General features: G+C 40.9%; 3 protein-coding genes across 3 annotated transcripts; 2 read left to right on the top strand and 1 right to left on the bottom strand.

The window, feature by feature from the left end:
- Positions 1 to 16,414: 16,414 nt before the first annotated feature.
- LOC142390924 (protein Wnt-2b-A) lies at positions 16,415 to 28,007 on the top strand. Its single transcript, XM_075476802.1, has 5 exons — positions 16,415 to 17,117; positions 19,770 to 19,990; positions 23,163 to 23,440; positions 24,883 to 25,147; positions 26,759 to 28,007. Exons 1-5 carry the CDS (start codon positions 16,936 to 16,938, stop codon positions 26,986 to 26,988), a joined length of 1,176 nt encoding a protein of 391 aa, XP_075332917.1. The 5' UTR covers positions 16,415 to 16,935; the 3' UTR covers positions 26,989 to 28,007.
- A 15,990-nt stretch (positions 28,008 to 43,997) lies between these two features.
- LOC142390922 (putative helicase mov-10-B.2) lies at positions 43,998 to 58,002 on the top strand. Its single transcript, XM_075476800.1, has 23 exons — positions 43,998 to 44,273; positions 44,350 to 44,452; positions 45,544 to 45,725; positions 46,880 to 46,976; positions 47,089 to 47,230; positions 47,345 to 47,597; positions 47,716 to 47,829; positions 47,927 to 48,098; positions 51,042 to 51,184; positions 51,276 to 51,452; positions 51,652 to 51,764; positions 52,589 to 52,785; positions 52,943 to 53,040; positions 53,204 to 53,301; positions 53,395 to 53,493; positions 53,670 to 53,772; positions 53,854 to 53,971; positions 54,407 to 54,598; positions 55,907 to 55,978; positions 56,062 to 56,187; positions 56,261 to 56,349; positions 56,444 to 56,562; positions 56,658 to 58,002. The coding sequence occupies exons 1-23, from the start codon at positions 44,140 to 44,142 to the stop codon at positions 56,717 to 56,719; spliced, it is 3,003 nt and encodes a 1,000-aa protein (XP_075332915.1). The 5' UTR covers positions 43,998 to 44,139; the 3' UTR covers positions 56,720 to 58,002.
- Positions 58,003 to 58,175: 173 nt separating this feature from the next.
- LOC142390923 (rho-related GTP-binding protein RhoA-D) lies at positions 58,176 to 71,806 on the bottom strand. The gene is made up of 5 exons (XM_075476801.1): positions 71,720 to 71,806; positions 62,731 to 62,886; positions 61,109 to 61,229; positions 59,963 to 60,093; positions 58,176 to 59,832 (listed from the first exon to the last, which is right to left on the bottom strand). The coding sequence occupies exons 2-5, from the start codon at positions 62,884 to 62,886 to the stop codon at positions 59,659 to 59,661; spliced, it is 582 nt and encodes a 193-aa protein (XP_075332916.1). The 5' UTR covers positions 71,720 to 71,806; the 3' UTR covers positions 58,176 to 59,658.
- Between the last annotated feature and the right edge of the window lie 283 nt (positions 71,807 to 72,089).

The following is a 72,089-nucleotide window of genomic DNA, read 5'->3' as shown; positions in this document are numbered from 1 at the left end:
TTCTTGAAGTCCACTGCTCAATGTTTAAGAAGGATTTTACGAGATTCTGCAACCCTGAATGCATGTCAAACCAGCAACTATCATTGGTAAAAGATTCAGTTGGTCGCAATTTGCATGGGTAAATGTCCCAAAATCTAACGCTTCTTTAAAATTAGATTACAAAATACAAGTAAACCAGATACCAAAGTAACCAGCAAGCTTAGAAACTGTTTGAAAAAAATTGGTGTCTTCATCAGGTCCTGTGATACATTTAATATCCATCCATCCATCCATCCATTATCTTCCGCTGGTCCGGGGATCGGGTCGCGGGGGCAGCAGCTTGAGCAGAGAGACCCAGACGTCCCTGTCCCCGGCCACTTCCTCCAGCTCTTCTGGGGGGACCCCGAGGCGTTCCCAGGCCAGCCGAGAAACATAGTCTCTCCAACGTGTCCTGGCCTCCTCCCAGTAGGACGGGCCCGGAACACCTCACCGGGGAGGCGTCCAGGAGGCATTCTCACCAGATGCCCGAGCCACCTCATCTGACTCCTCTCGATGACATTTAATATACATTGTATATTCATTGTAGGAGGTTCGTGCATTCCTTTCATCAATTCCTTTTCATCGTTTCAGGAAAAAATAACTATTAATGAAGATGGATTTGCAGACTTTACCTAATTAATTACACAATTTGAAACCTTAGTGTGCGATACCAATAAAGGGAATCACTTCAGAGTTGGAAAAATGAACTGGCATACCCCATAAGGTTGGATTTTTGACTTGAGGAGTTAGAGGAAACTTGAGGAGATCATCTGTTTATTCATATGTATGCCAGTTTTTGTGTCTTGTCACAGAAAGTACTCTATCTGTGAGCACATCAATGTGTACAAAATACCCTGCAATGCATTGTTTGGGCAGCTAACAGAGGGATCGGAGAGCAAAAAGAGGTGGAAGACCAGTCTTTCGTTAATGTGAGGGTTGGTGGGTTGAAATTGAACTTCCTCAGTCCCCATGTTGACGTGTCCTTGGGATAGACGCTGAACTCTACCTTTCCCACGATGCATTTATGAGTGTGTACGATAGAGAAGAAGCACTGTGCGTCCTGTACAGTCTGAAGCACGTATTGATTGCACTTTGAGTGAAAAAAAAGATTTTTCTTTATCTTACTGCTGCTCCTTTTTAGTAATTCACACATGCCAAACACAGGTGTTTCAGCTCTGTATCGGTGTGTGCTTACACACATCTGGCGTCGCAGAATCAGCTGAATGATGACAGCACCGTTGGTTTGGAGTGATGAGTTCTGTAATGGTAGCCTGTGCTTATACACGTAGCCTATTTATCCTCTGTTAGTATCTTCCATGCCAACTCTGAGGCATATCAGTGGTGGATCAACCATGTCCTACCAGTCAACTTCTGAACTTTCACATGATGTTGATATGAAACAAAAATGCATGCATCATTCCCAGCTTGAAAGTAAAATCTGAAAGGGCTTTATGAAATCCTGTATGAATAAATTACTTGAAAGGAATGGAGCATAAACTATCCAACAATATAAAGTATTTAAAACTAGCTCCACATTTACCTGTTACAATTGTAAAATGTGTTTTTTTGGGTGTAAAGATTGGAACCAAATTTTGATGTTAAAAGTGTAATTACATTGGTACATGAACAAATGTCCTATGTGTCCACCTTGGTCCTACATTGGACCTCCATTTGGCACACTGACACATAAGGCTGTGCTTCCATTTTCTTTTGTGGATTGGGGAGTAGTGGTCATCGAGCAATCCGGTTGGTCCTCCATAATGCAAGGCTAGATGGCCACAAACCCTCAATCAACAATATGAAAGGTAATCCACCTTACCCGGGCCAAGTGGGAGAGAAATAACTAAGATTGTGCCTTGGATTTTAAAAGAAGTAAGGAACATCAGACAGAAATTTCATAGACCATCAGTTAAGTACAGCAATAGCACAACAAATCTGACCATTCATCTGATGAGAAGTGATGGTGAATCCTTGAATGCTAACACAGCTAGCACAAGGAATAACATAATGTAAAGACATGAATACTAAAGAATTTTTTCCACCGAAACGTTGCCACGATTCAGTAAAGTCAAAGGTAAATACAACACTTATTGCCCAATTTATTTCTAAAGATTTACAATCATGTTGTTGAGAGTGATGGCTTTTTGAGACATGATACATACTCTGAGCTATTGTGAAAACAAACCAATCAAATAATTTTTCACTGATCTGCCAGACTTGTATAACAAAGTAAAGAACGAAGTCAAAGTGTTAGATGTTTTCCTAAGCTATAAATTACAGAAACAACTTGTGTTATTGGTCTTTTATACATCTATTTGAAGGTAGCTAACCAGTGCAAAATAAATAACTTGCTTTAATTTTGAATAGGACAAAACTAAACTGACATGAAGAACTGTATCAGACAGCATCAAATCAAAATAGATTTTTGCCTCTGAATTATATCATATCCTGTGTATGTAGGTACACATTAGACCATTAGCCTTAGAATTGAGATATACACACCCCTTACCATTTGTAAATGATCTAATCTGTCTTATTGACAAAGATGAATTAATTCATTATTGTTGTATCGTCAACTTTTCTTAATGACTAGTACTTTCACTTAAAACTGAATGACTGAAGGACTTTTTCTTGTAATAGAATAATTGAGTACTTCTTTCACTTCTGCCTAAAGTACATTGCAACTCTTAAGCTGTAGCAGCAACAAGCCAGGAGATGCTTCCAGGACCTTAAAGCAGTCCAGAAGATGATCTCAGCATTGCTGTATCTTGCTGTGTGTTAGATCTCAGGAGACCACGAAAGGGCCCGTCCATCACAGCCAGAGATTTTAGTGAGAGCTGACATTAGGGCAATATTTCACTCTGACATTCCAGGACACATGCCAGCCTGCTGCCGACGGTATGCCAGCTTTTGCTGGACTGCTTCAGGTGGGCGCAAAACAACTATTGTTAACATATGATCTCAAATCTGGCGTTCTTCAGCAAGAAAATGTTGATGCTGACATTGTCTTGCAGTGTCCTAACAACAGTCTGACACTCACAAAGACTTGTATATGGAGTCAGTAAAGTGAGTGTGTAACAAAAGCCTTGGATAATGCCAATACTCGAACAGTCATATGAAAAACACAGTAAGCACCACAGGCTGTTATCAATAATACAAAGAGAACAGTATTAGGCGTTGTCTATCCCACCCCAGCAGAAATCAAAATAGTGGTTTTGTCCAGGATTTAATACAGCAGGAAATTAAAGGGAAGAGACAGACTCACAAGGCTCCAGAGTCTTTCACACAGGCCTGCTGGGCTTGAAGAAAAACACAGCATGAGCAAGCTTTAACTACTGACATTTACAGAGACCCAGCAAATTTAAAAAAAAAAGAAAGAAAAACAAAAATCTCTAAAGGGATGAGAAAATCTGAAAAAAAGCTTTTAATATTAACACGAACTTTATTTCCTAAGTGCTGCCAATCAGTTGAGTTTTTAAATCATAGACAATTTTTTTACGAGTCTCTCAACTGTTATACTCACACAATTACACACTTAATATTATGATTATGGTTATATATCAGAGTGTGTCTCAGTGATATCACCAGCAATGGTAATGGTGAGTAATGGCCGATCAGTGAGTCACAGTTTTAGCAGAGCACTGCATGGCCATGTGTCAGCAAGTGTACTCAGATTTGTTTGGATGTCTGTGATGCAGAGAAAGTCTGGTCTGAGTTCACTTGCTTGTCCACGAGTGTCTGTTTGTGCAGCATAAACTATGTGTTACATCCTGTTGACGAACTCATCTTAGCATCCTCATTTTATACGGTAGCATGCTTTCATATCAATTTATTTTGAGTCATGAGCGTGTTGCTCGATATACTACATGAAGGGTGATCACAAAAGCCCACAATCTATATATTCTAATCTAATTATATTCACAAAAAAATCTATTAGTTTTTTTTTTCCCCCAGAAATTTATCTTGCTTTATTTGACAAACAGTCCAAAACCTCAATATATCAGTTCTAATATATGACCACGAATCATCGTATTGCAAAACCTGGAAATGTTGAAAAAATGACTTGAAGGCACACACAGAGCTGCTTCATGTGTGAAAATATTGCATAAATCCTTTTGTTTCTGCAGACAGAATGTTGCCAGATCTGATAAATTAAGCAGTGGTTGGGACGAAAGCCTGCAAGTGAGAAATTTGGGAGAATGGCCGGAACACTAAACTTACCAAAGCTCAGTCAGAGATTGAAAGCTAGCGAAAGCATGACGTTTTCTTCTACTAACAATATAGAACCAAACCTGTGACTGAATTTCAACGATACAATTACATCTGATTCCACTCTAAAACTTTGACCTGATAGATAGTAAATATACGCAGTAAAAGGTGAACAAAAACACAATATCTCCCCACCCCATCAGACCTGAATAAGATATGAAAAACTTAGAATACTAATAAAAATACAATCTTAAAATCTTTTCTTACAATATTTCTATCTGCACAATCAAAACTGTAAATTGAAAGGTAAAAACTAGTATCAAAATCATAAGCCAGTGATATTTATACCAGAAAAGTCTTAAAAAAAAGTCCAGAAGTTTACTGAATGTGTTGCAGCTGACATGAAGTACAACAAATACAGCCAAATACAGAGCCGAGGGTTCCAAGAAACAGGCTTACCTAACATTTCTGCCAAATAACTGATGGAGTGAATTATAATTGCTAAGACACGACTCGTTGGACCACGATATAAAATGGAGAATGAGTCAAAAAATGCCAAAAAAATTAAAAGTAAAGTAAAAGTGGTGATCTCTGCAATCCAAACACAGCCGGCTTTAACCTTCGTCTTGTGTTAGTTCCCTGTTACCATCTCTTATGTTAACGGGTCGGTTTTGACCCGTGTTTTAATTTAGTTGTAAATTACACTAAAAACAATCATCTATCATCCAATTTGTTTTCTCATCTCTTGGTTACCTTGTTAGGCTTCTTTATCCATAAAAATATTGGTTTTAATATTTTTGGTGTGGGCCCCTGGGCCTTGTTTTTGTCAGTATACCCCTCAATTTCAATAAAAACAAAAATGTAAAGTGAACCTCAAGAGAATCAATAAATAAAAGGTTGTTATGTCACCTGACTATTACTGAGGGGATTTAGAACACATCTCTTAAGTAAATTAGTTTTATTTATTTTTTCATTTTAATATTATTAATTATAGTAACATCATTGGTGTTACGGGTCAGTTTCAACCCATATATTTACTTAAAGAAAAAGGCAAAAAAGTCTCTTTTTTCAGCAATAACAGTGTGTTGGCTGAACTTGGGATTTCAGTTTTGGCTCTAATTATTGCTTTATAATCTTATTTTTATAACTGGGTCGAAACCGACCCTAACAACACAAAGGTCTTAATTTCAACTAGAGCATTTTATAATTTAGTAAAAAACATTTTTTTTTGTTTTATTTTGTTGAAATAGAGGTTCCTGACAAAGTCATAAAGCCTTGATGCAATAAACATATTTATATGGTTATGTTATGCATTTAAAACCTAAAAACGGGTCGGTGCCGACCCTAACACAAGACGAAGATTAAGATTACATGTACACAGGTGCAGCCAATGACAACAGTTAGGACCATGATGCCCCTGCACCGTCCAAAGAAAAGGTGATGTCATGCCTCTGGAGTCCTTCCCTGCCATCTCCTGGAGTCACACCATACAGGCACTAGAATTCATTTGAATAGATAATATAAAACTATTTCACAGGTACGCATGAGTACATTTCCACAGAACTTGTGAAAGTGCTACGGACAAAGCAATGTTTTTAGCTAGTCCTATTAACAAGCCACACCACTCTTTTTCAGACATATCAAAAAAGCCCAGCAGAACGTTATCAGAGGGGTTTTGAGGGTTTAATGTTGTGTTCAGATGCTGTGTATGGGCTGTTACTCCTTGTGCCAGGAAAATGGTCTTTGTCTGAGCCCCTTGATCTCTGTTGAGTTCACAAGGGTTGGTATTGCAGAGGCTGAGACTAGTGGGGGTGACCACCGTGTTGGAGTCCTTCCTCCCAGTGTGTTTGTGTGTGTGTGTGTGTGTGTGTGTGTGTGTGTGTGTGTGTGTGTGTATGCGTGTCTGTCTGTGGTACAGAATGCCTGGGTCTAACCACATTTGATTTTTATACGCTTGTGGCTAACAGGAGCCAGATGTAGCTGCCTTTAGGGAGACTACCCTGGAAACTGCCATTTATTTCTCTTTTTTACTCTCTTTAATGAGATGTGTGCATGCCTGCTTACATACATGTGAATAAAAATAGCCAATGAGCCACAACAGCATTGGTGCTACTCAATGAGTTAAGAAAGGTGGTTCAAATTTGCTTGGTTGTTTCGCTGCAGCAAAGATACCATGCCTCTTGTTTAGGAGCTGTGGAGGGTCACGTAACAATAAATCAAAAACAAAAGTGTGTGTATGAGGACTGATCGTTCTCTGAATGCTAAATGACACACAAGAAGATTCATGAACCACAAGTGAGAAGTGAGGCATGAACTGAACGCAGAAATGAGCATACACACACGTACAAACAAATTAACATTGACTTTGATGGTCAAATGTCCTCGGAAAAATATTACTATTAGCATTTCAGCGATCAGTAAGGTTCATCATTCACTTGTTATCAGAGGCGGAAGGCAACTGAGTGGATTTATGAATTAGAATTTTACTTTTATGCCTCCTTTGTACAACATTTCAGAGGCATATGTTGCTTTACAATCCTATCCAGCAAAACCAGAATAACTGAAGGGTTAAATGTTCTTTTATGGCTTGAGAAAGTTCTCCAAATTCTTAATCTAAATAAAACTTTAAAAAAAATAAAAAGCAAACAAACAAATATCACAAACACGCAAAAACATCATATTAACTTATGGCTTTATGTATTCTGCATTCTACTTGTATTGGAGTATTGAGAGGTACTTTTACTAAATTACCTGAATACTTCCGCCTCTGAGGCTTGTAATGGCGGGAGTACCAGAGATATTGCAAAACAGTTTTCAAGCTATTCTCTTCAGAACATGTAGATAGATCAGTGCTGAAAAGGGATCAGAGCAAAAGAACAACGACTGAGTGAGAAGGGAGAGTGTTAATTGAAAGCGAATGTGTCTGTTCTGGCTGATGGTCAGAGATGGGCTGGGGTCCCACTTGGCTTCCACTTCAAAGGCCCTGCCCGCCTGACTGGAGCGCACCTGCAGCCGGTTAAACCCTGCTCTCATCACTCAGGGCATGCAGAGACCTCTCCCACAACTTAGAGCCCTAACTACACATCTTTTTGCCAAAGACCCACAATGGCCGACATTCAAGAATTCAATCTAAAGCACCAGCTAAACTGTACAACTTTCACAACAGAAATGCATGTTGATCACAATCATCATTTAAGGTTGATCGCTAATCTGTAGAAAGCGTGGCAAGTAATATACATAAATAGACAGCATACAAGGAAGTTACATATATATATATGTATATTTATATATACATATATATATATATATATATACAGTACATACAGTGCACAGTGAAAATGAGTACACCCCTGTTGAAAAGTAACATTTTGAACAATATTTTAATACACACACAAGTTATTCCCAAAACGTGCATAGAGTAAGTTTAATACAACATCTGTTGAGCTTACAACAGAAAAGAAAGATCAATAATATAACTTAAATGACCTATTTGTCCATTTTTGTGAAATTATGCTGGTGCAAAAGTGAGTACACCCCTATGTTAAACTCCCTGAGAATGGGCCGTGTTGGCCCGAAATGTCATGAAATGAAAAGGCATTAAAAGGGAGGTCATCGTTGTGCGTTTCATCCTTGCCTTACATTGAAATTTTGCATTTTGAGTCTGCACCAGGCTAAAAGAGACGTGTGTGAGATTTGACTGAAATCCTATGGAGAGTATCATGATCTGCTTCAGTAGTCACAGTACATGTTGACAAGCATGTTTCTTTTGGTGAAATTCAGCTCCCTACTGTTGATGGCATCCATACAGCCCCAAACCATGTCACTCCCACTACTATGCTTGACTTTAAGCATGGGGCACTTTTCTTTGTACAAATCACTTTTTACCACCACACATGCTTGACACCATCCATCCATCCATCCATTATCTATACCGCTGAATCCGTCGATCGGGTCGCGGGCGGGCTGGAGCCTATCCCAGCAGTCAATGGGCGAGAGGCAGGGTACACCCTGGACAGGCCGCCAGTCCATCACAGGGCCACATAGAGACAAACGAGACAAACAACCATGCACGCTCACACTCTGCTTGACACCATCGAAAGCAAATTTGTTCATCTTGGTGTCATCAGATCACAGGACATGGTTCCAGCAATCCATATCCTTAGTTTGTTTGTCTCTGATGAGACAATGATAAACAAATTTGCTTTAGATGGTGTCAAGCATGTGTGGTGGTAAAAAGTGATTTGTACAAAGAAAAGTGCCCCATGCTTAAAGTCAAGCATAGTAGTGGGAGTGACATGGTTTGGGGCTGTATGGATGCCATCAACAGTAGGAAGCTGAATTTCACCAAAAGAAACATGCTTGTCAACATGTACTGTGACTACTGAAGCAGATCATGATACTCTCCATAGGATTTCAGTCAAATCTCACACACGTCTCTTTTAGCCTGGTGCAGACTCAAAATGTAAAATTTCAATGTAAGGCAAGGATGAAACGCACAACGATGACCTCCCTTTTAATGCCTTTACATTTCATGACATTTCGGGCCAACACGGCCCATTCTCAGGGAGTTTAACATAGGGGTGTACTCACTTTTGCACCAGCATAATTTCACAAAAATGGACAAATAGGTCATTTAAGTTATATTATTGATCTTTCTTTTCTGTTGTAAGCTCAACAGATGTTGTATTAAACTTACTCTATGCACGTTTTGGGAATAACTTGTGTGTGTATTAAAATATTGTTCAAAATGTTACTTTTCAACAGGGGTGTACTCATTTTCACTGTGCACTGTATATATTCATAATATCCATAATTTGAGTTAGTTTTCACTTAAAATAAATGTTCCACTCAGAAATGCACCTCACCTTATAATGATAAATATAGTAAGAAAGCAGCTAAAAAAGCTTCACAACAGAACTTTATTGTAGCATAGGTTTTAACTTCTAATATAAAAAAAGCATGTGAAAAATGAATACCCTAAATGATAGTTTACTTACATAGTAAATCACATGAGAGCAGTATTAATGCTTTTAATTTGGGCCTATCTGAATTTTAAAGCGGTCACATCTGAATTTTATTTTATTTCTACTCTACCTGAGCTTTTTGTTCTTTCAGTTTTGGATTTGAAGCAGATATGTCGGAAGAAATGGTTATTTATTCATCTTGGAACCAGCAGGGACACACCAACTCCACTCAGCTTGCAGCTTTCTGAACCGTAAAAAACAGAAGTTCGAAAGTAAGGCAGGATTTATTAGATTAAAACACCAGAAAGACTCTGAGCAGGGTTACTTATGTGATCTATATATAGCAATCAAAGTACAGACTTGCATATTCAACATGCATTAAATTATGATCATCATCATTATCTTTACCATTTATGGACAAAACAACAAGCTGTAAATAACTGTAAACTTGTAAACATATGGAAAACGTGAAGACACACACTGATCGACATTAATTATGTTTATAATCACTTGGACAATACTCACTGTCTTTCATAGATCTGTATGTCCATCAGTTTTTGATGGAAATAGTGTATTTGGCCATTATTAGTTGTTCTATTTTATTTATTTTTTTCTGGAAAGTAGACTGGGGATGATAAGTTTATCGGGAGGATTTTGCATAGAGATCTGCTGCTGGATACAGAGTGATGAGTCTGGTAAGACTGAAAGATTATCATTTGATCCAGTGTCAGCAAAAAATGGTAAGAAGAGCATCTTTAAGGCTCAAAGGCTGAATTCCAATACATATTACATCTATATTAAACTAAGTCATGGAAAACATCAAAACAACGTTAAAAAAAAGTTTGCCAGTTGAGGTGGGAATCTTGTCTGAGCAATTATGACTGGATGACATTTTGAGAGAGTTTTGCTGATTATAAGCAGCCATGGTGACTAATAATGACTTTGCCTGTGATTTCCATGTACTCTCACAAAGAAACACACAAATTTGCCCAAGTCTTTTTCCCATTTGGAAATGTTAGTTTCATGTGGCTTATTTCTTAAGAAAAAAGGTAAGAAAAAAGTCTGTAGAGAAAAAAAAGTGTCTTCATTTCCTTAAATAACTGTTGGCTGTGATCACAGCTCGCCATCTATTGTGGTGGAATCTCCAACGTGAAAGGTGACCCTCGCATGGACTAAAATAACTGCTTTTTTGACACTTTTTTAACTCAAATCTGAATACCTAAGAACAGCACAAGATCTCTTTATCTTGTGTAAAAAATTCATTTGAAAAAAAGAAGACTCAATGCAGGGTCCAGCTCACTGATTCACTGTCCACTATGCTTCTTCAGCAGGCCACCATGTGACTAACTGCCCATGACCTGAAGTGTGCGTCACGCAGACATCTCCCTTCTAAAACAGGAAACTACTCAGCCCAAACTTAGTTCCATTCAGAAGTAACAAGGACAATGTCTGTGCTGTAAATCTGACCAGCATCCATACCAGCATCCATAAAGGTAAATTTCAACTATGATAATATATATATTATGTGTGTGTGTGTGTGTGAGAGATCATTTCTGTGAGACATGCCTATTTTCCAAAGAAGGGTCTAAGTTGTGTTAAACGTCAAAGAGGCCATGCTGCCCTGGATATCCCTTTGATGTCATCTGTATCACCTGCTCTGCTCTCACAGTATCAGTGAGTGTATGTGCACATTCGTGTGCGCACGCTTCAGACCTATGCGGCATGACGGCATCTTCCAGCGACCCTGCAGCGTTCTATTATAGAGTTATCACCATTACATCTTTGGACACTGTGTGTTCACAAGTGTTATAAAACCCATTAATGACAGGCTATCCTGGGGATAAAGAAAGAAAGGCTCACAAGTATGTGGAGCTTATCCCTGTGGAGGCCAACCATGATGTAACGTAATGTAGAATGTGTGTGCGTGTGACAGAAGTTTGCATCTGTGCAAGCGCAAACTTTCTCTTGGTGCACATGCCTTCTGTTGCACCCTTAACGCTGGGTGGAAAGTAGTTTACAACAGGCTCTGACACCTTCTCTGAAAGCCAGCCAAACGTTTCAGAAGCTTCTGGAGTTCCAGTGCCGCTGGGTTTGTTCAAGGCAGTTCGTCTCTGTTGGCAGATCTAAATTTACAAGACAATAAATTATCACAGTTCTAGCTCTCTGGTCCTCTGGCATAGACATTGTGGCCTGTCTATGCCAGAGGACCATATATTTTTAGGGGGTCTGTGTTGTTTTCTGACCTTTCATTTGGTTTACAAAACATCTTTAGTTGATAATTATCCAATCATGCTTTCCGCCTGGTTGTTTTATCTTCACGGATATTTAGTCAGTAAAAATGATGTTAGCATTGAGTAAATCGTCTTTATATTATCATACAGAAATTTGAAGATCACGAATACAGTCCTAAGAGAAAATCCAGCAGTGGTCATGTGTTAAACCTTTAAATAACAACCTACTGGATTGATGGAAGTTGCAAAGTGTTGTAGGGAGGAGGTTAGGGTGGATGGCCCAGTATAGAATAGGTCAGAATGGGTTGTAAGAAAAAAAAAAAAAAACTTCCTCTAACTGTACTATGAAGTACGGCCAGGAGTCTGTATTCCACTTAACATGGACAACAGATTGTCTGTACATGGGGGGGGGCACCCATCTTCACATCAAACTTTAACATGGTAGGCCTTAAATCCATCTCTTACCCTTTGTTATCTTAAGATAGTTGTCCAAATAACCATGTTTAAACACTAATATAAGGTGATGATTTTAAATTGTGCATCATTTTAATTGAATTAAATCTTTGTGCTGTCTACACTTTGTAACTGCCTTTGAACTGAGGAAAAGAGTGAGGGGCAATGACATAAATAGGACAAAGCTAATTGGACACGCTCTGTATCTTCACTCACAGTGTGAACAGAAGACATCAGGCCAAAAGAAGAATAAAAGCCAGTCGACCATCACCATGAAAAAAAAATAGCATCTGAAATATAAATCACCACTTTTGGTTTTGCCTGACTCATCAGAAGTTGAATTCTGGTGTAAGCCTGCCACTGATTCTCCTCACATTCTGCTCTCTACACGTTACCCTTTTCCCAATTCCCTTTGTTACTGGAAATAACAGCCAAGCTGCAACCTACATGGATAAAATGACAAGTTTGATGAGTTATTGATCCCTGCGATAAGGCAAACCTGCTGGCTCTTTTGGTCGTGAAGATTTACAAAAAAAAAAAAAAAATTTACGACATTTCCTCTCTGCCAGGGACATTCTTGCATTTTGCTCAGTAGCTCCACCAAAATAAGAAGCCAGAAGTATTTTATAGGGGTGGCCAGGGTGAGACCATTACTCTTATTTTGGTGCCACAGAAACGTATGTCTTGTTGTTTTGCCAGCTCTGAACATAAATGAAGGGGCATATTGTCTTTTCCCCACCATTTTTTTTGTTTTTCATTCTTGTTTACATTCACTGGCATGTCTGCCATGTGGAAGTCATCCCTGAATATATAGGAGAATAGGAGCAAGTTCTAATGTTGAGCCACCTGAACTGCTAATATCAGAAGTTAAGAGAATTTCACATTTGAATTATCACCAGAGAATTTCAATTTGAAAAAAACCAACCTCCGTCTGAACCCCACACATGCACAGCCACACATGTTAAACTGTTGTCATACTTTAAAGTCTGACAAAAAAAAACACCTCCAGAGGCTATGAAAATGTCAGTAGGCAAGGTAACGTTACAAGACCTAGCACAAATAGGACTGCACATTTTCATATACTATGATATATGTGACATATAACGTGTTCACAAAAAGACAAAACAAAAAAGTAAATAAAAGGTACACCTTTATCTACAATACAGTTTACTTTCTCTGATTTTCATTCATACATTTATTACACTACCATGTAGTGCAAGGCAGCAGAGAACATTTTGTTGTGACATTTTTTTTTAAAACTGACCAAACATTAATACTGGAGAATATTTTATATCCAAGTTTGTCTGGAATAAAACAGAGATGGCTAACTAAGGCTCGATGTGCATAACAAAGGTTAGTGTACTTAAAAAAAGAAATTGAAAGCAAATAGTTTTAAGGTTCACAAAATTCTCCTGTGTTGCTTGAAAGTACATAAAATAGCTACAGAAATGTATCGCTAGGCTCAGTATTATTTATTTTCATCCATTAGTTTTAGCTGGTTTTACATCTTGGTATATTTCTTTACTTTAACCTAAATAATTACCCTAATTCTCGTTGGTTGTGCAGGAGGTGGTTGCCAGGGGCACCCCATGTCACCCTTGGTTCTACCCCTGCTCTGATGCTCATTTAAAAGGGGTGCTATCACACATTTGTGACAGGTTTAAAGGAATATAAATGAGTCAAAGTGTTTGCACGTGTGCATGGAATATGTGCATGAAATAATAGTCCTGCAGTTGGACTGACTTAACACCATGATAATTTCAAAAGGAAATCATGATCAAGATCATGAAATGACCCTCGAGCCAGTTCCCTGAAGGTTCAATCTTTAACATCCAATGTCAGGACCTTGACTTGGCCCTACAACTTGAACCTTTCTCTCTCTTTCATGGAGGTATGCTGCCCATTTTAGGAGGAATAGTGGTCCTCTTGCCATCCAGATGGCAAGAGGACCGCAAATCATCAACTGAAGAGATAAATGATCAATACTTCTTTATCCCTAAAACGAACTGGGCACCACACTCCTTCAAAACAGAGGGATAGGGCCCAAGAGGTAGGGCCAAAGGTAGGAATTGGGATTGGGCCTGTGTTTTTAGCGCTGTAGTTAACTCCCTAACCTTGGTCATTCAATTCAAAATCCCATTGTTTCCCACTTATTTCAACTCAAACCATGAGCTTTTCTTAAACTTTACCAAACCTTAAATATAAGCTCCCAAATTTGGGTCTATTTATATAACTTTAGTTTTCTTGAGGCATAAATAAATGACGTCATTCTGTTGATAGTGTGTTTATGAGCTGTTTAAAAGGCATTAACAAAGTAGCCTACCTTGATTTTGGACCCTGAACTTATTATGTCCATTAGTAGAGAGCAATTGATATTAACATGGGATACTTAACAATGTTATTGACAACTTTAACACTCTCAGTGCCTAGCTTGTTTCAGCACACCCACTTTCTGTGTCTGTCTCTCTTCCCCCTTTGAGCTTCCTTGTGTCTCATCAGCGTGGGAGCTTGGCCAGGCCTGATGACAGACTGTTCTCAATGCTCCTCTCTGCCAGGGGTATGAGAATACACACTGAGCTCATCTCTGGACTCCCTGGCCGGTGGCATCCCACCACATAGTCCCCTCGGGGGACACATTACTGGGCCATTAGTCCATCTCTTCCACCTCGAGCACATGCCTCTGGCTCAGCCTTGGCTCGATTCCTTTTCTAACTGCAATTTACCAGTGGGAAATAAACCAGAGTAATTATAATGTATCAACACAAAAATCAATTGGATTAGTTCAAACGCCGCTGTCACTCTTCTAGCCCTCTTTCACTCCAATGCAGTATTTAGACAGAGCAACCCCCATCAGTACTTTTCCTCTGAGGAGACGGTTGCCAGAATGGACCCAGCACATCAGGACAAACTTTTCCTCCATCTGACAAGGAGCCACTTGACTCTGTTATTGTTTATGAAGAGAAAGCTGGGGTCAAGTTCACAGGCTCAGAGAGAGACAGCGAGAGAAAGCCAGTTCCAGCTCCAGCCCCGGGAGACAGCATAACTCAGATGTGTTTGTGCTTCCCTAATTCCTTTTGATTTAGCAGAAAATTGCGAGCTAAGCTGCAGTGCACAAATATTCAACAGAGCTGAGCATTGCTGCCTCACTTCGTGGTCTTTCATCAACTTGTACCCGTATAGGCTGTGTGTTTGAGCTTGCGCTCTTTTGTGGAAAAGATGAAAATGTGACTCAATCTGAGAGCAGCAGCCTGCCTGGAGAGCTCTAAGCAGAAACCCAAAAGTCTATAAAGGAGCTTAACTTTAACACTAGCTTTAGCATAAACACTGGGACTGTTTTCTCAAGCTTTTGATGAAATAGCACTTTGCAACAGCTTTTGCTAATTCTAATAGTTTCAATTCCGACAGGGATTTTCCTGGTTTGTTTACCCATTCTTTGGTATTAATGGGGTCAGCTGAATCAACTGTAACATTCTCCATTTATTGTCACAAGCTGTAGAGGTTCAACTCTGTGATGATAAAAGCTGTTCTGGGGTCTGTCAACGAGCAGGGAAGTGTTTTATTTATTTATTTAGAGTTTGTGAAAGGTTTTGGATACATAACAACATTTTCTAATCCGTCAGGAGTCATGTAAGGATGAGAAACAACACAGATTTGATGATGGATGGCACCACACAGCCAAGCCTGAAGACGAGATGAACACACAAACAAACATGGGAATAAAGGTAAGGATAGCTGCAATAGTAATTGTGAGTGTGCGTGTGTGTGTGTTTTATTCCAGCGCTGTCTCAGCATTCTCTCTCTTACACATGTGGTTCATATTTAGGCCATAGTGCTGCTCCACTGGACGATTTGGCTCTGTTCTCCCGGTCCCACATTCCCTGCTTTATTCTCAAACTTCTACCGCTGCTGTTACCTTACGTGATGCTTGGATTCACACATAAGGGATATCTGAGTAAGCGTTTGGTAATGAGAACATCTTGTGCCGATGAATCACTATATTTAAATCTTTGTCAGGGACGGTGCAGTGTTCGAGACAAAAAATATTAGTTCGATGTTTTATGCAATGAAAAAATCAGAGAAAATCGTAAGATTTATTCAGAATAATCTGCAATTTTGAAATAGTTATCTTTTGGGGTATAAAAAATAGATTTGACGAAACAATCATGTGTGTTTATATGATGTGATTTATAAACTGTTGAAGAAAAACACTTTTTGTGATTTAATTATCCGGTTTTAATGAGCTGTAGAATGAGGACATCATCATTAGTTGCTATGATTTTTGTGAGTTGGTCATAGAAGAACTCAACTTGACGCATAATATCCTCTCATCAGCAGCAGCATCATGTCATCCACACACGCGCACCTTTCTTCGTCCGATCATCCCTTTTTAATATCTCCTTCCTCGTCAAACTCTGTAACCTCTGTTTCTGCCCAATGAGCGTCGGGATCTGTCAGCAGCGAGCCCTCCCTCATCTCTTTCTCTCTCGCCCCCTCTCTCCCTCAGCTCGGACTCTGTCCACCGTGTACTAATAAAGGAGAGGTCCGGCGCGAGCATCCGACCCAGCAAAGAGCTCCACAGCAGACAGAACAGCTGACGGTCAATCTGTACCTTTGGCTCTCGCACTGATTCGGACCCTATTTCTGTCTCTGAACTATAAGCAAAAACCAAAGGAGAAGTGCCCGGGGAACTGAGAGTGGAGGCGAAACTGCCCACACTTGTTGCTTGCGTCGTCAGGTAAGCCCCCAGTTGGCAGCCAGAAGTTCTCAGTGGAGAGTCTGGTGCGCACATGGCACCGAAAACGCGCACCCCGCTCCGCTGACAGCAGCGCAACAAGGAGTCCCACACTGGATAATGAGGCCTACCAACTGTATAGGTGCATAACTTAAAAACTGTTTGTATTGAAGCAAGGATCTATCTATCTATCTATCTATCTATCTATCTATCTATCTATCTATCTATCTATCTATCTATCTATCTATCTATCTATCTATCTATCTATCTATCTATTTTCATATTTTTTTAACCTTCGGGGACGAAAAAGGACAAGAAGAGAAGAGCCATGCTCGGTTTAAACAGGATTCTCAGCCTCCGGGCAGCACGGATTCAGCGCTGTGGTTCGCCTGGATCCAGACTTTCATCCCGGCCTTCTTCTTGTCAGAACGCCGGTGCCAGTTCGAGGATTTATTGTGCGTGTCTGTTGCTGCTGCTGCTCGTGACGCCTCGGGTGGACTCTTCATGGTGGTGAGTGGGCATCCATCGCACACACAGGTACCTGCCTGCCACCACAATTTATAGGAGCTGTATGAAATTTCTTTCGAAACACAAGACTGGGGAAATCTATGAGTATGAGGTGTATAACTATTTTTATAATTACCGTCATTATAAAAAAAACAAAACATGGTAAATTTGTACGTTTAATTGTAAAGAGGAACACGGCAAAATTTGACGTTCATCACTAACGAAGCATGTAGCTTTGCTTTCTTCCTTGGAAACTTTGTGGATTTAAATAGTCCACAAATAAAAAACAAAACAGAAGCTTGAATGACTATTCCAAAAGTAATATCAAAGCTCATTCCAAAAAAAAAAAAATCCAAAAATCAACGACTTTCCAACAGCAGACAGAAAAGGCCACTTGAGGTTAATAACATTTTGGCGTTATTATTCCGTTTCTTATTCGTTCATTTTTTGCTGCAAATAATCTAAATACATTGAGATTGGTCAAAAAGATTTTCATAAGCTACCATTTGCCACAAACGTTGAATTTCATATGGCACTGACAGAAAATATCCTCCTTAAGTGGTTTTCTGTCATAATTTAATTAAACTAAAAATCATTCTCCCTTAAAACAAAGAGCCAAAAAAACACGACAGAGAGCAGAAAATGACCTGAATTATGAGTTTGTGAATGAGATTCGAGCTCTTTACGATTTTGCGACCCAAAAAAAAAAAAAAAAAAAGTCAGTTTGTTGGCCTGCCATGCTGCGCAATAACAACGCAGCGATGGATTTAATATATCTGCCGGCGCTGTTGGCTGAACGCGAGTGTTGAGCTCAGCTGGAGCCTGCATTGGACCAGGCAGAGCAGTCATTAATTCACCAGGTACCACCACACCTCTCTTTCTCACACACACACGCACACTGACTTCATGAAAATACCCCAAACCAGCAATTTAGAGCATAGGCAAGGGGTTAAAAAAAAATATCCCACTGCTTGTAGCTGAAGAGAAAATGTCCGTGTGTGTGAGTGTGTTTATAGGAGAGGTGTCTGTGTGTGGGCGGGTTTGAGGGTGAAGGAATGCCTAATAGTTTGTGTAGATTAAAAGCAGTTATGGGGAGTAGTGGAGAGAGTGTGAGCTGAAGCTGTGACTGGACATTACTGGCTTTGACGGAAATTTAGTGTATAGATGATATTTTAACCGTGTCTCTGTTTTTCTTTGGGTAGATTATAAGGGATGATATTGTATGGGGAGATCTGAAGCCACAGGGTGGGCAACAAAACATTATTGTGGGATTTTGCAACCACTTGAGAAATGTTAAAGAAAATATTCTTGAATTTCATATGGATGCATTATGATTAATATTTTTCTTTACTAATTGTTCAAGCCAATCTTGTAAAATAGAGAGCACACTCACCTTCTGATTAATAATTGGGGGTTGCTTGTCACAGATATAGCAAGTGCGCAAGCCTGATTTTTCCTTTTTCCTTCTTAAGATAAATCCATGATAAAAACCTTTCTAGTTGTTTGCTGGCTTTAGCTCATTTTGGGGGGAAATTATGGAGATGCTAGTGAGATGGTTTTGTCTTGATAATGCCAGAGAAAATAATGTTTTCTGCTGCTTATTATCCAACTTGTGATTGCTTGAAGACAGGACCAGTGTCGCACAAAGATGTTGTGGCTGCATGATCTTGAGTCCGCAAAAGAGTGTCCCTATTTGTCTTTTATTTTTCTTACTCTTGTGATCCAGTGTACTCACAAGCCTTTACAGCATGTTGTTTTAGACCTGTGGAGGATGATATACTATCCCATAAAGTCCACAAGTCCTCCTTACTCTCAGAGAGTCAGAGAGAGAAAATTAAGTGTGAATTGCTGCTCTGGCACTTTCCTTTGATGAGCACTCCGCTCTTTTTTCCTCCTCTCTAATTCCACCCTGGGGAATATTGAGTCTCCAGTCTCCATCCTCTAACCCGGCCTCATAAAACACGACCACACAGCTACACGCTCACTGACCTCCCTTCGCCAACCCGCCAAAATCCCGGCAGCCACTGGGCAGCAAGGGGTCATCTGCACAAGCACAAAGAGGCACATCACGACTGAAGTTCGTTTTGGGCAAACTCAACAAAGCACTCGTATCCTCCCCGTACTGTAAAAGTCTGTTTTATTAGGATGTGAAGAAAGATTAGAAGAACCTTTGAGTAAGATGAGAGCCATCGGGCAAAAGACAGAGAAGAGTAAAGTGAGTAAATGGGGTTTTAGTTTGACACGGTTATTGGAGGCCACAGACTTTGCGCTCTGATTTGTGACGACGTGTCAACTATCCCACTGGGAAACATTTAAACACACATACACACACAGGTCTTGTGGGGAGAGGTTAAGTGCTTATTTATTTGGAGAGTGGAGTAAATGGTTTCCACTCCCCTCCTACTCGCAAACCTTTAACTGTTAAGTGTAGTGAACTCTGACTCAGAGGACTTTTACTGGAGCTCTTCTTCATGCCACTCACCACTCTGTGTCTGCTTCATTACTCCCATTTAAAGACACCTACCTGTGGTAATTAATTGCAGAATACCACCAATCGCAGCTGTCTCTTCACCACTGCACTGTGAAGTCTTCTACATGCCACAAAAGTTGTCTGTTCAGTTTAAAACCAACTGTCTTCGTTTCTGGGCCCCTCAGGTACATTGGTGCACTGGGGGCCCGCGTAATCTGTGACAACATCCCTGGCCTGGTGAACAAACAGCGTCAGCTCTGCCAGCGCCACCCTGACATCATGCAGGCCATCGGCGAAGGCACCAAGGAGTGGATTAGAGAGTGTCAGCACCAGTTCAGACACCATCGATGGAACTGCAGCACACTGGACCGCGATCACACCGTCTTTGGACGAGTCCTGCTCCGGAGTAAGTCAGTGTGTTGTCACACGTATGTCTGTCTGATAACTGAAGCCTGATGCCTGAAGAGGCATAGACCTCAGTCACTCCTCATTCCAGTCTCTCCTGTTCACCTTTACTGGCTTGTCATTCTTTCTTTCTGTCTTGTACTCTGCGTATGCTGGTGCTCCTGCTTTACAGTCACTAATGGACTGTTGTGAGGGCTCTCGTCAATGAACACACAGGCTACAAGATGTGGGCTTGTCGTCATTTGTTTTTCCAACCCTGCCAGACTACTCCGCATTGTAACACAATTGAGCATACACACTGTTTCACTTGCATGTTCACATGCATATTCTTACAGATCCAGAGTCTGTACATGTATGTCTCCCCTGTTTTTGAATGTGGACATAAACTCAGCATAATATACCTGATAGGCTGCATCTCTCTTTACACTATCATATGATCTGAGCAGTATGCTGGCGTTTTATTGCCACACAGTACCTTATTCTTAACTTCAATGCACCCTCAGAGAAAAAAGTGCATTGAAACTATTTCCTGTATTGCGTTGTCAATTAACAGGAATACAGTAATTAAATGTGCATTCATCTTTTGTAAACACTTTAATTCCAAACTACGGTGAGAAAAAAAAACTGTAAAAGAAAAAACATAAATAGAAGTAATACAGTACAGTGTAGAATTGACTTTATTGCATAGCATAATACATTCAAGAGCAATAGTAGCAGTCAGTATATGTGTTGCCTTTTGAATGCCAAGTCTAGATGCAGTATTGCACCTGCAAGTTACTGAGGAAACAGTGCGACTTTGATGCAGAATCTTTAAGTCTATGGATGCAGCTAATGCTGTATCTACTGCCACATGAGTTGCTTCATCTGCAGCAACTCATTGTAGCAGCTAGATGCATTAAAGTTTGCCATCTCTTCAAATTCAGTTTCTGGCATCACTGACTTTCCACGTCTTGTTCATGTGCCTCATCCAGCCATCCCAAGCATGTGTGGGGGCCGGCAATGTATGCAGAGAAGTAGCAGATATGGAGATACTGACCCTATGTCTGTTTGCCTGTGTGTGTGTGTGTGTGTGTCTGGGGTGGAGAGGAATAAACAGTAATGTAGATGTAAATATTTAGAGACATATTCTCACTGTCAGACAAACAGCGCAGGTTTGAAAGATGACCAGTGATGCCCTCCTCAGTGCTCCCCCACATGCAGCCCCTCAGCGCCCACTGCCCCCATCTCCCCACCTCACAGATTAAATGGGACACTCCAGTAAATACAGAACTAGCAGGTTGGATCATGCAGAGTCTTCAGTGCCAAGCTGGTTCAGTTCTGCAGAGTAAATGAGCAGCTTGTTTTCAGAGATTCGTGTTACAAAGTGTTTTTTTTTCTTTTCATAAAACCTAATCCTACTTCTCTGCATTTCAGAAGAATGCATTTTGTCACTGAAATGCTGTATAGAAAAATCAAGAGATCATACAGTATGTGGATGCATTATTAGTAAAAATCCATTGATATATTACATCGTTATCAGCCAATATTCAAATGCAATTGTCCTGTTGGCAAATAGGATCAAATCGATGGCAAAGACTGATACTTTTCTGGTCTGTCCTGCTTGTATTGCATTGTTTGGGCGCTGGAACTGACTGGACTTATTCAACTTTACTGGACACAAAGATATTTTGTTGGGCCATCTAAGCACTGAAAAGTAATTGAGTTGTTAATGTTTTAACAGACTAAAAAGTGTTTTGAAAGGATATTTTCATGAACACGTTCATGATAATTTGTAATTGTTTTCCCGACTGAAATTGTTGCTCATTTAAAGTTAGTGTGATGACCGACTGAAATACTTTTGAGCCGTTGAGTTATTTCTTACAATACATATTTTCTTGTTTAAAGGGAAAATAAAAAGTGACAAAAACACCCAATTTTAACGATGGGCCATTGGCAAAATTCTCATCTGCAGTATCGGGACTTGCCCAAAATTTCACGATTGGCACTTCCCTAGTTAGTGGTTTGTCCTTGCCAGCAGATTATGGAACAAAAAATAAATACAAATCTTTATCTTCTCCAAATTTGGGGATATTTGATGAGATAGACTTCATCATCTGGAGAGATGTGCAGTGTAGATTTATCAGTTTATTCATTTAATCATTACAAAACATTATGTGTTGATGTTCATTACATGCAGGTAAATTATGCGGCTTACTGGTGGCACAAGAGGAACGGCCGCACAGTCATGCATATTCATGAAAATCCAAAGTGAATTTAATACACTAAGCTAATATTTTTTAGATGCTTGTTATGTTTTAACTACAGAAGTATGCTCGGGGGCACAGCTGTGACCAAAATCATAAAACGGCAATGCAATAATTTGTCAAATCTCACGGCTAATTGCAGTTTAAGGATTTTGCTCTTGGCAGACAGACACGCCTAATGATCAAGTAACCGGGCCAATAAAAATGGGCAAGGCAGCTTGTACTTTACAAGCAGCCGAATTCATGAAGAATTTTTTTTTCAAGTCCAGCATTACTGCAATACTTTGAGTACAGACACCAACTAAAAAAAAAAAAATCTCTGTATATGTTATGTTCATGTCACAGAGACTAAAGGTGAACAAGTTCTCATGCCTTCTGCTGCCGTGTTGTATTTTGGGTCATTCTCTTCCAGAGCTGCTGCTGTGACCAAATACTATATCTAATTCTTTCCAAGTCTTTGGCAACACAACACAAGAGTTCAACTCTGAAGAAACCAGTAAAGAACAGATGAGCACAGCAATGGTAGATAATGTTGTCATGACATCACCCTGGTCCTGATAAATGGGGTATCACTGTGTCTGTATTTAAACAATTTATGTGAGTGGATAAGAGGCCCGCAGCTAGGCTTATTTCCATGATAATATTTAAACAGAGCTGGTCTATTCTCCACATCAGGCATGATTTGCTCTGTTAGCTGCACCTTCGTGTCCTCGAGGCTCACACCCAGGTCTTGTCATGGCACTATGTGTATCCTTGTATTCATAACATGTTGCCTGCAAAGGTCTACATCTTTGACTCTCAGAGAATCTATTGTATGGTATTATGCGAGTAACTGTAATGTCTGTATTCAGATTTTGTCACTCTAACCTCTGGCTCAGTCTAACCTCCATTTCTATTTTTGGTTTTGTGTTCACTGTGTCTCGCTCTCAGGCAGTCGGGAAGCAGCTTTCGTCTATGCCATCTCCTCAGCAGGAGTTGTGTACGCCCTGACTCGGGCCTGCAGTCAGGGGGAGCTGAAGACGTGCAACTGTGACCCTCACAAACGTGGACGAGCTGGAGATGATAGAGGCGAGTTTGATTGGGGCGGCTGCAGCGATAACATCAACTACGGGATAAAGTTTGCCAAAGCCTTCATAGATGCCAAAGAGAGAACTGTCCGAGATGCTCGGGCACTTATGAACCTCCACAACAACCGCTGTGGCAGAACAGTAAGTCTGCATGATTGTATAAAAAAAAACTTTACAAGTGGCCATTATTAAGACCAACAACCTACAACAACGACCTGGTCAAGTGCCCGTAGGTATAGTGCAGCAGAGCTCACCATTTATGTCATCTCACTCTCCGATGGAATCGCCAGTAATGGCAGGTATCAAAATAATCACAATCCAGGTTCTGAAGCATCTGCTTCCAGACATTGTCTAAAGGCCTCTCAACCACAGTTGGTAATTACTATGTTTCCCACCACAATTCCTACCACACCAACCACGGGAAAGTTAAAGGTAGAATCACGTGATTAGCTGAAATAGGTGGAAGTGATCGTATTTCCTCTACCTTTTCAGTTATTCATTGAAAAACAATTTCAATTGAAAATACACATTCTTTAAGGGAAAAGTCATGGACCAGCAGCACTGAAGTCTTTTATTTTATGAGTTAGTGTTTACATACATTTCAAGAGTGTCAAAAATGACCATCTTAGCCATTCGAGTGTTAATTTTCCCAGGATGAATGTCCTTAAATGGCTTTTAAATCCTGTATTAATAATTATCTTCAGCTTGATTCTTTAAAAACTACTATTAATCCTCTACATTACCGTAAGGTTTGTGGAGCTTTCAAACCCATTTCCGATTAGTTCTTCTTTAACCAGGAAGGTGTTGTCTCTTTTTGCAGTTATACAACTTTTTCTTGAGATACAACCATGTTTCTAAATAACTAAGGACTCCTGTGAGTAAATGCAAACAAAGAGCATCAATTTGGGAAAGATTCCCGTGGTGTCACGGAATCACTGCATGGATTCTGGAACATTGTCAGTCATCATTTAAAGAGGTGATCTTGAAAATTGTTAGGAAAATCTTTCCCAACAATGCAGAACAGACTGCGAATTGCTTTCACAGTTGTGTCACGTCCAAATTCAGTACATTCGACTAAATTGTCAAATGAATTCAACAGTGAAAATGGTACTTGTGTATCTCACAGAGACGACTACAGAGGAATTTCTAAAAAAAAAAAAAAAAAAGAGCATTTCAGACCTAGTGCGCTCCTAGCATATGCATTTATCTTTACACGGTACATTTTACAGATCATATTTTAATCCTGTGTGCTGTGCCAATAAAATGTAGGGTATGATTTAAACCTTAAATAGAAATATTTCTTTGGCGGAAAGTAGTGAAAACTACAAGCAACCAAAGAAAAATGTTGTTGACTGAATTTTTAGAGGATAATTCATGACATGAGAAGATGAAACTGAATTATTCTACCGAACATTACACCACGGAATGTAACATAAAATGAAGACATACTGTATGTTTTGCTTAAAGGGGGATTAACAAGACCTTTAAAAGAAATACTGCATTAGTGCTGCCTTTTTATAACATGGAAAACCACATTTAATAATGGCTGAAACTACATCAACTGTCCACACTTTTTCATTTAGGCAGTGAAGCGCTTTATGAAGCTGGAGTGTAAATGCCACGGTGTGAGCGGCTCTTGCACGCTGCGGACATGTTGGATGGCCATGTCAGACTTCAGGAAGACCGGTGACTACCTGAGGAAGAAATACAACGGCGCAGTCGAGGTGACGATGAATCAGGATGGGACAGGTTTCACTGTGGCCAACAAAGCCTTTAGGAAGGCCACCAAAAACGACCTGGTCTACTTCGAGAACTCTCCGGATTATTGCCTGCAAGACAAAGCTGCAGGTAAGACAGCAGAGGAAGAGAAGAAGAAGGCAGACTGAAAGACAGGAGGAGCAGTTTCTCGTGAATGTTGACGGATTGCCCCGACTGTGTTATGTTTTAGGGGTGTATGTTGTGTGTATGCTCAGGCATGACTAGTGTGTTTTCTGTGTGTGAATGTCTGTGTACTTGTGTGCATGTAATGGTATTCAGATAACACAGCAGGCCTCCCCTGTGATGTCGGTGGAAGCTAATATCCTTGTACCCTGAGGATATAGTCGCTCTGTGACCACCTGACCTCTGTCAGACTCTGTCAACACACACATACATAAGCTTGTGGTCAGGAGATGTCTTGATCATCTTTTACACAGTGCGCCAAATCATATGTGACTGTTTCTAATTGGCTGGTTGATGGATGAAAAGGTGATCAATTTTTTAGGGATATCTGACATCAGCGCCTCCGTCATTCACAAGCTCTTTTCAGTTCTTCCTCATGCTCGCTCCTGTATCCGCCTCTCCCTTCATCCTTTCATTTATCCTCCCCCTCTTTCTCACCTTCTCAGTGGAATCCACAGCCTAGGGACACAAGCAGCTCATTTAAAAAAAAGTCACTTCTCTCTGTCTGTCACAGTCTTTTTCCCTCTCTGTCTGTCTGAACTAAGCGTAGCTGGAGGGCAGAGTGGGCCTCAGAGTGTGAGAGCCTGTCTGTCTGTCACGCTCCACTGTCCATTTAACCCTCACACACACAGACACACACACACACACAAACAGAGATGCTTCAAAGGGAGCAGTGGCTTGGGAAAGGCAGTATAACTATAGGCCACTCTACCAACACTGCATAGTTGTGTGTGTGGGTCTGTTGTTCTATGGGCAGCTTGTTGTGATAGGTAGCAATTCAAACAGGGAGCTTCTCACACCAAACATGAGCTCTAATCTCTGTGGGGATGACATTCACATAAGACACACACAATATGCCACTGCATTAGGTAATAGCCAGAATGCTAAACACTATGATGTGTTCAACATCGGCGATTAGTATGTTACACTGTTCCAACACTGCGGTGGTAAAAATTGCGCCTGCTTTGTTTTACCTCTGTTTCTAGCTGCCCTTACAAACAACATTTCCCTCTAAACCAAATATATCTTGAGTGGATGCCTCTTTTACGTCTTATCTGATTCCCTGAGCCAAAAAAGTCCCATTTCAATCTGCTTATGCATCGTAAGTGTTGACTCTTTGACATTAAAATTCTTGCCTGGAAAAATGATTAATTAAACTGTAATGTTTTTTCTTGGATTGTTTCTTGTTTTATTATGTTGAAATTCAGACCTTTTAAATGATAAAAAAAATGGGTTGATGCCTCAAGTCACCCAAGTCAGAATGATGGATTCTGCCAAATTGTATGATTACAGCATAAACACAACAATCATCACGGACAAGGCCAGTGAGAATGGAAATGGAAGAGCGTGGATATATTTTGTAGCTAAGGCTTAAAAAGATGACAACAGATCTGTTGTAGATCTGGGTAACCCAGAACTGGCTGTGAAGTGAGACAAGAGATAACCAGTTAAATTGCTTGAGATTTACATTATAACTGTTAGCAAGTCTTGGCTAACCCTTTTCAACTCTTTGTGCAGGTTCCCTGGGCACGGCTGGACGGGTGTGCAATAAGACATCACGTGGCACAGATGGCTGCGAGGTCATGTGTTGTGGGCGTGGCTACGACACCACTCGAGTCAAGCAAATTATCAAGTGTGAGTGCAAGTTCAAATGGTGCTGTGCAGTGGAGTGTAAGGACTGTGAGGAAGCTGTGGACATACACACGTGCAAGGCCCCCAAGCGAGCAGAGTGGTCGGACCAGACCTGAGGACACACCTCCTCTGCTCCCTGTAATGCAACCCCACCCCTTTCCCCTTGCAGGACATCCTGTGGAACATGGCATTCTGGGAAACTCTGTCCAAAAGTGCTCTGCGTCTCCGCCCTCCCCTTCCCCCACCTCGTCTCATCATTGCATGGCTTTTCTACCTGTCTGTGAAAGCTCTAGAATCCATTACCCATCAATATGAATCCCTACCCGTTAGCCTATGTCTGTGAACGGCCCCGTGATTGAATTGCCAGGATCAGATGAACAGTGATACCGGTTTGGCTTTTAACACCGGTTCAAATCATATGGCCTTTTTCCTTGTGCATGGTTCTGGGTTTAAAATGGTTTGCTGCTTTCATGATGCTTTAAAGACAAATTTTTACATTAACTGAGCCTTCAAACATATCCAGTATTATTACATCATATACTCACATAATTTTGCTTCAGATTTTTGGGGAAATACACTTTTATATACCAAAAACAAAAAGGACATAGTTGGTTGGACTTTGGAAAATAGCTTGGTAAGTGCAATTTGAGAAGTGGACATCTTAGCATACATTTGGCTACATGTGGCCAAACAGGAGTCCAGACAGAGGACTAACGGAGAACAAGGAGATGGACACCAAATGAATAAATGGACGGCTGCGTCAGTGGACGCTGGAACGTTGAATGAAACTGTACAAAAAAGGAAAAAAAAGGACAAAAGAAAGCTGTTTAAAGTGATTTATTTAAATTGTAAAGTGTTGTTTCATTTCTCATCTGTAGATGAGACTGCACTACATTGGCTGAAACTGGGAGAGAGAAGAGCACTCCCATTACTGTGATGATACGGTGTATTATAGTTTCCAGCGTGTAAGACGACAACCTGCTGCTGAGAAGAAGACAAAGAAAACTGAGGCCTATACTGTCATTCTGTCACACATTAACCAAAACATCGACAGATCTCACTTCTCTGCTCTCCAGCTTGCTTGTATAACATTGTGTATATTGCCTTATCTAAACAGATGTTCATATGAAATATATGGTGGTTTGACATTGGTATCTTTGATTTTTGTTCAGACATACACATCTACTGAGCTTGGAGGCAAAAAAAAAGAAAAAAGAAGATGGAGTACTATCTTGAATACATTTCGTTCCAGTAAGAACACATGCAATCACTGTTCCTCAACAACAAGAACATTACAATGTATGTCAGTAACAAAGGCTGATTCTGTGTGGATTGGGGTTGGATGTGTTATATCTGTCAAGGGGAGGGAAGTGTTTGATTAAAGGCCCAGCCTAAAACCCCAACCCCTGCTGGCCCTATCCCACCCCTCGCTATGTGGAATTCCAGGTGGGTCCCAGGCTAATGACTAGATGACTGTAATTACCCGGGGCTGTTGATAGCTGGTGATTGGACATGGTTGTGCCACAGAGGATCTAGTGTGGGCTCCTGCTGGGACCACATTTAATCAAAGGGTTCTTGGCCAGCTTATCAAAGGGAATACTTTCCAGCAATCTTCTCAGCCTCAGCCCCCTCTGCTCCCCACACTCCAGCTCGGGCTCTGCTCCATTAGACGCCAGAGACTCTTGACAACGTTAATTCTATAGGATATCATCCACAGGATCGAAATTAAGTCCAAGTAGTGTGTAAACACATTTGCACAGAGAGCTGAGGATTTTATTACTGAGCAAACTTGCAAAACTTGTCTTTTTACAGGTTATCGTAAGGATTTCACACAGCATACTGCATGCTGTTGGTCACTGTCTCCTGATGATAAGATAATTTATCCTTTTCCAGGCTGAGGAAAGACGCCATGAGACAAAGACTCAGTTACAGCAGCTGAGATGAAAAAAGAAAAACTACTAATTTGAGTTTCCTAAATCACTGCAAGATATTTCTTACAATACTGCTTCATTACTCAAGTTTCTAATGGACATGTGATTCACATGTCATACTATGAACCTCACCTAAAGATCCTAAAAGTGACTTTTTAATAGCCATGAGAGGTTAATATCATAGATAAGATAAGCTTTATTGTCCCGCAGGGTAATATTATCGAGTCGTTCCAGTCACTGAAACTATTCTGGTGCCAATGTCCTGTGGCAGTCTGTCTGTGTCCTGGATGCCAGGCTGAGAGCATTCCTGTTACAGAGTATCACAGACAAACCATTAGTCTTTGCAGCTGATAGGCAGTTAGGGCAAGAAGGGGGAGAAGGAGAGGGCACAGAAATGGCATCAAACAACTCAAGAGGTTCCAAGGTTGAATCTGTGCTGTGTTTTTTCTTTTGAAACCCTGATCTTATTTTTCATATGCGGCCATTGGCTTTATGGGTTATGATCGATCAACAAGTTATTTATTGAAATGTTCTTAACAGACAGGAATTGATTCATGTACACACACAATTTACGTTGTTTTGTCACACTACTGAACATGAAAACAGCAAATAACGAATAGAGTGAAATAGCAAGACACCATTTGAAGTAGTCACATTTTGACTTTGCTTCACAGTAAATGGGTGACAAAGTCTGCAGTTGGAGGTCAGAGGGGATGGCGGATGGTGCTGCATACTCAACTGCATAGTGGGAGAGTCAAGATCGAGTCAAGTTCTGACCACTACTGCCTTTACAATGAAAGTCATTTTTGCATTCAGTTGCTGTTTCGTTCTTCCACATTACACACTAGTCCGATTAGTTACTGTTGGGTATTAAAAACAAGACAGTCAGGGTTAGAGAAACTTTGTGTCTTACTCTAAAACTGATCCTGCAATAGCATCTAGCATCAAAATATCCTTTTCCTGGATTACTGGCTGCAGTGTCCTGCTGCCTTGGCTGAACACACAAAATATGCTGGAATCACCAACCACATGTCCTATTAAAATACTTTACTTTGAAAGTTGTGCTGGATGGCATGAAAAATATATAGATTTCCTCTTCATAAAAACATATTTTTCCTTTGCATGACTATTTCACTTTTTCCTGCAAACCTGGGCTGAATTTCTCGGTTGTAGTGTTGTTGCCACATTTCCAGATCTTACCAATGAATTTGTCAGTTACGCTGTTATCTTAACCAACACAAACAATGGTACAAGATAGAAGATAAAGTCAAGGCTGTAACAAAAAACAGTTACCCTGAAATTCAACAACAAAGCAGGGCAGTCAGACTTGAACATTTGCAGAACTGACAGTAACAAAGATTTATAACCTTATGTCAGGGCTGCAATGCATGTCAGTCTAAGCTCTGGTTGCCAAATGACAGCAACTCTGAGAATAGAGACTGAACCTCACTCCGATTACATACACATCCATGCATGCAAGCAGATCAACAGTGAATGCTGGAGGTGCAAGACAGAACTAGCCCCACCAAATAAACTGAGAGAGCTAAATGTAACATTTCGTCCCGAAGTCCTGCCTTGACTGTTGTATACAAAAAATAGGGGTGTGAGACAGAGGGAAGGAACACAATGAGTCAAACTGGTGGATGTAGGGGAGAGAGAAATGTATAGGGTTACTTAGAGACCTTGCGGGCATGTTTATCAGCAGATCTTAATCTAAGCTGAACCATGTTCCCCACAATTCATCATCATTACCAGTCCCATCTGGCACATCTCTCAGACCGCCTCTCTCCACCTCTTGCCTCCTTCCTGCCTCCGATGCAGTCATCTGTGGGTGGGAATCTAGCTGGAGAGCCACCTTGGGGTGGTCCGGGTGTCAGCCATGCGATCTGTTTTGCACACATAGTCACATGTACACACCTGCAGGGTAGGACAGCATTAACTCAGTGTCCCCAAAACTCACCTATCACCTGTCCGGTAAAGCTCTCAGTGTGTTAGCAGTCTTTCTGCTCCGTCACTCACAGCTCATGACCAGAGAGTGCATACAAATATACAAGTCTGCGTATAGGTTTGCAGTGGGATGAGTTTCCCCCTCAGGGCCAACACAGCCTTGGTCTTTTTTCTTATTTCTGGGTAGAAGGGGGAGTCTGGTGAGGTCAGGGGTCATAAAGTTTAGGTGTATCAACAGAGAGCCTTCAGCACTATGAATGGTCATCACTGATCTGGTGCCTGTTGACACCTCCTAAACATTGACAGCTTGCTCTCTGGCTCACCAGCAATGAGGTAAAGCTATTCAGAAGAGCACCTGCTGTGCTGGAGTCAAATCTGTCCAATAGTGTCAACTCCTCCATTCATCTTTCATGCTTAAGCTCTGCTTCAATCTGTTGCGGTGGGAGTCAGACATTAGGCATTAGGCATTAGGCATAAGGCGGTGCAGCTTTGTTGGAAATAGGTTTGTGCCGGGAGGCTGTGGGAGCAGAAGGAGGTGCAGATTTGTTAGGGAGCTCAAACTAATATTTACGTGACCTGCCAAGACCTGTGGGGTGTAGAGAATGAAAGAGAGGAAAAGTATGAATTGCATCGTCTGCTTTAAGGGAAAAAAGGGGGATTATGACATACAACATTTATCTGCTGAGACCTACACGAAGAAATGTCCACCCCCCTCTCCACCTTCAAACTCTTTCCCCCAGTACCCCCACCCTTACTAACTGGCCCCTTTGCTCTGTCATTTCCTAAAATGGTTCACATCTGCACTTTTAGCAAGCATTACAGGACAGCAGTATCCCGTGAACACAACAGTGACAACAGCAGATCTGTTTTTGCAAAAAAAATTGGTCCACCAGGCAGAAAAGAGTGACACGGGAATTTTCCCCTTTATTGGTGAAGCAGTTTTTAATCTCCCCACTTTCCACAAGGGCAAAAGATTTCCAGTACTTTTTATTCTTTTAAAAAAAATGCTCCAACTATGCTCACACATACAAGCACATGCAGGTTGACATTAATCAATTTTTCACGAGTAGTGACCTGACCCAACACTGTTAATAGTTTGTCCCCCATAATTTATTTGTAATAGAAGTCGATCAGCACTCAGCCAGAAGGCTGTCATTGAGTGTTGGCTAGCAGAATACAAGTTGTTTTTCACACAAAGAGAAAGTTAGAAAGGTTGTGGGCTGCGTCAAACCTCAAGTTTGATGAGGCACTGAGATGAAACACTATATGTATACATGCACTTACATGGTACGTTCCAGAATTTTTCTTCCCCCTGTAAGCTACAAGGTGTGGACTGCCCTGTGACGAGGTTTGTATATGCATGTGATGCCGCGAGTGTGTTTATCTCCCTCCCTGTGTGGAAATTTACAGACACACCTCGCAAGGCACAAACAACGGTGACCTGGAAAAATAGCCGAAATTCCAACCAACATACCAGAGATTTTGGGGGTTTGTACTGACAATACACACGCGAGGCTGAGGTGCGGGAAACAGGAGAGATACAGGGTCAGGGTCAAATTGTGTTGGCCTCACAGACATAGATACCAGTGAGCGATACCAGCTGACGCGCACTGATGCTGACACTAACAGTGATACCGTGGCTACCTGAGTGACATTGATAGATAGCGCAGAGCCATCCCAGCGTGCACACAATCAAACCAGAACTCAGTTCATTCTTATGACTTCTAATCAGCTTTGGAAAGCCAAACCAATCTGTGTCCTTGTTCTACAAATTTCTGCTCGTGGCAAACAACATCTGATGTAAATTTACAATTATGAGGAAAATTAGTAGAAGCGGAATCCACAGAAATATCTACCTGTCTTCAAACATGCTCACAACTCTGTGTTTGTTGTTGCCTCAAGTGGAGTAGACGTGTTTATCGCATCCCTGGAGCCATCATACCAGTCCCAGTCTCCCAGACTCCTCACCTTTAAAAACACAAACCTCGAAAGATACACACAAGTTCACTCATAATATGAATCCCAAGCTGACCACACAAACAAACACACTCCATGTGGAATGTGGGAGGTTGTTTTGTTTGTGTCTCAAGGTGCAGCTTTTCAACAGTGTTCATTTCTTTCGTGGAATATATTGTATATTCTCTGTGGCACTTAAATTGGCCCAAACATGAAATTATAAAAACATGGGATTTTCTTTAGCCTCCATGTCTACTTCCCTGACGTCCAAAGCCAAGTGCAGCGGTGCTTCCAGGCTCCTAAACAGGCTTCACCTTCCACCAGCAATAAGGCAGCAGATTGAGAGTAAGGACACAGTACAGTAGCCTCAGTCACTCAGTAAACAGTGGTAAACAGAGCGAGCGCTCGGCACGAAATGGAGGAATACCGCACACAAAACATTTACACAGAGCTGCCACAGGAACAATATCATTTCAGTTTTACAATAAAGCACTGGGGTAACTAAAACAACAGAGGGAAACTCATCTGTCCCTCTCCTTGTTCAGAGTGAGATGTTTATGTTCTGGCCTCCCACGCTCTGTAAGGGGACAATTCAATCAAGTATAATAGTGGCTTCACACAGGCTTAACCCAGCTTTAATATGAATGCTACGAGACCATGAGCTACGGTCAGACCTTTGAATTTCACTCAGTGTCAACAAGTAGGAGGTTTTATTGTTCCATGTGTCAAATTAGATTTACGGAACATGAAAATGACAAAATCCAATGTAATCATCTCAAAAGCCACCGTTTCTAAAAAAAAATAAAAACAAAAATAAAACTATGTCAACATAAAACAGATGGCATTATCATTCAAACAGACAGTAATGCTGAACCATCTTTACAAACAAAATTTTACGGAAAAATGGAAGCCTTTGAATTGCACTGGTTTCCCAATGCCTGTATGAATTGTGGTATTCTAATTATACCCAGTCAGACAGAAGCAGGGGACACACCTTGCTTTGGCATTTTGTTACCATGTTTTCCTTCAGTTACCGTAGTTCACTTCAGAGTGGACTGTGAACTGCTTCTCTCGTGCAGAGATCACGGGATCAGGCAGCAGCACTTACTCTAAGGGGTATAAAAGTAGAACTCAGTCCTGCAGTATGTTGCATGGTCAAGCTGCTTGATCAGAGACAAGTGTATTTAGTTACTACCCCAGCTTTTCCAATGTACAATACAAGTACACTAAAACTAACTCATCTCTTTGAATTTATCCAGAAATGGTTGATGGAGTACTATTTGTTTCCACATATTTAAAAGTTTATAAAAGATAGAAGTTGACAGGCCACGTGCTAATTAGTTGAGTGCGCTCTGATTGGTCAGGATCCACAGGCTTAAATGGGCAGATGGCACATCAAATCCGCTAAAAGTTTAGAATTTGGAGAAGTATTTCAGAAGTAAGATTGTGCCCTGAGAGTGCGATTAGTAAACATTTCTATAATTTTCCATGAATGAAAAACTCCTCAAAAACCTAAAAAATATATCTTTTAAAAAAAAAAAAAAAAAAGGATTGTTCGGTCAGTTAGTGTTTAATTGTGGTGATTTCATGTCCACTCACATATCCAAAATGATGCTCACAACTTCGTTATTGGCTTGAAGCACCATATCTATCAAGTGTTTGAACTGGGACAGTTTAGACCAGAGTAAACAACAGTCTAATGTGTTTATCAGACACTAAAGCGCACACCAACAGCTGTTTACCACACAGCGAGCCAAACCACATACAACAACAACAGCAAGAGGGACATATAATCTGATGGAGCTGCACGCTGTAAGAGAAGGTGATTTTGAAGGGGGTTTGTGTTTTCGATAGGTTGGGGGAATGTGACAGAATTACCACCCTGCATGTGAATATCCAGCTGCTGCGGGCAAGCTTTGCAATCCTATAGTTTAGACTGAGAAAGGGAGAGTCAAAGACAGCCATGTATGCTTGAAAAGCTTCCTTCTGCTGGTGCCAATCAATCAATAAACCGTCAAACATAATTAAAAACGTTGTGCAGCTACAAAAAATGATAAAATAAAATAAAAATATGGGGAAAAAAATGTAAATGGACGCAATAAAAGCGAGGATACTTCATCAAACAATCACTAAGCCAAAGGAAAATGTTGAGAGTAATTTACAGGAGCCTAAATAAAATAATTTAGTTAAAGCTTTAAAGAGCAAGCAGCTGTAATAGAAGTCCTTCCCATTGGAGAAACACTAAAATGGACAATAAAAAAAATCAGCTGACAAATGGATGTACAGTTGAGGTGAAGCAGAATAAGAGGTATGACTGAAATCTCCAGAGATCACCATTAATGCATAAAGTTTTTGTGTTTATAGCCCAGCCAAAATGGAGATGCTGACGTCCCATTAAGCACAGGCAAATAACACGGGTGAAGCGTGTTGGTAGACAACATGGACACTCACAGCACAACAATATCACAATGGTTTCCCATCTGTTGCTCCAAACTCATCCGTTTTATTTTCCCGGTGATCTTTGAATATGATAGAGAAACAACATGGTTTCAAGTTCTTCCTCATTGCTGTCCATTTTGCTGCTACCTACATCTATGTGATCTACTCCTCAACTCGTCTGGATTCTGGGTCTTTTTCCGGGCATTAGTTTGGTAGGTTTAGTAAGGTTCAGTAACTCACTGAAGCCTTTTATGCACTGGTCCAACAAAAAATGAGAATGGGCAACGTGCCGTGGGAAAGTGTTAAATCGGCATCTAATCCTGTATCAAGCTGGGAGTATTTATCAGCTCCAGGTCGATGGAAAACACAGATTTATCATTATGTCTCATGTGGAAGCTCTGAAACGTACAGCAACAACTTGCAGTTGAAAAAAGAAGAGATCAATAGATTTCACCTGCTTGGAGCTCAGTTTTGCAATGGCAAAGAACTTGACTTATTCTAACACATCTACCAACAGTTTAAACATGCTACTTTTGGTTTAAAAACTATTCCTTTGGCATGGTTCCTCATCATAACAGATGGTAAAAAGTGCCAAAATTAGGACTAGAAATCAATTAAGTATTACAGTACAACATCCAAACCAGGATGTCAAGAAGGTACAGTCGCAACATGACCAACACGTCTGCAACAGGATACATTGAAAAATCATTTTACAGTGCTGTGTGGCAGCATTCTTGAAAACTGTTTGTACTTTGGTTTTCTAAAGGTTCCATTTTGGTAAATATGCTGAGAGTTAGACAAGAAAACTCCTTTTAATATGAAGCTTGAGTCTCGAGTCTCTGAAAAGCATGGCCTAGTTCTGGCAACAAAGTCTACTAAACAGCAGCCATAAAATTACAAGTTGTCACGATGAATCTTATTTTATCAACTGTGAATATGTAGAAATTTCTTTTGTGATTTCACGGAGTCAGGCTTTTCCTTGAATGGGATTAGTAATTTCCTGCTGTCTCTGCTGGTTGTCCAGCAACCTCACTGTGACTCCATGTAGAACTATAGGTTTTTGTGTCTGAGCTTCTGCAAAGATAAAACAATAAGATTAAATTGCATTCACTATTGAAACTGGTTGTTCTATCTTGTTTCTTTAATCTAACATGCAATTTTCAGTGTTTGTACTGTATATAGTATGTGTGTGTGCATAGTGAAGTTGGATAGCTGTATTACTTCAAACATCTATTTTTGTTTGTCCTGTGGGCAAAGACCTCCCACACTGTTGCTTGCAGGAAAACACAATCCTGTTATTTGATCTTACATTTGTATTTTACATGGATGCATGTGACGAATGGAGCTGGATAGTTGTGAATGTATCACACAACGAGCAGAACAGCATCTGTACTGTATATCCTGTTATTATAGAAACATAGAGGTCCACAATATGAAACCGATCAAAAATGATCTATCAGAAACCTTATAGCTCTCTGCTGTTGCTACGTGTGACTCAAGAAGGGGCAAGTTATGCAAACTGACATATAAAGGAAGATTTCATTAAATGGTGAGCAGCAATAGAAACTGTGATTTAGTAGGTTGCACTTAGCTAAGACCGAGGAGCAGTGTGAGCTTCTCTAAATGTCTAAAAGTAGAAAAATCTAATTTAGAAATCGTTCTGCAGTTACTCGTGTGTGTGTGTGTGTGTGTGTGTGTGTGTGTGTGTGTGTGTGTGTGTGTGTGTGTGTGTGTGTGTCAGCGTAGGTGAGTAAGAAGATTAGTGAGCTTTACTGCGGGGCTCTCATTAACATATAAGCACAGGGTGGGAAGAGTTCTCTGCGGCCTCTCATCTTCCTGTGTAAAGTCTGTAAGCAGCCTACTCTCAGGCTACGGCTACACGAAAACGAAACGAGTTTTTTTTTTTTAAACGGGTACGAAAATTCTTGCGACCACACGGAAACGCGCTGCTGTAAAGACTCAGGTCCAGACGAAAACGGATGAAAACGATGAAACGATGCAGTACACACGCCACTGTGTCACGCCACGCTGTGAGACAATAGAGAAGTGTTAAAATTGGCTCACAGCGTCAACGTTTGACTGACGCAAAAATGTTTTAGCTGTAACAATGGAAACGAAACGAGGCCGTTTTCAAACTTTCCCACTCTGGAACCCGTTCTCAAAAACTATCGTTTTGGGGTAGTGGGAACGCCGGCTCCGTGTGGCCGCGACAGCGAAACGATAAGAAAAAGTATCGTTTACAGTGAAAAACGTTTTCGTGTAGCCGCAGCCTCACTCTCACTTGGCGCTTTAAATTATCTGTTAGTTTTTCAAGAGACGTCCTTCATTCATTCAGACCCTACCTTGCCACCAGTCCAAATATAACTCGAAAAAAGAAAAGAGTTCAAGAAGTTCAAGCTCGAGCTCACCTGTTGGTTCCTGGTAAGTATCCTGAGCTGAAAAATGTAAAGATTTATTCTTTTTTCACCCTCCTGACCATAAAATGTATGCATGAAACACAACAACAATGTGATATATAAACTTAGCACTGATAGGAGCACCACATAATGTAAGACGAATAATGGGTCAGAGTTGACTTCGAGAGACTCTGCCTCTATAATGTGCTCTTTTTATGCCCAGTAATGTTACTGCCTTGTTTATAATTAACCTAATAAGTTGGAACATGTTTATCCACCTGTTTCTTTTCCATTTTTACTTTTCCAGCCTTTCGTTGCCTTCGTCCCAAATCTATTCAGCCATCAATTTCAAGAGCTAATATGAGCTAATATTTTTCATGAAATTGTGAAATTTCTTTGATATTCTGTATGTTTTTTTTTTATGTTCTATTGTGAATAAAATATTGGTTTATGAGTTTCGCAAACCTTTATTATCTGTTTCTATTTGCAATTTAAGCAGCCCAACATCTTGGGAGTTGGGGTTGCATTTAATTTTTCTCTTATATGTTTTTGTGATTATGGATCTAAGCAGAAAGGTTTGGTTCAAACTTACCCAGCTCTATCAAAACAAACTTAGCCCCACAGTGTGGTCTCAGTTGAGCTGATTTGAGATCTGTCAGTCAGAGTTTTTAGTGGACATGCCCCCAGTGTCCCCAGACCAGAAAGCACTGCTTATTTTCTTAATATTTTAAATTGCATTATTTCTTATGTACATAGTTGATGATTAGTTTGGTCATTTACTGACTGACACACATTGACTGAACGGAGAATAACGAATTTCACTGTATTCTGACAAACGCATATTCATTCCTGCTTTGGTCAGACTTTTTTTTAATTATTTGCTTTTGTGATCATTTAATAATTTATAGAGAAATGCGATATCTTATTTTGGAGTAAGGGGTTAACATTGCAGGATTAGTCTGAGTCCGGTATGTGTAAAAAAACAAAAACTACTTCAGTTAGTTAAAGCGCAACCAGATTTTTTTCCTTTCATAATAAAACAATACCTCGGTATTCTTGTGAATTGTCTATTTATCAACGATGTAATACAGCGGGATGATACAGACAGAAAAAAGATGAAGGTGTTTTACTGAATGTCCATTATACTGGTGCCTCTGATATTTACTTATGAAATAATAAAAACAAACAAACAAATTTAAAAAAAATCAACTTTTCAAACAATTGCAAGTGCCACATCAATCTTTTAATCCTAGATGCAAATGTGTCTTCATAAATATTGTTCCTCTTTTACATTAGTTTCTTTTTTTAGTGATTCAGCACAGTTTTAACAACAGGGCCCAGTTTGTCAAAGCTTTACAAGTAGCAGAGTGCCTCAAATCTTTTGCAAAATGATAAACGTCACTCAAATCTATTGATGTTATGTATAAACATGCTATTTTGGCGTCCTATTGTACATATATGATTCATATCTAATACATTTTGAATGAGTAACCAACTGCCGTGCCGAACGTACAACGCCGGCATCATTTCTACTATTCTTCATGAATAAGCAACTCAGAGAAAGTACAAAGATAAATTCACAAATCGCTCTATGGGACCAACTCCACAGAAGGACCCTGTTTCTACGTCACAAAAACAAACAACAGAGGAAAGAAGAGAAATACGTCTCTCTTTGCCTGGAGCTGGAGATCGTAAACCCTCCATGGTGAGAAAAACCCTTTGACGGGTTTGAAGGAGGGAGACTATGGGTGAAAGTGCCGGGTTGCAAAACGTGGACGTTAATGACACGTTTTAGAAGAGAAGGAAAGATACAACGAGATACAAAGAGACAACATTGTTGAGCATCTGGTCCATTTAGTTTGCTGCTGTGGTCATACTTTGTCACTCATCTAAAAAATAGTATTGTGAGGAGCCATTGTTGACATCATGATAGAGGGCCCCATTTTAATGTTGTTGTTTCCCTCAAATTGCAAATTTACATTCACAATAGTTCCGTGGCCAGTAACGTCTCATATTCTTCTTCTACCTTTCATTTCTGTTGAACACGTGGGAACTTAATTCTTGCCTTTTTATAGAGATTAGACCCTGACTGATGTGTCTACAGCTGAGCCCCTACCTGTCTGAACACCTGGTGGTTGCGTTTAACCAAGTGGTTCATGGGTGTCGTCATTTGGAAGCCTGTGCTCTGAAACAGCAGGGAGGTGACATCATGACATATTGAGTGTGCTCGGTGTTTTTGTGAATCGCTGTGTGTAGTGTTTTGAAAGAAGTTGATCTTGTGTCAGGTGAGAAGTAGCAGGATCTTGAATTAACGGTGGCCTCTGGGGACGTCATCATCGTGAGTATCAACGGAACAGCACTATCACTTGAGGATCCTGCGGCGTTCTGCCACCTGCAACCGATGACATGCGGTTGAGAGGGGTCTGAGTGTGGGACTGAGTCTGGAAGAGACGGGCCTCTCTGCCGTGAGGAGGGCAGGATGAGTTTGGCACTCAGCCCTGTCTGGATGCTGGAAAGAGTGAGATGTGAGAGGGGATGGTAGGAGATAAGATCACTTCAGCAAACTCGATGGGACAATCAGTACAGGCACACTGTCTGACGGGCTGTCATGACAGAGGGAGAATTAGAGATGGAGACTTTAATAAAAGGCAGCTGGATGCAATGGAAACCTCAGTTAGGTTTCACTGATACCTCTGGACTGAGCAGTTGTATCTAATACTGTATTATAAAAAGGTAATGTACCTAAAGAGGACGTTTCACTAATAAATGTGAGTGTGAGCACATTAGTGTGTGTGTGTGTGTGTGTGTGTGTGTGTGTGTGTATACTCGCACTGGTGGCACTTGCAGTGACAGAGACAGATTAGGTGTCTGAGAGGGATAGATGGCCTTACAACCAACCTCCACTCACTCATTGAATGAGATAAAGCACAGCATTCACACACACACACACACACACACACACACACACACACATGTACTCCACTGATGGCATCTAACCAGTTGCGTTGAGAAGCAACTCAACCTTTTACATGGACAAATAGGTGTGGATAAGGCCTGAGTCGGAATCTGCTGAAATTTGCAAATTCATCACAATTTTCAAACAAACAGATTAGAAGAAGACTGTTGTGGTATTCAAATGGACTTATAGGATTTGCCCATGTATACACTGCAGTGCTGTGAGAATTTCAGGAGGGCATGCGAGTGTGTGAGGGTCCCAAAACAGTGACAGGCCACTCCTCTACGCACAGGGTTTCCACAAGCTCTTATCTCTCTTTTGTTCTCCTTATTTGCTCCCTTGTTTCTAACTCTTCTTTCCTGGAAGAACCGGCTTAAGATCTCATTTCTATCATAATAAACTTGCAGCATGCAACCTGCTTGTGAGAAAGAAAGTGGTGTATAATGTAGCCCCATTTATTTGTGCACATCAGCGGAGAGCAGAACACAGGTTGGAAGGTTTCACAGGACTAGTTCCTCTTTGTTTTAGTGTGTGTGTGTGTGTGTGTGTGCGTGCATGCGTGCGTGCGTGTGTGGGAAGGTTTCCGGGTGACCTCAGTGGCCCGGGCTGCCTGTCTATAAGAGCTGGAGCTATTAGACCATCAGAAAGTGGGAGCATCCCCTCTTGCCATGGTGATAAGATCAAGGCATTCCGACAGCCAAAGCGGTCATTACCCTGTGCTCTAGCCCATAATGTCCCTCCATTTAAACACCCTGTTACCATGGAAATGCAGCTGTGGCCGTTTAAGTCATTTCTTGGGCCCGCTGTCTCTCTGGGTCATTGACACACATGCACACAAACACACAATGCATCGACATGTCATTTGATAAACATTTACACATGCACATTGCTGTCAGGGGTATTGTTACTCTCTCTTACACACCCTCTCACACACACAAACACACACGCTTTGCTGTGTGGGTATCTGGCTTGTGTGGGGTCGCGGCTGCTGGGACAGCGAGATGGAGACTGAGTCACTGCAGGACTGAGAGATGATACAGTAAGACAATCTGGATGGCTGAGTCAGCATGCGGTTTGACAGAATTTAGCTTCAAACACACACACGGTCAATTATTCTGAGAGAAGCCCATACACACATGCACACAAATAGATCCACGCAAACCCCAATCAGAACAAACAAAAACCTCTGGTTGTTCGGAAGATTATGTGTCAAAACAAACCCGACCCTTTGTCCTTCCAAATCCCCATTTGGCCAATTTCAGACTTTCCTCACTGTCTTCATTAGGCAACTCCTACACTCAGATACACAGACACGCACACAAACTAAACCCCTGAAACCCTCAAAGGCCACACACTCTACATAAAAACTCCTCATTGATGCTTCTGAGGAAACTAATGTGTACATGGTACTGCAAAGTTGTATCTTATTCAGTGAAGATTTGTGTCATGTCTTTTTTTTCCATTTGATCATCTACATTTATTGTACAGTCTGAAATGGAAAAAAACAAACTTGAAATAGAGCCAACGCCCCTCATGATACCTGCCCTTTATTGTTGAGGCTCTGTGTTTGATGTTACTGTTTTTTTTTTACTATCAGCTGCTCAACAACAGCTGTAGCATCTGTACGTCCTATAGTAAAGGGAAAATACTGTAACAAATGCCAAGACAATCAGCGGCGTTAACCTGTACGCAGTGAGCAAAAATGAGTCTTTGTTTCCTCCTTGTGGCCATAAAGTGAATGCAGGGAAAAGAAGAGAAGAGTTACTTAAGAGTTAAACCGTATCTCAGAGTCAGTTTTGTTTTATTTATCAAAGTCAGACAAGAGTCTCTGCCAGATTACAGAGCCCATGCTCTGATTAGAGGGGTCATGTCTGTTTTAATATGTTGATGCTTTATTCTCTATCTTACGTGAAGACCACTGTTAAACACACACACCAGCTCAGTTGCAAAACTAAGATTAAGATCAGATTTATTGTCATGCATACACACAAAATTTGTCCTCCGTTTTTAATCCAGCCAGGTTGGCACCTGTTGACACACTCATGCACAGGGTCACACACTCATAGAGACAGATGCCAACAATCTTTTTGAGTGGCGAGAGTGGGAATTGAACATTGGACAACTGACTCTAACCACCGATGCACTGAATTCAAAGTGATATGGGTTGTACCAACCAGTCAGCCGAAGAATACAGGCAGCAGAGGAAGAATCAGTGTTCATACCAGCAGGCACGCAGACACAAACGTGAACAATGAAAGCTGAATGATTAATCATTGAGGGGTGCACTTTTTAAATGACTGTCAGAGTATCATTTATGCACTCAGTGTGCATCACAGTTGGGGGAAATGGGCAAGGAAAGCCACTTCAACAACTGAGGGACAGTATGGTTGCTGCTGAGTAGATATCTCTGATGTCTGTGCTGAAGGAAGGGGAGATCCTTTGGAATAAAACTGACCCCACTCACCCGAAACAATGACAACATTTTTTTTTTTTGATCATTTCAGTCAGTCAGTCAGGATCACAAGAACAATTCAGGTTAAAGAAATATTCAAAAGTCATTGTTCAGCTGTATCAGTGCTAAAAGCGGGAGGCAGGAGACAAAAATGAGATAAAAATGATCTTCTAAAGACAGCAATGTGCAAGCAGAATGCAACTTGCCCACAGTAGGACAGGCGACACAGTTTTTATCCTATTAGAACTGACGGCATGTAGATCACCGGAGGAAAGTTATGGTGTATTTCTGTTTGTTAAAGAAGAAAAAAGACCTCTTGGATTATTCAGTCTCACCCCTCACACAGTTCTCCTCTCAATTAAGTGAATGGAGTCATTGGAGAATTTATTTATGTATCTACAACTAGTTTCGTTCTAGGAAATAACCACTTTAAAGGTAGAAATGGAGCCCAATTAAGAGAGTGTTGAAGTTTGGACACCCGTGCTGAATTTTTTTCACAATATTTTGAAACCATGTTGTGCCATTTTTTCCACACCGTTCTTTATGTAGCCTACGGATCAGCTTTGACTGCTTTGGCACCTTTGTGTATTACAGTTCCATCTTGTGGCAAAACAATGCAAAGCACTGGCCACATTTCTTACGCACAGCTTGTGTTGATCCAGAGAAGAGACTCCAAAAAATGCCATTAATCACCTATTAAAGAACCTAATGAAACACTGTGACAGATATAATCACCTTCCTTTGCTCGATTTTACATTGTAACCAAGTTAGATGATTATTATTATGATTATTATTATCAATATATAGGTTTCTAATAGTCACTTCTTGGTAAACATAGTCATTCATGCTGACGTGTTCACTGACTCATCATAATTTATTGTTTTACATCTCTGTCGCAGCCTAACTTGATTATCTTCTTGTGCTGATTTCCCTTTTTGGTTTCACCAAGTTAGGTTTCGTTTCTCTCGACTCACGCACCGTATGGGTGTGCCTGTATAACTACTGAGCTCTCCCGTCCGAGCGATGCAGCACTGAATGATTAAAGTTAGCGAGACACCGCCCATGTGGACCGCCCGCGAATAAAAAAGCGATCACTGCCGCTCGGGAGAATCATATGTTTGTTGATATGTTAGACATCCGTGTTAAAGCCAACTAGCCAGACGCTTTAGTTGGATCAACGAGCTTTCATCATGGTTAATATGAATTTAAGTGCACGCTGCCAAATTGGACTCGACTTCTTCGAGTTTTTAAACGAAACTAATCGCGCGTCCATCACTGACAGAATTCCGCTGAGAGACATTTACAACGCTGAGTTCAGGAGTAGGTGAGTACTTGACCTTATCTGACAGGCAAGTTTGGTTGAATGGACCTGAAATTAAATGTTGACGTGTTTATTGCAGGAACGCAGGGACCAAAGATCCGAACTTTGGTTCAGTCCTCTATGCCCTGAAAGTGTCCAACAAAATTACAAGACGGAAAGATAAAATACGCTTCAACTCCACGGTAGGAGCTTCTGCACTGTCACTGTTTTAGACATTGGAGAACCTTTTTATAAAAAAATAAAAATAAAAAAAATTGATTTTTAACGCTATCTTACAGATCCAGACAAATCTACAATACAGTAAAAAGAATAAATGAAAAAATAAAATCTCACATTTTCTCAGTTTGCCATTTATTGTCAATTTAAATATAAACATGTTTTTAACATTTTCATAATAATCTGGTTTTTTGATGTGAACAAAAATTACTACTCAGTTAACATATACTATAAACAATATTTCAGTATGATTTTTGAAATAAGGAGGAACATATTTAGGTTATTTTTGTGGATGAAAAGCACAACAGCCCATATTTAATGTTTGTTAACATGTTTAAAAGATTGTTATCAAATGTGTATCAGTTGTGTTGCTTATAAGGGACATACTCCACCTAAACCCTCTTAATGTTAGAGAGGGCAGAGTGTTTGAGTGACTTAGGTTTCCTAATGATAAAATGTTTTTAGGGGTGGAAAAGTGGCCTCACTTGAATTTGCCATTTAAAAAAAACAAAAACACAACAATGAGCATTGGGTTTTGTATAAGACGTCTGAAGCAGAAGGTTGAATAGTTCAAATGGATTTTCTTCTCTTCCTGGTATGTGGAGCTGGTTCATCTGGCCAGAAACATCTTTAAGACAACTCTTTGGGAGATTTCAGCTGTTTTTCACAAACTCAAACTTTGCTTAATTAATCACAGGAAAAAAATCTATTTTCAAAACACTGTTTGATATCATTCCACCAAGTTAGAAGAGAACACCAGCCATAACAGATGTTTAAGGTTTTTTTTGTCACCTGGTAAATGTGCTTAGCTTCTCCTTGTGTATAAAAAAAGTTCACATGTTTTTTTTTTTAAGTTGTTTATGGTTAAAATAAAACACTGCAGCTTTTTGTTGTGGCTTAAACCGTTTCTGAAAGTTGATATCGAACGATAATCGGCAACGGTAGTGTTTCCTATTGGAACAATGTGGTGTGGGTGCGGAAACACAGTAACTTCACAGAAGAGTTTTGTTTTCTTTTTAATTCAAAGACAAAAAAAAATGTCCATGAATCTGCACAGGTCAGAGCTCTCTATCTGGACCAGTGGCACACTCCCAGGAGCCGCCAATTGCCGCCTGTCCAGAATGGAGCTGCCAGCCCTGAGACCATCAACGCATCCAGCTGTGCCGATGAGGCTGAGTTGGGAGTAAGAGCCCGAAGGAAACTGGCCAATCTTCTGATAAAAAAACTCAAGGTGGAGAGGTAAAAAAGTCAGACTCCTGCTCTGGCAACCTTTATGCGACAGTGTGTGTGTTTTACCTCTGCATGTTTTTTTTTTTTTTAATGCTATCACAAAACCAAGACTTGTCTTGGGTTGAGAAACGTTTTTATTATTTGGTCATCGTATAGGCAAACTAAATAAAAGAGTAAACTGTACTTTTGAAGTTAAAAATTAAGCCCACAAAAACTTATTTCTGTATTGTGCAAGCACACAAGAGAGGAAAGAGAGTGCACAAGGTTTTACGCATCATGTGCAGTCAGAGTAAATGCTGCCTGTATTGTCTCTATGTGGCTAAAAAAAGAGAAATATGCTTAAATAGTCAGGGCTCTAACCCCAAGGGGGCTGAACCCTATCATGTTTGTGCTAGTGTATTATTATCATTATTTTCTTTTTAAATTGTTTTCCTGCCCTAATGCTGCATACCTACATGCATATCCAGCTGACAATGTTCTACCAAAAAGCCTCTTGAACGGTCGAGGTAAATATAATGCGGCTTTTTGAATAATGTGAAGAACAGAAAAGTGTTTAGAATTTAGCTACCCACAGTGTGGGACTGATTTACACGATTGCACTGGAAGTGAGCAAGTTTGGTTCTATGCACACACTGAACCAAATGTCCTCACAGTGGGCAGGGCCCTGCAAGAAATGAACCATAACTCACTCGAGTACATATTCAAGGGACAACTGAGGAGAATCTGAAATACCATAATGTTTGATGCATGCTGGTGTGTTCTGATTATTATATCTCTGCATGTAGTCACTTACTGGATTTTGACTTAACCAACACCAATGGAACTTGAAGCATTGATGGAGCACAGTGTACAATTCTACTATGTTAATGGGAAAGACTAGTCTAAAAATGTGTTTGCAACTGATCCAAAATACTCGAAAAGCAAGGTTTTAAAGCAAATGTCATTTCACTAACATTTCCCACTTGGATTCTGATCAGTTTAAAGCTCATTGCTGCTTGCTCATTTTATTTTTTGTTTTCAACTGCTTCTTCCCACAAATCTGATGGGGTTAGAACCGGCAAATTGCTGCTTGTGGCCTTATTTTGAGCCTGGCTTTGATTATGTGAACATTCTGCTGCTTTCAATACAGTGAAACGTAACCTTTCCCTTTATTGCACACCCAGGACCCAGTTTATCTCTGACAAACATGGTATCAGTATCACCTCTGACCATCCGTTTGAGGATGGAAAACTCGGCCTGTGTGTGGAAAACACATATGAGGTATTTATGCTATGAATTTGGAGCCCTTCTCTGACAGTCGTCTGTCTACATTGTACAAATGTAAAACCTTTTTTATTTAATTTATTAACTTTTTTTTTTTATTGTTTAACAGTACATGGTTAAATTGAATGTGAAAAACACTGGAACACAACCCGTGTATTTCACTTACTACACCCCACTATACTGGCTCAATTGCTTAATTATGTGTGACGAGCACAGAGTGACCAAACGGAACCCTCTGCAATTAAAACAAGGTAATGCAAGTAAAACAACCGAGAGGAATTTCATTTTAATCGACAAATTTGAGATTGAAAGAAGCATGCAAAAAAACCACTATAAACATGTAATCGATTACATTTTGGTTTCAGGTGACAGCTATGAAATCCAGGTTCAATTCCGCTGCAGAATGGTTGGTTTTTATCCAGCTACGCTGGCCTTTGAATTCAAACCAGACCTGCAGCCCTCCTCCCATGCGTTCCACATTGTGCGCTTCATCGAGGCCCAATGCATTACCTCCTTGGGGCTTGAGTTGGCACCCGTGGCCCCCTACAGGCCTCGCTCCGTCCCTGCCTTGACTGCTGAGCCAAAGTTCGAGATTGTTGATGGACAGCGACCCGAGGGGTGCTTTCATTTATTCAATACAATATAAAAAAACAAATCAATGCTATATGTGTTGTATGTTCTACAGAAACATGTTAAACTTTTTTTTTTTTTTTTTTACCATCATCACTCCCACTAGGATCTCAGTTTTGAAGCTACAGAATGTGGTTCCGTTAAATCAGTACCGGATACCGACCTACATGAACCAGCTCATCAACCTGCTGAGGCAGTCCCTTCCCCTGTCAGACAAAAGGTAAATTCACTTCAGCCTCAAAGCGAAATGTAGTTTAATGATTTCTTCGCTTATGTGTAATAAACACTGCCGTGCACTTTTCACTTGGCCTCCTCAGGGGAACCGTGCTGGAGAGTCCCCTGAGTTGGGAGAACTACACTGAGAAGTTCCAGCTGTTGCTGTATCTGGAGGAACGTCAGATGGAGGTGGATATCAGGAGATATAACATCCCCAACGCTGACAATGAGTTTGCTGTTCTGAAGAGAGACAAGAAGCTTCTTGTTTTGGAGGTAACTATGTGTTGCCCTCCCTCAATCATTCATCTCTAATTTAATCTTAAGATACTGTTGAGGAACAACAATTTTCTCAGTCAGTCAGGATCGCAGGAAAAGTTTAGGTTAAAAAAAAATACTCCAAAATGATTGTTTAGTTATGTCAGTGGAAAATGTAGAGTCAGGAGACAAAAATGTGCCAGCAGGGTGCACCTATTCAGCTCATATTAAAAATCCAGGCAGCACATGTAGTGAGAGAACCTACAGTTACTTTCCTTAATCTTATACACCATTATAAATCAATATAGGAATGTATGCATGTATTTAGAGTATGTGACATAAACAGTATAGGTCATGCATAAAGAAATACGTACGTCTCTCCGGTTCATTCTCAACATTACACTCCAGGCCACGTAAAATAGAATTATGATCAAAGGTTTATAGTAAAAGCCACTGTGGTACAATGCATCGATGCCCCTGGTTGCAAAGTGCTTCAAAGCGAAACTAAATTATTTTTTGAGTTTCATAAACCCGTCGTGATCGCTGAAATGCATACCCCCTGAGAAAAGAAAAGGAAAGGCGTGTTTTTCCCACTGACACACTGAGCTGCGATAACCAGGCTGACTAACTTAAGTTTGATAGGTGTCCCTCTATGAAAGGTTAGGGTGGTGAAAGACTACTTCCTTCTTCAGGGCGGTGTTTCCAAATGTCCCTTAAAGCAATGACTCACGTGGTTTGTTCAGATATATTTGAACAAGCTCGGAAGCTTCCTAACTGGATGAAATAAGAGTGGTATCTTGTGGTAGTCATGAAAAAAAAGCCGACCGAATTCTCTTAAAGCCAAGAGAATGAGCTTCAGTGCTCTCCAAGTGCTATCTCCCTTTATATAGAAAACTCTGGACCGCCCTTTATGCAAGGAGAGGAGAAAATTCCATCTTAGTATTCATTGTGGCTACAACATTCAGTCTTTCTGGATTATTTTCATTTAAGTTGTGCAAAGTGGGATTCGTGTAAATCAGTACAAGGTCAGGAGGAGGAGGAGTGTGTGAGCTTCCTCTGTGAAACAATGTGATAAGAACACATCAGCCAAAGTACTGAATGTGCTTTTGTGTGAATCCATTTTGGACATTTGTAGTTTCACTACTACACAACAAAATCGCAGCTCAGGGTAAATGCGGTTTTACCTATTTAATTGATTGATCGATTTATTTATTTAACTTTTCAGTCGAACCCATACTCTGTGCAGAGAGTTTGGCTGTGGGGGAAGTTGCAATGATATGATATTCTGATATTCTCTGGATTGTCTAGTTTACGGAGTGTGTGGTTGTAGGAAAAGTGCCATTTGATCACATTGCATAAAATATACAAGAGTACGTACTTGTGTCTGAATAAATGTTGAGGATTTTCGCCCCATTACAATTTTCACAAATGCATATAGGTGGTGTGGCCAAGGTTGAATGGAAAATATAAAGATACAGGCATCAATTTGTGTACAGTGAGAAACTAAGACTAAGAATGTTCCTTGAGAAATCAACCTACAGATTTGTGCAAAAGCAATCTGTCTCAGTCATGTCCTGTGACTTTCTAGAAGTATGTGATTGCATATGCTTATTCAAGAGACCCCTTCCTCTGCTGCGAATTCCTTTGTTTCATCCTAATTTGCTTCATTTGTGACATTTCTGGGGCTGTAACCTTTGGGAAGTGGGTGTGTGGACACCAGCTAGTGACACCATAAAGGTATTAGGACTATAAAAGTGGTGCTATCAGTTTGCACTGCTGTCTCCACCCTCCTTTCAGATATCCCACCTGCTGAGCCTGTACAGGCTCACTCACAAAACGAGGACTTTCACATAAAATTTGGCATGCAGCCTCTTTCCAGGGGGGTGTAGGTGTGTTTATTAGTGTTTCAGAGTATAACCCCTTTAAACACACCTGGTAAACACATTTTGATTGACCACATCGACACTCATTTTTAGTTTCACTTTCTCCAGCTCACTGTAACACTGCTGCCATGCCAGCTCTCTTGCTCCCATAAATGGTAATATCAGATTCCTTCTCAGGAAACGTTACAAGCCACATTATGTCAACATCGGGCTTAATAGAATTAGGCGGGTAATAGTTCATTTTAGGGCTGTATAATATTATACAAGCAGAATGCCGGTTAAAGCACAAGCAATTAATCCTGAGATCAGGTTGAGACGTAGAATTGTTGATGGTAAAATGATTTAATTCTTTATTGTCAATTAAACAAAAACTACTTCAAAAAGAAAAAGTGATATCTGATTTTAAATGATTTAGATGATGAATGTGAGATAGTCCTGTTCATATCATTAGACGGATTTCCATTACTGTTTTTTATTTAGAAAGGTGTGAATAAGAAACAGTAATGGAAATGAAAAAAAAAATTTTTTTTTTAAATTCCACTAATGTTCCAAAAAAAACCCATATTTATGCTCACTTCAGCGCATATCAGGTGGCATGGAAACAGTTCTCTGAATCATGGCCTGACATGGCAAACATTACAATCAGGTGACTCAGCAGCTGTTTCTGGTCTGAGCTGACACACAGTAAACTCACGGGATTGACTTGTGTCTTTCCAGATATATTACATCCTTGAGTAATTCTTTAAGAAGAGTGCTCTCAATTTTCCCTTTGTGATTGTGCCCACAAAGCTTCTTTTTTTTCACCTCCCTCCTCAAGGTTTGCTTAGGGCAACTACTTGAATTACAATCAAGAGAATGTAGTCTGTACTGCCACCTACTGGCAGCACAATAAGCAGCCAGGATTGTTTGCCATATACCGGAAAAGATAATGGAAAAGTACCTCATTTGCATTTCTTTCTTTTTTTTTGCTATTTTTTTTTTCCAAATTTCGCTACAGATTTGCCTTAGTAGTGAATGGAAACCAGACTGCTAAACTAGAAAAGAGTCTTCCTCTTTTTTCTCCTTGTTCACCCCGCAGCTGCCTGGTGTGTCTGAGAACCGCCCATCTGTGCTTCGAGGAGATGTGCTGCTGGTGTACCCCCAAGGAGAAAAAGGAGTGAAGTACCGCGGCTATGTTCACAGTGTACAGCTCGACAGTGTCAAACTGGGTTTGGCCTCAGAGTAAGACCAAGACACTGCAGTAATGTGTAAAGCAAAGAGAAATATATGGATGTGTGTATCTCACAGTCAGTGCGTCTCACTTTTATTGCAGGTTACTGGATCGCTTTATAGATGGGATGAAATTCAATGTTGAGTTTACCATCAACCGCATGACTGTGCGTCTGCAGCACAGAGCAGCAGAGCTGGCAGCTGCCCATGGACTGAGAAGTGTGTTGTTTCCGGTTGCATCTCCCGCCTCATGTCAGCCACCTGAGCTTCCTGACCTCAGGTTTGGGATTTATGGATGCATTCTTAAAGAGTTTTCTCCCAGGAGGGAAAAAAAACACCCACAGCAAATGAGAAAAAAAAAAGTTCCCCCACAATGCTGGCCCAAACCAGATCTTTGAACCTCTTGATAAATATGACTCAACATTATCCACATTCAGCTCTAAAATCCTACTTTTTCGTTCTCATCTTTTTCTTAATAGGCTGTTTGACAGGCAGCTCGAGAAAAACCCAGAGCAGTATCAAGCAGTCCAACACATCGTGGCTGGATCATCCAAACCCTCTCCTTACCTGGTGTTTGGTCCACCTGGAACAGGTACTGCAAGTTCCATCATATAGTGCCAAGATACAGAACCAGGATAAAGTTAAAAAGCTTCAGGCTTGTCACACCTTTCATTTGAAAGTTTCTCCCATTTTATCCATTAGAAATGATCAAGCTAAACTAGGTTGGATTTGGAATGGCTGATGTCCAGTTAGTTTTCCCATCTTTCCAGGAATGGGTCACTGGGTTTAGATCCATACTTTGGCTAGCTCCAGGACCTTCACAGAGTTTTCCAGAAGCCATTCCTGTGTTTCTCTGTCTCATTGTGTTGTTTAAATGTAAACCCTCTTCCAGATTGAGATCCTGAGCTGTCAGGAAAGCGTCAGGATTGCTTTATTTTATTTTACCACCCTCACTAGTCTTTCTGTTGCAGAAAAAATGTCCCCACAGAAAGCCATCACCACGTTTCCCTGTTTATGGTGGAAAACATATTACACACCCAAATCCTAATAAATGTATGGTATGATAAATGTAGTTATTTAAAAGGATCTTACTGTAGAAAAGGGTCTTACCTCTTGACCCGGCCATACGGCTGTGGAAGCCTGAAATGAAAGGAATGACATGACAAACCAGTGTTCATTCCCTAGTTCCCTCCACACCCAGTGCAGAGCATTTCAGTTTAATAGTTAATCTTTATTTCCTGTTACCATGTGTCTCATGATCTGAGAATGATTCAGCTGCATTTTCTGAAATTCGATCTGTGCCTTTTTGGAATCCTGAGTCACAGGTCTCAAACAGTTCTCTCAACCGTTTCATTCTCACCAATGTTAAAAATGATGCGCTCTGAGTCCTGATCTAATCTTTCTTTGTCTATTGAGGCAAAACTGTGACTCTGGTGGAGGCCATCAAGCAGATAGAGAAGACGCAGCCCGTCTGCCACATTCTGGCCTGTGCTCCATCCAACAGCGCTGCTGACCTGCTATGCAGCAAGATTCTGGAGCATGTGGACCCCCGTAAAGTGTACCGCATGTATGCCAGCAGCCGGGAACCAAAATTTGTCCCTGATAACTTGATGGTCAGTGGGAGGTGCCGTTGTACTTTAGATCATTTTGATTGATGTTTCGGTTTATGCATTTTTGCAACCCAAAATAAAACGCTCATTCCATTGGTCATGGCTTGATCATCAACCTCCTAAAGCTTATGTAAATTATGTAAATTGTGATGCTTCACAGGCATGTTCTAACCTGGTAGGAGACTGCTATGTGTTTCCTCCTAAAGAGGAGCTCATGGAGTACAAGATCATGGTCACCACACTGTTAACTGCTGGAAGGTAGTGAATAACTTGCACTTTTCTTTGCCCACCTGCATGACGCTTTTTCTCTGCACTCCTACGCCATTTTAATTCTGCTTATATTTTCCATATTACCACCAGTCAACACCACCTATGTGTTTGTGGATGAAAGAATTTGCTGCCATGTATTTCATCTGTGCAGGTTTGTCTCAGGAGACATTCCTGTTGGACATTTCACTCACGTGTTTGTGGACGAGGCCGGACACGCTGTGGAGACCGAATGTTTAGTTCCAGTGGCAGGTAAAGAGAGCAAACAACATGTTGTTCTGTAATAGCACTGAGCCTCCTATATGCAGGGGTTGCTTTATTTATCTATTTTCTAATGTCGCGCAGGATTGCTCGATACAGAGTCTGGTCAGCTCGTTCTGGCTGGAGACCCCAAGCAGCTCGGACCCATTCTCAGATCTCCTTTTGCACTGAAAAACGGGATGGGTAGGAACAGATGGACTCCCACACTCACATTGCCTTGAGCATAGATTTACTGTAGTTTAAATAAATTAAAGATTTAGGTGACTTACATTTGAAGACATTGTCTTGCAGAACTCTGTGTGTATATAAGTGTATAGTATGCCGGCATTTGCTTGGCTAAAAGTCTGTGCTGTCCGCAGGAGTATCCCTTTTGGAGCGTTTGATGAATGATTTCACTCTGTACCAGAAGAATGAGGAGGTCTTCAACAACTGCTTTGTCACTAAACTGCTGCGCAACTACAGGTGTGCTGGAAGAGAGAATGTCATGTTACTTTTGATGTGCTGGATTTTTCCAAATGCACTGACTGACACTTGCTTTTGTAGGTCTCATCCTGCCATTCTGAAGATTCCCAACGAGCTCTTCTATGATGGAGAGCTACAGGCTTGTGCCGATGAATATGCACGTAACTTCTACTGCGGATGGGAACACCTTCCACAAATGGTACTGACTCTTCTGTTAGCACCCACATACTCCAAGTGCACATACAAGCTGTTCAGTTAGATTTGTGACAGCGAGTGCACCAATCACATGAAGCGATGCCTAATGGTCAAGAGGCAATTTACTCCTGGTTAAAAAGTTTGTCTCACATTTGTCTATGCTGCATAATGCTGCTATATCCCATGTCGCTTACCTGTCAGCGCTCACAGAGCAGAAGAAGAAGAAAGGCCTGGGTTAGCAAAGAAATCCTATAACCACTGTCATATTAGCCGTTATCAGTGCCTGGAATGTTAGGTTTTGCTGTGCCAGCTCAGATGAAGAAAGCCTTCTTTGTGTTGAGCTTTGTGGTACACCCGTCAACAAACCTGCGCACAAATCATACAGACATACCAGTCAAAAGAAAATGTTTTAGGAAAATATTTCTTGCGTATATTTGAGGGCTTCCCGGTGATCTTCCATGGGGTGGCTGGTGTTGATACACGTGAGGCCAGCAGTCCATCATTCTTCAATGTTGCAGAAGTGGAGGTGCTGATGGACTATGTGAGGAAACTGCTACAGTCTGCAGGCAAGAAGGGCCTTGCTAAAATTGCACCCCGAGACATAGGCATCATTGCCCCCTACAGGAAGCAGGTATGAATGACTTTCTATCCAACACATCCTGAGTGTTTTATTGAGGCTGCGCTCGAATTGATCACTTTAAGTTGGATTCTGTATGAATAAAAAAAAATCCATTTACACAGGTTTGTATCTTAGAGGTTAATACTATTGTTTTGGAGAGAGATGTTAAATTCAATTAAACTCAATTCAATAATATTTTAATAATTTAAAGGGCAAATTATGTTGCTGCAGTATTATTAAAGATATGCTATGGTAGTAGATAACAAAGTGTAGCAGAGAGAGGTGTGGCATTAATCTTCAGAGTTTGTCATCAATGGGTTTGGGTGTTCTTTCTGTAGCTTGGCAACAACTTTTCTGTTGAGTGAGTCACAGCGTCAGCAGGTAACACAGGGGAACTCTCAGCAGACAAGCTTGTTAATTTCATGTGCCAGTGATTTTTCACTTCCCATGATGATCAAGAGAAGAAATGGTTTACACTTCTTCCAACCTTTGTTTGGAGTTGAGCATCATAACAGATTTTAAAAAGTGCAAGAATTAACAGCAGAACTTATTCCACTAGCACAGCATCCAAACCAGCATAAGATATCTTTTTCAAAAACCTGTTTTTAATAGAAAAAAGCTCAGAAGAAAATCTCAAAAAGATGCAAAGAAACAACACCGTATGTCCAGAGCTTCTGCAGCAGGCTGCTGCCAGCGCAGGGCTATGGTGCTTTTTAAAGGTGCTATTTGTTGAAAAAAAAAAATGTGTGGAAAGATAGAAAATACAGTTATTTACAGTTGAAAAAACCAATAATGATGACATTAGATAAAAAACTGCCTATGTACTATGCAGCTGGGATATTTAACTGAGATGACTCTTGGGGCAAACTGGGCTTTTCTGTAACATCACTTTGCGCCACTAGATGGGCCAGAAGAAGAACAAGAAATGATAGCCAAACGTGTGAGTAGCAAACAATCTAACTGCTGCTGACAGCACACAGAGATCAGCTCAGAGGGGAGAAAGTTGGAGTTGCAGTAACAATAGTGAAGGCTCCTGGCTAGGAAACATTCCCTTTTGCCAACACCGCCTCCCACAAAGAAGCTGTATTCAGAAGTATAGATATGAAAAGAGAAAAAGAGCCAGAATTGAACTTAATATCAGTACGGTGTTAATTTTTTTTCACTGGAGAAAGCTTATGGACAGTTAAGGACTGAAATCTGGAACAGAACTTTTCTTGTTCTTTTCTTCATCGTCACACACAGATTGAAGTACAAATGAACACTTTTCTGATTATGTGCAGGTTAAACAGTACAGCTGCTTTATCTCGTTATTCAACACAGGTGCAGAAAATCCGTAGAGCCCTGGAAAAAGTTGGGAAAGAATTCAAATTCAAAGACATGAATACGCTGAAGGTAAATGAATGTTTCACATTTGAAGTCCATCAAACATACCGCAGTTTATGTATTTTCGAAGTAAATAAAAATCTGTGTGTCAGGTTGGTTCAGTGGAGGAGTTCCAAGGCCAGGAGAGGAGAGTGATCATGGTGTCTACAGTTCGGAGCAGCTCAGATAACTTGGAGATAGACAAAAAGTTCAACTTGGGCTTTGTTAAGAATGAGAAGGTACACATCATGAATTCAAAGGCACACACTGTATGTTTACGCATCATCTTGACACACACTCTTTGTTGTCCAGAGATTCAATGTGGCTGTTACTCGAGCCAAAGCCCTGCTGATTGTGGTGGGAAACCCCAGAGTGTTGAACTCAGATACTACCTGGGCCCGGTATGCATCACATAGATGACTAGTGTTTCAGTTGAAAATTAAAGAAGCTAGTCTATTTGTTACATTTTCCCTCCTTCCTGGTATCTTGATCCAGCTTCATCCAGTACTGCAGAGATGAAGGAGGTTACACTGGCATAAATCAGACAGAGGATGATGAGGAAATGATAACCAGACTCGCTGCCCTCTGCATCGGCATCGACTGGGAGGTTCAAGGTAACATACACATATCGACCATACTTTTACATAAATTGTAAATAAACTGTATTCTCAAATAAATCTTGCAAACTTCCTTTTTTTTTTCCAACCAGTTGAGACTGATGAAAGCGCTGTTCAGCAGCACCTTGACCCTGAGTGGAGGAGTGACATGTGACCAACGGGAGAGTCTGCATGTTGTTTGAACTCAAAGGGGTTCATTGGGATTTTAGCCAGGTGTATTGTTTTTACCAGAATCTGTGTGTCATTAGTTCATTACATTTTAAAAATAAAACCACATATTTTTCCAATATCTGTTTCCTTAACCAAAACGAAAGTTGTACAATGAATTGTTCTCCGATTTTGCGGAGATCAAAAATGGAAAAATCGGATAAGAACCCCATAGATTCAATTTTTTTTTTCTCGTTTTAGACGAGTAACATGACCTGGAAGTTATCTCTGCTACATTTACGCTGCGTTGGCTATGCGTAAGAAAATAAAAAACTGTGTTGTGCATCTTACAATACGAACCATCACGTGGACAAAGGCAGATCATTCATGATGTGGAATGTTGACGTGGCCACAGGGCGTCGAATGATGAGCCAGCATATCTCTTTCCTGTTTGGATGCGTGACAAAGTGCACTTTTTTTTTAGAGAGCATGACAAATAAAGTAAGATAATATTGTTTGGTGTATGTGTTCTTATGTTGATCGAAAGGGTTCAGCACAGCTTTGGTGTTGAACTTCCTGTGTAGCCAACGCAGCGTGCACGGAGCAGACTAACGTCCAGATCGTTTTGATCTGAGCTTTCATTTTGGTTTAGGAAATGAAAATTCAAAAACAAGTGTCTCTTTTTTTTGTTGTTTCTTTATGATATCCACCAGATACAAATTCTCAAGCGATATTCACAAGACAAAAAAAAAAAACCTTCCACATTTTTCTTTAGTCTCAGCTGTGCAAACTGACCAAAGATCACAAAGTTCAGGGAATATTTTTTGTTTTAGGATGAGTTTGTTACCTCAGTGGGCTGCGCCATCACCACTGTAAACACTGCTTTCATCGTGTCTCATTCACATGGCGATAGTGATCAGAATTTTGTACTCCACTGCTTTTGTCGAATAAGTTAAATGATTATTTGTTGATTATCCATCCATCCATCCATTTTCTATACCCGCCTAATCCTACTGTGGGTTGCGGGGGGGCTGAAGCCTATCCCAGCAGTCACTGGGCGAGAGGCGGGGTACACCCTGCACAGGTCGCCAGTCCATCACAGGGCTCATTTGTTGATTAGTTGAATAAATTTTACAGAAGCTATGTCTTATGTATGAAGCATCCTTTTTTTTTTTTTTTCAAAATCACTGTGAAGACAGCTTATTTATTCATGTTTACCAAATGCCAAATTGTTTTGAACAGTTGAATCAGATATTTTCCAAATAAATATAGACATTTAATTATATCAAACATGAAGTGGAAGAATCCAAATTTGTCATCTGTCGGCTCTTGAGTTTTAATTATGTCAATCTTGACAGCGACACCAAAACAAATCTAACACCCTGTGTTTCTCTTCTTTTCAATGCATCGACGCCATTTACGAGTTCGAAAACATCGATACTGCCAAACAAATTTAATTAAGCTTATGTAAGATTTCAAAAATACTTTATTAACAGGTTTGTTTCATCCAGACACAACACATTCCATACCTGTTTGCAAAGCGTCATCACAGTCAACATCTTCTCGTTAACTATGGGTTAGGTATTTTTAAGACCGAGGCACTGTCCAGGCCCACTGCATTCTGACCTCTGGATCTGAATGCTTGTGACGGTGGCAGCATCAATTTGAGAGCCATTAGTAAACCAACAGTGTTCGGGGAGCTTTCTGGGCAGGACTGGATATGAACATCGCATTTCTTTGTTTTAGATGAGATGGAAAAACCATGTCAGCTGCATCAGAAAGTTACCCGTTTGTCAAAATACATGCATGTAGCAAAACATTTGGTGGAAAGTATTACAAATTTTGTTTTATTCTCTCCGACACACAGCTCCTGTTGCCACCACTTATGCTGATACACACCAACATAGCCCAAGTTTAAAATGGCAAATAGACACTTTGCTAATACCAGTGCTTAACCTGCCAATCTGTGTTACTCTTTAAAACTTTTAAATGGACAGTAAATATGTATTTGATATTAAAATTGCTGTATACAGAGTGCCATTATAAATCCAGAGCACAGTGATATGTGACGACAGGATCTGAAACGGACCAGCTTGGGGGAGTGTTGGTGATGTTTGTCAGGGCCAGAATGAGTGCAACTGCCAGTACTGTCCGCGACAATAGCCCACTGTCTCCAGTACCAGTTTAAGCTGTCGCCATGAAGGAGAGACTTAGGTGCAGTCCAAAGCCTCTCCTTACAAATAGTCACTGCTTCTTCAGTGTACTGTGGGTAGACTTTAGTGGATTAAAGAAGTGTAATGAGGCTCTAAATTTTGTCCTTAACAAGTGGGCATATCGTGGGATACAGTTCTGTTGACACTGCACTTGGTCAAATACAACTTTGAGTGTATAAAATGAATCATGGTAAAACGCACAGGAGGATCAGAATAGGTGTTGGTGTATAACGGGTGACCGAGTGGTGCTTGCAGGCTTAGGAGAAGCAAATCTAAAGCTGCTACCCGTGGCAGACGAGACTGTCAGTGTGCATGTAGGCCACAAAACCCTTCTCCGCAAACAAACAATCATGACACAGAGGCAGCTTTATGACATTTGTAAAGTATTTGCACATATAAATACAAACATACATTCATACAAAAAGAAGGAAGGAAGGAGCCAATCCCTCACACAAACAGACCGGTGTGCTGGTAGTGGGAAACAAAACAGGAATTTAGCAATTACTGAGGGAGTCACAGAACAAACTATTTAATAATAATAATAGTAATAAAAAAAAAAAAAAAAAAGCTGATTTGTTTTGCTTTTAAACGGGTGTGTCAGTCTCTCTTATTTGCCTGCATCTGTGAAGTAAGTACAGTCCATGGAAGCCACTGATTTCAGGTTTCTCTAAGTTTGTTCTGTGTCTAGGAGAATCCTCCCTCAGGTGCTGAATGGCCAACACATTCTGCCCCCTCACAGCAGCTGGCAGCCGCCCCTCTTCTTGCGCTTGCGGACCTGCAGCGCCGCTCTGGTGGCCATCTCGAACACATCCCGCACACCGTCCTTGGTCTTGGCTGAGCACTCTAGGTAGCCGAAGGCACCGATGCGGTTGGCCATGTCTCTGCCTTCCTCAGACTTCACTGGTTCCTGGAGGGGGGGTGGGGTCATGTACAGACTAGGTTAAAATTTCTCTGGAAGTGCGTGGACACTAAACAGAGGAAGTTGACAATAATTTGTCATGAGTAATGCAGCTATAAAAAGACGCAGGAAAACACACCTGTTTCATTTTGGCCAGCTCCCTGCGTGTGTGCTCATCGTTCCTAAGGTCCTTCTTGTTGCCCACTAGGATGATCGGGACATTTGGACAGAAGTGTTTCACTTCAGGTGTCCATTTTTCTGGAATATTCTCTGAAGGAATCATAAACAGGAAAGTCTCAGCACAGTACATGCCAGTTCTTTTTTCCCTACAAAGACAGTCAGTAGAGTTTCCCTTATGATTAGACAGACGAACATCACAAGGTCAAAAAGCACCAGCTGATGCATGTCTGAGTTTGCTGAACAAAATCAGCAGTTTTCTTTGGAGATACTATGGTGCTCCATGGAATACCATGTGAGGCATTACTCATATTAGAGTACTGTGGGAGAATACCCCACAGCTGAAAAGACTCATACTTCAAGGACAAGGACACAGATTTAAATCAGAGGCACGGGCCATTTTGTAATCACAGAATTGAGTATTACCCTGAAACAGCAGCAAGGTTATATGCTCAATTTGTCAAACTACAACAGTTAAGTCCATTAGTTGATTCAATTTTTACAGTGGCCCATGGTGTTTTATTTATTTATTATAGTCTATAAGTTTTCATTCACTCAAATTCAATTTGATTTTATAATTGATTTTTTACTGTACTGAAGTTATGACTTAAAATGTACTGAGTCAAAGTGCAGCAGCTGGGAAACACGTCCTGTGTCGCCTTTCAGAGAAACGGCAGCAGGGTTAATGATGATGATACAAGCCATTTACACACAGACAAAACAAACACCTTTATGAGCATTAACTTCTCATTTAGTGCAATTTAACTTTTATGAGGTCTGTGGCAGGAAAAAAAAACTAATAAAATTTGCTTGAATAACTCGGTGATTTAACCCATCCCCAGTATTAGAAGCAGAGGGCAGCCACCACGTGGTCCACGTGTACAAACTCCAACTACACAGGAGGGCCCTGGAAAAGGGCACTTTGACAGGAGAATTAACTTGTTTTTATAGTGGGATAGACCTGAACTCCCCCAGGAAACCTGCACAAGCACAGGGAGAACATACAAGAGAGCAGGACCTTGCAGTAAGGAGACAATTTTATCCACAGAGTCTCTGAGCTGTTAAAATATGACCCACATTCTCTGCGAAGAAGCATTTACAGCCTCACCTAAACTGTCTGGGCTGTCTATGGAGAAGCACATAAGGATAACATCTGTGTCGGGGTAGGAGAGAGGTCGCAGTCGGTCGTAGTCTTCTTGGCCTGCAGTATCCCACAGCGCCAACTCCACCTGAGAGAGGCAGAAAAAGAGAACCAGAGGTCAAAGAAGCTGCTGGCATGATTAAAATGAGGTAGGATAACATTCACACCTCGCTGACAGCAGAGTAAGACAACAGAAACAAAAAAAACCTGAATATTGACAACCAGAAAAATCCTTAAAGGGAGGAAAACAGATTTTGAACCATTAATTCCTTTACTATCTGTCCTCAGTAGCAACTCTGCAGCAGTGGAGGAGGTTCCCACAGGCTTCAGGCTTTTAATCAAACTGATGGCAGTCCCAGAGTGCCTGACCTGCTCCAGATAAAACAAATGCCCAGCCAAAAAAAAAAAAATCATTGGCTACAGCTACAGCTCAGCAAGAGCACTTGTTACAATGTCTAGTACACAGTGGCATGATCCTGTCATTTCATGCAAAAATGATGGGTAATGACAAGTCTCAAAAATGAATACAGCTTAAAGTGCATCGAGGCCCATGTTACCCTCCAACATCTGGCTAATTCCAGTTATACGAGCCTCACTACCCCTACAGTCACAGCTGGAAAGCGTGCTCGCCGCTCCTACAACCCGGGTGCAAACTGTTAATCGAACTAGACTTTCTTAGCAGCTCGTTTGTTTTTTATCTGCTCATTATGACTGTGTCACCACTAGGTGTCTCTCAGGGTTCAGCCTTTTTCCTTTATTTGACTGTAATGAAAGGCTGGTTAACAGTCATACAATTTTTTATTTAAAAAAAAAAAAAAAAAAAAAAAAAGGATATATTTAAATCTGTGTGAAACAAACACTGTGATTCAGCTGGAAAACATAGAGGTCAAACCTCAAACAGCTGACCAGATTTGAAACGGACAGAAAGCAAGAAACAGGAAATGGGAATTAGTCATGTGAATACGTGACTAATTCACGACGGGGGATTTCAGCCCAGGAAGGTGGCACTGATCCACTCCACTTCCTGTTGATGGCTGGAGGTCTGTTGCTCTAAAACAATGAAATGACCAGAGGAGTTGCTCACAATACGCACTTATCCCCATCCATCACAGTGGCACGTGGTTCTCAACCAACAGGGTCGAGAGAGTCACACAAAACTGCCTGCTCGGAGGAATATTTCTCATCAGAGGTGGAGATGTATTCCAGTCTTTCCTGTACTTTAAACCCTAACAGCACTCACTCCGCAGTAAAAGAAATTAATGACATGTTATTAAGAGATTGTACAGCTAGAGAGGAAACTCCAGACGGACAATTCTGGTCCATGAGGATTACAGGCTAAAAGTTTGAGAGCAACGACATTTACACGTAAAAAGCTTGAATCCTTCTACACGGATTACACTTTTCTAGCTTTAGCCTTCACCTTTAATCAGTGAGTGCAACTGTGATGGGTACAGTGGAGTAAAAGAGCTCCACGTTTTCTGCTGAGTTGCAGGAGTGTCAAGATACATGGAAAGGATAGCGTCAAGCTGCATAGAAATAGGCTTTCCATTAGTCATCGTCTTCTATACAAAATATTTCAAACAGTGTACCTGTTTGCCATCAACTTCAATGTCAGCGATGTAGTTCTCAAACACCGTGGGGACGTAGACTTCTGGAAACTGGTCCTTACTGAAGACAATGAGCAGACAGGTCTTCCCGCACGCACCATCCCCGACTATCACCAACTTCTTCCTGATCGCAGCCATCTACAGAGAAAGCACTACGGTTAGTTCACACGTTAAAGGTTTGAGACACTGCAAACTGAGAAGAATCAAGTTCAAACAAGACCGGGAGGCGAAGGAATGAAACCACAAATAGTGTGAGGGGGGAAAAAAAGAAAAAGAAAGAAAGAAAGAAAATGATCCAAGTCTGCTTTGGAGCCGCACCCTTCCCTTTCCTGGGTTGTGTCCTGTGTGTGAGGTGAAAAACAGTGGGAGGGAAGGGACCGGGAGGTGAACAGATGATTTGGATACTCTATATGCTGCCATCAAAGCATGACCCTGTCACACGATCACATTAGTTATGACCTTTATTGAGTCACTTTTATATCTCTGTAGAGAAGTGATTCACAGCTTTTACTGGTTTTGTCTTACATGGCTGCATTGAAGTCATTCCTCTTCCCTTGTATCCATGAAAGGCCTGCGAATGCCAGTGAAATGTGGCTTTGCCAGAGAGTGCGAGATGGCCACACGCGGATCAATAGTCATCTCCCACAGGTTGATAATAATGGACAGAAGGCTGAAGCGGACAATATATTGGCTCCGCGCCGGTAGCATAAGCCTTTACATATCTCAAGACACCCGGACGTAGACAAAGACACACACACAAAGAAATCATAACTGATGAAGACTGCAGAAGTTACAGTGATGAACTTTCAGAGAATCATCTGCATTTATCCTCAGCACCGCTGATCTTTTTGTCTGGACTGTTTTAAGACTTTTCTTTTTGGGCTTAAAAACAGGTCACTTTGTGACAAAAATGTTTTTCATTATGAGAACATGTCTTCTCTCTTCCCTCACTCGTGTTGCTTCCAGTCGTAGCTCCTTCGGACGAAGATGGGAGACATGAGGATTGAGTTCAAGCTCCACCGCATTAGTCCAACGCCACATCAAAATGTTTGTTACGCGTGGAAGTGACAGGATTTACAGCCCTTTATAAGGGTTTTCGAATAGAATAGAATACACTGAGGTTTCCTTGCTCTGAGCTCCCGCAGAAGCATCTTGCGTCTGGATGTGTAACTAAAGGGTGCCGAGGCTGACCGGGCGGAAATCCATTTCAGAGTCACGGGAGGAAGCATAAGCTCATGTAATGAAAACCATCCAATCTAACAAAGAACACAGTGGCTCCACAAGTTATTTTGTTATCAAGGAGAAACGTTTCACAGCACATCTTATTTTCTAAAGCTTGGTTTAAGAACCAATGAACCATCAGTTAGATTTTTTTTTTTTTTTTTTTTTAACTCCCACACATTAAATCAGGCCAGTGTGTTGTCAGTTAGTCTCCAGAGAGAGCCACCTGTTCTCTGTGATAGCAGGCTGCTGCTCCTCCATACATCATACTGTCAATGCCAGAGGGGAACTGCACACAAACAAACATTCAGAAACGCATCCACAATCGTGACAAGTAGCTACAGTGCAGCCTCAGAAAGCTTCAGGAAAATGGCCTAGAGCTGCAGATTTAGTGCCGGAATAAAATTAGGCAGCTTACTGACGATGACGGCTCTTGCAGCGGGCTCCCTGCTGCGATAGTGGCAGGAAATGGCGCTTACTGGGGATAATGGCCCCTTTACTTTGCATAAATGTGTGTGTGTACATTCACTGTGCCAGGACAAGGACATAAACTCAGAGGACTTCTCCTACTAAATCAGAGGTACAATCAGTGGGTACCTGCATGATACATTGCACTTAAAATGTATGCAATGTTCACACAATACGTAGACGTAAAATATTTCAAAACGGCTGTATTTTTGTTCACTTTCTTCATCATTTAAAAATCAAATTAGTGCACTAAAAATACATTAAAAGTGTACAAACAGACCTGTTTTGTGGACACTCAAAAGGAGTTTTATGGTATCATATTAAAAAAAATAAATACATCAACCTGATAAATGAACACAAACACAGCCTTCAACAGCTGTTCAATGAGTTGCAATTCTTCTTCTGTTTGTATGACGATACAACGATATCGTCAACAATCAATAATTAAATGCGCCCTGGATTTTATACATTGGTAAGCAGTCCTCCATCACCATGGGGAAATAAACTAATAGTAATAAAAAGTTTTAAATGAATTCATAAATAACTAAAATGCAGATTGCTAAGTATGGGCAGCATTAAAGAATCATGTAGAACCACCACTAAATTAACTAAGCAATATCACAGGTCAATGTGACACCAAATACAGCACTAAAGACTTCGAATTTAGTTTATTTTTCACAGCTGCCTCTGCTATTCCTGCTCTTCTCAGGTGTACCTAATGTAGTTTTACATAATTTGTAACGTGATGTATATCTTGTATAACAAATTGTAAATAACAACACGTTTATTCGTGTCCCTGCCCTCTCTTTCCTCATGTTCTTTTCCGCGGGGGTGCTGCACAGCCGCGGGGCCTTTAAAAATTGAACATTCTAAATGTGACGTCACGAGCTTCCAAAGCTACCAAAGCAAATTCTCAAGCGAAGCTTCTCCAGCTACCTCCGCTACCAGGTAGCGTAGGTCGCGCTTGGTGTACACGCAGCAAGAGAGGTTTCTGTTGCGTAACATCGGTTCCCGCTCACAGCAGCAAAGGACAAAGTTCTCGCTCCTGGTACATGTGGCAGAGATGGCCCTTTCTCCCTCATTCTTCCACCCCTGCGTGTTGTGGTCAACACCTGCACAGGTAACACATTAGCCTTAGTCTTGGTAGGTAAATAAATAAGATCCACATGAACGGAGGGAGGTCAGGCTGAAGAAGCACTGAGTTACAGGTGAGCAAAACGGATGCTTCAGCGGTATTAGACCAAAAAAGGCGCCGTTCAAAAGATCGGAACCAACAGGCGTTGGTTACGGTACATCGTACTGAGAGCACACGTGCTGACGACCACAACACCACCATACCCGGAGCCAGTCCAAACATTCAAGAACGAATCCAACAAGCCTCCTTAAAGCCACACAATGCATTTCCAATTTTGTCATGATTTGACTCCAGTGCGCTGGTGGTTGTAAAACATCCTGCTCTGTTCTGCTCAAACAGTGGAACAGCACAACACTGAAAGATGTAGGCTTCAATCATTATGTTCTGTAATGTTCAACATCAAAGCTCCCTCGGTTTAAACAAAGCCTCTGATTTAGTTGTACTTTTCAGGTGACCTACAGGGTGCTGGCGATTCATCCTACACATTTCTACCGTTTTAGCTTACGCTTGTCAAAATGCTAAATACAATATTTGCAAGCCTGAATATCCTTGAATGGCCATGTCAAGCCTGAACATCTTCAAAGAGATTAAGCTGTCATTTCAGAGATACTTTCTATTAAGTCCAAGACACTGGCACAGCGGCTGGGAAGAAACTGACTTCATGTAGGTGTGAATAGGAGAGCCAAAATCATCAGAGCAAACACTGCTTCTGAAGAGCGCCGAGTCGGCATGCAGACGTGGGTTTAAGAGGATTACGGTTTGCTTCAAGAGTCCAACATAAAAATGTCATTAAGTCAGCACAGTTACATGCACAGTCGAGTTTGACTTGGCCATTCATACTGGGACAATGACCAGTTAAAAGGCCAAGTCAAACTAGTCGAATAAATGTGCAAGTGTGGATTATAGAGTTGTTGACCAAAGTATGTCTGAAGGTGCAGTGCAAAAACGTTCTTCAAAATGTCTCTGTGGGAGATCAGTGTACATGGGAATATAACCAGATTCACCATATAGTTTTAATGGGTACTGCACAGGAACAGTGAAACGTGTGCAAAGCACCCAGGTCCATCCGAGTCTACATAGAGAGTACAGATGCAGAAGTCTTTTGACTCTCAAGCACAATTTGGAGTCATTATTCAGAGAGAAAGATTATAAGATTTTTGCTTGTTTTGCAGTCACCGAGTCCACCACAAACTCCTCTGTATACAGTAGTGTTTAGAGTCAAATGGACATTATTTTTTAGCTATTAATCCAATAGCTACCGCAGCTTTAACTGAGAGTAAAATAAAACATATGTGGTTTTAGCACCACTGTGTTTTGGGGTCTTATTAGGACATTTCCACAGGCATGCATTTCAGGCGTCGACCATCTCGCTTCTCATTCACTCTGAGATGATGTCTTGTGCTGCTGAATTGAATTTTGGGTCCCTCGCTTCACTTTTGCCCGTGTAGTTTGACAAAAAAAAAAAAATCTACTTTTTCAAACAGGAGTGGAGGCGCCGGCCAACTGAAATCTCCTGAATGATTGTTGTGTCTGATCTTGTGACCAGTTGTTGCTGTAATTTCAAACATCAGACCTTCCAGCTGTTGAACATTAACACAATGCAAAATAAATAATTACATAAAATACATCTTAATATTATGGGACCTTAACCCCAACACTAGCCAATCAAAAGTCTGTTGAAATTTAATGTTTTATCCTGAGAATTTTTTTTTTTTTTTTTTTACTTTGGTCTTTACCTCAAGTTTTAAGTAATCTCAACAAAAATGAAGACAAAAATGATTTTGTACTTTCCCCAGAAACAAAGACACTGCAGCCTCACAACAGTTAAACCAAAGCTGCAGCTAAGACATCGTCTTTATCCCACACATCCTTCTCACATGTCAAATCCTTATACGTGGATTACCCACATTCCAACTTAAGCACTGATGGAGATTTGGATGCGTTACACTCAGAAGCTTCAGCGGAGCGAGTTTCCCATTACTAGCTATGAAGGTTCAACTATAGACGTCTGCGAGCTCGCTTCTTTCCAAGGGCCAATTTATGCTCGTATGTGTAACCAATTGCAGGGAACCTGAAAGTTGTGTGCATCGGCCAGGAAAATAAAGATGGTAGTTCCTGAATGCAACACCAAAAAGGCTGTATGATCAGAGTCCCAACTGTAATAACTTTATATTTATCATTCATCATTTAAGCTACTAGAATACACAAATGCAGTCATTTTCTTTATTTTATTCATTTATCTTGCTCTGCGGTTTACAAGCACAAGAGCTCTTCTTCTTGCTGCCCCAAAGTTGCCATTTTTTCTCCACATTCTCAAGGTTGACTCGAACTCTAGACCAGAGGATGCGGCTCAGGATCCAGGCCATGGTAGCTGAAGTCAGGGAATCTAGCTGGAACCCAAAATAGGACAGAGCCATTGAGACCACCCCCTGCACAATTTACCACGGTGCACACAGCTCAGCTCTGACCATGGGGCGATAGAGAAAAATATCACACAGAATTACCCCTTCATCCGCCCCCGAGACTCCTGGTTGCAGTTCAAAAGGACAGAAAAGTCAGACAGATGAAGGGAATGAGAGCACAGAGAGGTGTATTGGCTCAGCACTAAAAAATGAGCTTCAGCTGGAAGCTGTTGGAAGCTTCAGAAAAATATGTTTTGATAAGCATGTGACCGATATTCCATAAATATGAATAAACAAGTGGCCGAATTAGTGGTGGCATGACTGTGAAACAAAGCTTAGAGGAACTGGACAGAAAAGAGAAAGGCACTTCTGTTTTCCAACTCCACACAGGCTGCTGCTACATGATAGAGTGCATATGCAGACACGCATGCCTCAGCCTAACAGCTGACTTGATTTCACCGTTTTTTTTTTACTCTGTTTGCTCTGGGAGCCTCTTTCGTCTTCCCATCCTCCTCCGGGCTCTCGTTCTCACTCTGTCCTCGTCTCTCGCTGCCTGTGTTGCAGTGTGATGTCACCATCAGGGAGCTAATGTTGCGTATCCTAAGGGTGCTGCATCCATTCTTTTCCAATTCACATATGCAGCACAAATGAAAGCTGACGAATGTGAGCAGCTTCGATGGAGTCGCCACATCCAACACCGAGAATGTTCCTCTCGTGTATCCAGTTCGGCTCATTTCTTTTCCTGGTTGTTTTTTTTAGCAAATCGTTGAATCTATCAAATCCAGCTCAGACTTTAATAGCATTTGGAAAAGGCTTATCAAGTCTTAAGTTCAGCGTTTGTATTTTTATATAACCACGAAGCAGGATGTCTAGTAGCCTTTTTGTCTGAAAATGTTTTTTAGGACACACTGAATTAACAGTTGTAGCACAAATACTTCGAATAGTGAAGACTGATTAAGTAGCACATAAAGCATCCGTCAGACAGCAGGAACACATTGTGTTGGAACCATTACAGCGGTACCAATTAGCGACAGCTGATCTTATCTGCTGCTGGTGAGGTTTTTCATATTTAACATCTGCAAGAAAGCTTCTCCTGTCATATTTCCCTTTGTTGATTAAATTAATCTGGAGAGATGGGTGGCTTGATAAGAAGTTTGGATTAAAAGCTTAATGAGTGCGAGCGATTTGCAGTTCTGCGCTTGGATCCAAAATGACAATGGCTATCAGAGCCCATCCTTAAGGGTTTTCACTGCTAATTTAACTCAGGGAAGAGAAAAGTTTAAGTAATCCCTGTAAAGCTTCCTGAAAAACAGAGGCCTTAGATCCAAACAGGAAACTCTCCCGGAGACTTTCCTTTAACCCAGAGGATTTTCTGGTCCGCATGGTGCACGCGTGCGATACATCCCGCCGCCTGTGGACACAATTTTCCATGTGGACGTGTTTGCCAGTCACAGACAAATGACTAGAAAATAAACACTTTCAGTTAGCTCCAGAAATGTTTAGACACCTACATAAGCTGTCGTTTTTAGCCGTTTACAGAAAGATTCACAAGTTAATAGTGTTGCATTGTAACAAATATGGACTGTGGATAGCGCAGACTCTCCGCTGCAATCTGAATTATTCACAACCACGTTGGAGGAAGAATTTTAGAAATACATCTCTTATGTGTAGAAGCCTCTCCTTTAGGAATGCAAACATGATCTTTCGCATTTCACAGCAAAGAAAAGTGCGGTTGCATCAGCTCTCAGGAGAACTCATTGGAAACCACTGCTGATGGAAACGTGCCCACATACATGTGAGACAGGATGGCATGGAGCATTGTTTGTGAACACTTTGCCTGACAAGCACCAACAGCTTAACAATGAACAAACCAGCAGCTCGCCACAGACTACGAACAGTACATCTGGTTTATGAAAAAAAAAAAAACACAGACACATGAACAATCACCCTGCTGTCCACACACAACTTTATAAATATTTGCCTGCGGGTTTGAATTAAGACCCATGAGAGTACATCCTAAACTCTTCAGCACTAAAACTCAGGCTGGTACGTCAAGTTAGCTCAAGTAAAGCTCAACAGCCTCTTAAATCCTGATGCAGCTCTACTCATCACCTTCCCAACACCAAATATGTCCGTCTGTCAGTGTAAAAAACAGCCTGCTCTCTCCCTAAAAGTTAAGGCTACGAGTAATGGAAGTAAAATCCCGAGTCGGCCCCTCCAATAAAAGGCGTTATGATCTCATGTTGATTCACAGCACAGCTACCTGGGTGAAATCACCCTTGCTTTAGAGGCGATTTACAATCAAGCAAAAGAAAGCGATTAGGAAAGCCTCTTTTTAGTGGTTATCATCATCCAAGCAAACTTATTCCTTACTCACAGGACTCGGAGGGGAGGGGAGATTTGCGTGCTTCGCCATTTTCCGGCAACTTATTGACCAAATGACCAGCCAATGAAATTACACAGATGACTGGCAGTAAGAAGAAGCTATAACGCTCGCACATGTGTCCATATGGGGCTGCTCCTTTCTGCCCAATAGTGCATAATCAGCCCCACACCCACAGTGTTTCTATGTGCAAATGACCCAATAATTTCATTCCCTTTACTGCCATAGTAGTCCCCTCTGAATGATACCACTTACAGATAAAAAAAACGCACTATAACACCACTTCCTAGTAGTTTAGATTTTGGGGGGGGGGGGTTTCCACTGCATTTCCCTCCACTGCATTGGCTGTTTTGGTTTTGCATGAGCACAACCGGGTGGTACTTTCCGTCCACTCCCTGCTGCAAACAGGTCAGACATGAGACTTGTCATGGATCCGTGCACCCTCCAAAAACAAAAACAGGAGCATCGCGAAGGACAACAAATGAAGACACCTTCATATCTTGTACCGTTCAGTGTGCGTGGGTCAGCCTGCCTGGAAGCAAACATGGGAGTAGTCCAGCTGAAATGTGGAGCTCCACAGGTCGGACTTTTTTTTTGTACATGTTGTGGGGAACATGCCAAGACAAGGGGACAAGTCGCTGGGAGACATGAGGCTCTGCGCTACAGTAGCCGAGCAGCACAACAAGGGTGTGGTGACTGGGAGAGAGGAATTTCCTCGGGACAGACAAATATTTCAACACTTATGTTGTGCAGATCAAGTTATTTCGAAAGCATAACCAAATTGAGAAACGGTCGGCCGCTCGGTCGCAAAGAAATTGGCGTCGATATTTTCGCCTTCCAGGAATTCCCGAGTTGCGAAAAAAAAACACGGTAACTGATACAATCAATGCCTGCTTACTGGTCAAACAGGTTTCCAGTTAGAAAGCAGAGGTAAAAGTTTTTTTACAGCTAGTAAAACTCGATTACGTGTGCCTCCACGGCTGAACTCCACATCATTAAATTACGCAATATGGTATGATATGGGCAGAAACGAGGATTGGAGCGAGTGCAAGGAATGCAGATATAATCTATGTCTTCACCAGGGTATGGCTGCGGAGAACAAACAGTTGTGCCACCAGATTTCGAAATCTTTCCTCTCCATTTTTTTTTGTCGACGAAACCTTGAAAAAACTGCAGAGAAACTTTTAAACGAGTAACAGGTTTCAACTCGCCGAGCAGCAGCAGCTATTTCTGCTCATTAATGTGTCCGTGGGAGCGGTGCCGCTTTAACCAACTACTTTACCTCGAAAAGACTCTATTTAATAACTCTATGTATCTCTCAACAGCTGGATAAAAGTAATAGATCTACAGTTATCACCTTACCTCTCTCAGAAGGGTTCACTTTCAGACCAACGAAGGACTCTGTGTTTCCGTCCAACTGAAGCTAATCAGAGTGAGAAGCCCCGCCCATTGGACTGCATTCAGGTCTCCTCGGAAATTCTTTATCAATCAATTTTCAACCGTTTTCTTTCTTTTGGCAAAACAAAATGTAAAGTAGTGGAGCTGAAACACAAGTTTTATTTCAATTCCAATACATTGATATAATATCATCCACCTATTGTAGATTAAATCAGCCCCAACTGTAAGCACTTTTAAATCCAGGTTAAAAACATTTCTCTTTCGGTGTGCTTATGGTTGAGTTTATATCTTTCTTTTTCCCCTCTTCTTTGATTGCTTTTAACTGTGTTTTAAA

This window comes from Odontesthes bonariensis, chromosome 10 (assembly GCF_027942865.1).
Source record: "Odontesthes bonariensis isolate fOdoBon6 chromosome 10, fOdoBon6.hap1, whole genome shotgun sequence".
Classification (NCBI taxonomy): domain Eukaryota; kingdom Metazoa; phylum Chordata; class Actinopteri; order Atheriniformes; family Atherinopsidae; genus Odontesthes; species Odontesthes bonariensis.
The sequence above is the reverse complement of the archived record's forward strand: the minus strand, read 5'-3'. Positions and strand labels throughout refer to the sequence as shown.

Excerpts from the sequence above, each read along its gene's own strand:
- LOC142390924 (XM_075476802.1), top strand. The coding sequence starts at position 16,936 with ATGCTCGGTTTAAACAGGATTCTCAGCCTCCGGGCAGCACGGATTCAG. Across the intron at positions 17,118-19,769 it reads CGGGTGGACTCTTCATGGTG|GTACATTGGTGCACTGGGGG; the intron begins GTGAGTGGGCAT and ends TGGGCCCCTCAG. Across the intron at positions 25,148-26,758 it reads CCTGCAAGACAAAGCTGCAG|GTTCCCTGGGCACGGCTGGA; the intron begins GTAAGACAGCAG and ends CTCTTTGTGCAG.
- LOC142390922 (XM_075476800.1), top strand. The coding sequence starts at position 44,140 with ATGGTTAATATGAATTTAAGTGCACGCTGCCAAATTGGACTCGACTTC. Across the intron at positions 51,453-51,651 it reads CCTGAGCTTCCTGACCTCAG|GCTGTTTGACAGGCAGCTCG; the intron begins GTTTGGGATTTA and ends TTTTCTTAATAG. Across the intron at positions 54,599-55,906 it reads TTGCCCCCTACAGGAAGCAG|GTGCAGAAAATCCGTAGAGC; the intron begins GTATGAATGACT and ends TATTCAACACAG.
- LOC142390923 (XM_075476801.1), bottom strand. The coding sequence starts at position 62,886 with ATGGCTGCGATCAGGAAGAAGTTGGTGATAGTCGGGGATGGTGCGTGC. Across the intron at positions 61,230-62,730 it reads TTGAAGTTGATGGCAAACAG|GTGGAGTTGGCGCTGTGGGA; the intron begins GTACACTGTTTG and ends TGCCTCTCTCAG. Across the intron at positions 60,094-61,108 it reads AGACAGCCCAGACAGTTTAG|AGAATATTCCAGAAAAATGG; the intron begins GTGAGGCTGTAA and ends TGATTCCTTCAG.